Here is a 72,089-nt window from a genome sequence, read left to right on the forward strand (position 1 = left end):
TAAGTAAAGGTTCATATAAGGGGCATTTGACTCCATTTCATATAGCTCTTTAATATGTCTTCGGTATGTCTTCCCTGATTGTCATTACAGACACATCTACCACTACTACATCCATGGTGAACAAGGCAACCAGTCCCACCTATCCAACTCCATGTACCGTACGCCAAGCCCCTACGAGAACCTTAACATCAGCATTACAATGTACAAGAAGGGCCAACTGCATCAGCAGCTCAACCTCAGAGACATTAATGACGACCTCCAATCCAACTTCATCAGGTCTGCCAAGGACACGTTTGATTTCCGTGTTTTGGTAGAAGGAACTGGATTGGTAGAGGGCGTGCTTCGATATCATCCATTCCTCTTCGACAAGGAGTCATATCCAGTTGACGATGGCTCAGGTGGGGGACAGTTTTTAATATTTTGTTGGTTTGTGATGTTCAATTTGACTCAATGATTTTTAAAGGAATTGGAGATCTAAGAAAAAAAAACTTTTCAAAGAGTTATAAAAAAACCGGATTATTATTATTATCATAACATTTCAACTTAACACTGAAAACGACTCCAATTTGTGTTTGTTGACATTTGCATTGTCCTTGGCATCATTTTTATAAAGCACATGTTAAATTCTGGTATACTAGTGAGAAGGAGAGAGAGAAAAAGAAAGAAAGAGAGAGAGAAAGAGAAAGAGAGAGAGAGAGAAAGAGAGAGAGAAAGAGGAGGGGAGAGAGAGAAAGAAAGAAAAAACATTTTCAATCATTGGTCGAAATAGTGATTTCTGGAAAGTTATCAGATTACTATATCAAAGCTGGACATTGACTTCTATATGATATTTTTATGCTTTATTTATGCAGTACCTGAGGAAGTCGATGACGAAAGTGATTACAACAAAGATAGACCTGCGAGGGGTAGCAAAGCCATATTTGAGTGCTACTGGAATGGAAGGCTTATTCCCTATACTCTGGTCCAAGAGTGAGTAGTAGTTTCAAGTTTCAAGTTTATTTATTTATTTCCACGTATCTCAAACAATCTTAATACAATACGGTAAGTGCAAAACAAAATAAAATTGAAAACACAACTTTAAATGTCACAGATTATAACATCTTAATAACTATTACACAATACAGCCTGTATCATCAAGTGATAAAAGAGAACAAAAATATTCTTGTTTGTTTTAAGCTGAAGAGAGAGTGTGGGGGTAGGGCATAAGAGAATCGAAGTGTGCAATACTATATGCCCCCTTAAATAACTTAGATACAAATATACAAGAAAATGTGACGTAAAAAGAAAGAGAGGAGGAAAGAGTGAGATGAAGATAATGTGCTGTTAGAAAAAAAGGGGGTCTAACTAAGATTATAGTTGGAAAAAGAGATAGGAGAAAAAAATGGAGAGGGTACTAAGAGAGAAGAATAGTAAAGAAGGGAAAGAGAGAGCAGCAGAAACTATTACTTCAATGAAAACCATTTCGGGTTAAATAAGCTACATCATATTATGTGAATGTCACAAAAAATACTGAAGCAACATAAAAATAGCATTTTCAACGTTAGGTCACTTGATATTGTAATAAAAGAAACTTTTTCAAGTGAAGTCTATATGAATACAATGTAGAAGCATTTTTCAGAGTAGGTTCAGGTGAATTAAAATGTTAAGGTCCATTATGCATAAAGGTATCTATTGCCGATACTGTTCTTACAAGCGGTAAATGAAAGAGGTTTGACTGTGTTGTAGGACATGTATGATATCGTTCAATTTTGGAAAACATAGTATAGAGATATCGACTGCTTTGAGAGGTCTGGCTGTTTAAAGTGGAGGCGCGATAGCTCAGTCGGTAGAGCAGTGGTCTCGTAATCCGGTGACCCGGGATCGAAACCAAGTCGATGCGCTAGTGCCTTTTTGGTAAGGCATTAATACTCATTACCAGGTCCCTCGGAGAGGACCTAAAGCCATCGACCGTCCGGTTTCTTACTTACAAGCATTTATGCTTTCTTAGCAGTCAGGTAAAATAACCACCACCACAAAAGAGAACACGCGCACATCTTGCCATGACCCAGAGGCGCGCCTGGGTGGGCGGCGCCCCGAGGGGTCATGGCAAGATGTGCAATTAGTTCTCGAGAGCCTATATATCAGCCAGACCTGGAATATTAAAGCAGTCGATATCTCTTTTATATGCCGAACTGAAACAAAATTCTACCAAGAATTCTTACCTTATCCTTTTATTGAGTAAACATTGGTTAAAACATCACGGAAAATCTGACGAAACTCTCTGTTTATTTTCACTTGAGAAATGACTGAAACTTCAATCATTTTGGGTATTGCAGACAAAAAGCACTGTATGGTATCCGCGCCCTCAAAAATATTTGTTTAACACGTAAACCAATGGGGATCTGAGCACAATTGATTTATGCGGCATGTTACCCGGGACAACGGATATTACTCATGAACTATTGACTATGTGTTCGTCGTTTTGCGGGAATATCCAAAATCACGACTGCAATTCTGACCAATCAGATGGCTAGATTTCTAAAGAGAGGTATATAATACTAAATATTCGTGGTAATTCTTTTGTATCAAGTTGAAACATAAATTGACCAAGTTGAAGTAAATATGAATAAAAAAACCTTCAGAATATTATTTTCATTAACAAATTTGTCGCTATGAGCAATCCAGCGTTGTTTATAATTCAAAGTGCCCTTTTTTGGCAATAAAAGAATGCAATAATTCCTGACTTCATATAAGGGAGTACAAGTGTATAGAGTAAAGCATTTTCAGAACGTTCGATGGAAATAATATATCATTTTATTGATTATTCCAATATTTCTAGAGAAATCAATTTACTCAAATTGTAAATATGAAAAATAAACAGTTGCAAGTCTAATTTGAATGTTTGTGGGAGTCATTTTCTTTTGAGTGTTAATTTGTTAAAGAAAAGCACTTGAGGCACATTTCCAGATAACATTTTATTTTATTTGAAAACATTTTGTTAAAGTTTTCCCCTTGAACTGATCCATTGTGTTTTGTCCATCAGATTTGACTGGTGTGCCGTGCCAAAGAAACTGGTCGACATTCCTGTCGAGTGCTACAACAGGGTATCTGGTACCCTCTTTGCTAACAGGAAGTTTGAGGTCAGCACGAACAAACTTACTTTTATTGACCTTGAGATGAAGCTGAAGGATAGATCGAACGCAGTCTTTGAAAGAGTTGTTGGGGGTAAGGTAAGAAACAATTAAAAAAAAAAAAATATGTTTCTTATCTAGAGACTGCATGCTCAAATATATGAACCTAATTGGTTGTACTGCCTACGTTCAAAATGTAAAAAGTCGTAATTTCAATACATTGTGCTTCCAAGGAATGTTCAGTATCCATGGGGTAGAAAACAAAGAGGATTTCAGCTGTTTCAATTATTCAGATTGGAAAATTAATGTTTTGTTTCCTAGTCATATTTTTTTAAAGTGATTATTGAGGAGAATGTTTCTATGTTTAGGGTCATATCATTCCAAAATTTATTCAATCGTATTACAGGCCTAAATTTGAGGAACTTACTCCAGAATCCAACAGTATCTTTTACATGTTTTAAAAGAAAATTGGTATAATTTTTGGCCTTTATAATTGTATAATGAAACCAAGAAAAACACTTTCTCAGATAACCTATGACGTCACTCAATACATGAGAAATGATGATAGACAAGGGACATTGAAAGCTCAGCATTGAGTTATGCCTTACATGAGGATCCGTGGTTTGAGTCCTGGCGTGGGACCCATTGTAACATGGAGAAGATAAATCAAGGTCAAAATGATATTATAATAATGTATGAATAATAGTGGTAACATTTTGTCTCGTTTTCAGTCTCTCAGAGTGAATATTGACGAAGCGTTCTACGGTTGGCTGGACCACTGTCACGAGACCCATGACAAACAGGTCTGGTTCCGAGACTACGTGGGTAACATCACGAGGCAAGGTCTACCCAAGACAAAACAAGGACCCTGGGCTGTGTTTAAGACTGTGGTATGGGATGGGAAGGTGTATACCACAGGTCAACAGGTATGATATCACAAGTGATTTCGTGATGAAGAGAACACTATGAATGAAAAAGTGGACACTATCCATCTTTTGAACTGATGGATAATGATTATTTTCTATACATTGCGTCCTAGGAAAACGAAACCGAGAATTATCGATGTTTTATCATTACTTAATCACAATTATAATCAATAAATGTCACATATTTGTAAAGCTTAAATCCTCCTATTTAATTTAATGCAACTAATATGGTGCATATTTCACACATGAGTGATTCAAAACAATTTGAAGAAAGGGTACCAAAAATCATTTGGCGGACGGTATCTGAAATTCAAAGAGAAAATCACATTTCTAGAAAGTTCATTTTCTGCCTCTTGATATGACACCTCAATCAGGAAAAAAAGGTTGTTACCGTCAGTGAAAATGATGCAACTGTTGTGGAAGAAAAATTAACTGTTGCATTAAACAAAGTCATGGCATGGATTAAGGAAAATCGTCTTGTTCTTAACACTGAAAAAACTTGTGTCATGTTAATAGGCTCTCCTGCTAATCTCAAGAAAATTGAATCTTTCACCATTTCATTAAACGGCAATTTGATCAAAAGAGTTCAATTCACCAAATGCTTAGGACTTTTGATAGATGAAGAATTGAAATGGTCTAAACAAATCGAAAACGTAAGTAAACTTGCCCAGAAAAACATTAGCATGATAAAGAGAGCAAAGAGTTTTTTGCCTCAAAAATCCTTAAAGTTACTTTATAACAGTCTAGTGTTGCCACGATTATATTACTGCTCTGTTGTATGGTCGAACAGATTTCAATCTCATACAACTAAGCTGCAAAAAATTCAAAAGAGGGCCGCAAGAATAATATTGAACAAGACATATGACACACCGTCCGCTGATTTGTTCACAAGTCTGAAATGGATGACACTAGACAAGCGGTTTGAGTTAAGTCGCGTTATGATGATATATAAATGCGTTCATAACTTAGCACCTTCTTACCTTCAGGTAGGCTTAATCAATCCTAATGATGTGCATGAGCATCATACAAGGCAAATAGACAGTGGATGTTTACGTGTGCCTAGACTTCACACTGATTGTTATAAGTGTAGCCCAATTGTTTCTTCCATATTTGAATGGAATAAGCTAGATAATTCGTTGAGAACGGCTTCCTCTGTCAATTCATTTAAGAGATTGTTTAAACAAAGTTGTAATTTGTGAATGGCTCAGCCGAACATACACTACGTGCATGTTCTGTAATATTAACATGACTTATTCGCATAACTGCGACTTAATTAATATTTTCCTATTGACATTACTGTTTACTAGGTTAATGATATATGTTTATTTTGCAAACGAGTATTTCTTTTGTAACTGTTCTGTATAAATGTTATGAACGATGTAAATATGTTCATTCAGGGCCCCATGGAAGACCACTACTTGTTGGTGAATGGGCTACCCTGTCAAATGATTAGAAATAAAAAAAATAAATAAAAAAAAGGAATGCTTGCATTTCCATAATTTTAATGAATGGATACGTTTTCCTGCCGTAGCAACAAATAGAGTTGACAATAGACTTAATTCCGTTTCGTTAACGATCAGCCATAGCCGAAAGACTCCATGTATGGCTGATTTTGCACTGTATAAATGAGATGAGAAGTAAAAAAAAAACAAAAAAAAACATAGTCATACAAATTTAATTGTTTTCTCAAAAAAGGAGTGAGATAAGAAGTTAGAGAAAAGCCAGTGGGAAGGGGGTGGATGGAAGTCACTACAAGAATTTTACATAATCACAGTTTCTTATGAGGAGTAACGTAACATGTAAAGATAAACATATATATATATATATATAGAAAGAGAAGAAAATCAAGAGAAAGAGATTTGTTCATGTCAGAAATATTCCGTTTACGATGTAAGATGTCATATGGGATAAAAGTGAGTTCATGAGTAATATGTGTTATTCATTCATTTACTTTATAATTTTCATTGAACATGAATGTACATAGTAGGTTATATACCAATAATATGTATAACAAAGTAATAATTTGGTGCCAGACAATACCTTACTCGATATATTCTTATCTTATTCCTTGTTAGGTTCGAATCTTGCGGACAAATCCAGTTGTTTATGGGTCAGTAAAACGGTTCTTGTTGTTCGGAGACTTTGGGAATGAGATTCCGAATAGGTCGCTGTTTGCAACGGGAGGAGAGTTCGAAATTGAGCAGGTATGACAAACTCAGTTACATCATTTATACATTTTCTCTGCATTCATCGTGCCATAACTAAAGCTATGGTCATAAATCAGAGCAGCGACCGACCGATCAGTAGCATGCTCGGTCGCTGCTGGAATTTAGGCATCGCCTAGCGATTAGGTCGGTGCCCGGGCGGCGACTGCCCAGGCACCGAGCGTATTTTGGGCGGCGAGTGAAAAGTGAGCAGGCGCCGCCCAAATTTTAACTCCGCGCTAAAACTTCAGCGGCGACCGAGCGATGCCCTAAAAACGAGCGGTGCCTTGGCGGCCGCCGCTCGGTGGTCGGACAGCTGCCGGGCAGAATTGGTTAAAAACTCGCCGCTCGGCCGCCGAGCAGGCTACTTTTGGGTAATGTGACCATAGCATTAGGGAACAAAATAATTGGTCTACTAAAGATTGGCATCTGTGCTGCAGGAATGTTCGGTACGATATGATTTTGATCTAACCTTCAATTTTCCATAGACCTCAACTTGACTCATGTGAGGCTTAGTATTTGGTGGGTCAATTTAAGATTATTTGTAGTCAGTCATTAGATAACCAATACCTCAATATCTGTGAGATGCATTTAAGCAGCACTAAATGCGCATAGTGATCTAAATCTGCCCTAACGGGTTACTTCTGCAGTTAGTACATTGGCATTAAATGTAGACAGGTCAGCAAACCGTGTAACTATTCAAAACCATTGGTGACATTGGACCAGTTGATGTTATCTGCTGCGTAAATCTATCTAGATCCAAATGTTAAACAGTGCCAAAATGATCAGATACAACTTTGCCCTTATTTTCGAAAGCATTCAAAGCTAAGCCTGGTACTATTTTGCTGATTGATGGAAAGTCAAGTGTCAACCTCTCAATTTTTTTATAAATTACTATAACTATTTAACAAAATACAGGATCATTTCTTTCTTCAGGAAATGATAGAGAGAAATCAATTTCATAAAGAAAAGTTTTTGTTATACTTTATTTTAGTTACAGCATGATGGTGAATTGTACAGGACGGAGAAGTTGCTGTTTTGCACTCTATAATCAGCAAACTAACTCTCAAGCACTAAACAATTGAGGATAAGGACCTTTGCTTCTTTGAACTTATTTTCATTTCTCCTCTCTACTTGGTAGGAGCCTAGATTGTTGTACAACGAGACAAAGAGCTACCATCTCAGGAGGCTGGACAGGTTAGCTGATGAGGGCCAGATAAAGAAGGCCATCGATGATGAAGAAGGAAAGTAAGTACTAATGACTTGATGAGGACCATTCACGTTTCCATCTTTCTATTTGCTTAATGTATTTCAAGGTATTCTCTATGTTTATTCAGTTATAATGGAGATAAAATATTTCTCTTCTCTTGCACAAATAATTTAAGTCTTTCATTTAACTTCTTAGTCGGATTTAAATACAAAAACAAATAACCTAACCCCAAAAACATTGCAACAAAAGGTTTTTCAACGGTCTACGTAAGATAGTGTTTGACATCAGAAACAACATAATACAATTCTAAGAAAATCGGACACCCGGAAAGAGGTGATTCTCAAAATGACGTCCAAGATGACCACCAATACCTTAAAGGGATACTTAACTTCTGTTTTCAGACCTTCAAAGTGCATAGTTATTGCTCTTATTCTTATCTATGACATTTCTAGTGCCCTTTGAGGACCTACAATTGCTATGAAGGTAATTTTAGACCCCAAAATGTGTGAAATTTAGCCCATATAGCTCAGTTTTTTAGTCTCATTTGACAACGCCCCCTATGTCAGCAGCCTAACATGTTAGCCTATGGACTTTTACCCCAAAATCGTTAAAAATTCTTTTTTTTTTGTTTAAACGAAAAGCACATCCACCTCGACGTACGTTATTACTAGCTCTTTCATTGGAACCCTCATGTCTCATTGACTTTTGAAAGTTCACCCACCGTAATTTCATCAAAATAGGTCGCAAGCTCGCCATTGCCTAAATAACACATGTACAACAGGTCGAACTTTGGACTCAATTAACCACGCGATTGTAAGGTTATAAGTCAAACACACGAAGGATAAGATGCATGAATTATCATAGATCAGTTCTGATTTGTTCATTGTGTCCATTTCATCCAACCCCCACCGTAATTTTTCCATTTAGTAGAGGCAAGCATTTTGCCGACGGGGGGGGGGGGGGGGGGGGGCTGGGTAGTAGTATCTTGGTTTGTATAATTTCATTTTTCTTTGTATATTTATGTTCTTGTTTTTGATTTTTTGTTTTTTTAATATTTCATATGTTATGATAATATGTGTTATCTTATAATTGTACATGTAATTTTTATATTGCGCACGGACCAACAGAAGAACAGCCTTTGGCTGAAGTTGGTGCCGTGCAAAAATAAAATAAACTGAACTGAACTGAACTGATATTCTACTGCGCTGCAATAGCTCGTTAATGCTGTGCTATACATACTTTATGAACAAGTGAGTTTTCAGTTTTGATTTAAAATTATCTAGTGATGGGGCTTTCCTTATTTCTAGTGATAATTTATTCCATAATCTAGGGGCAGCACAAAGAAATGTCCGGTCCCCGAGGGTTACTTTGGTTTTACATGGGGGTATTTGCAACATAATGTGTCTTGTGTACTACGAAGGTTACGACCATGAGTTTGAGACTTGATATGCAAGAATTTAGTAACGAAACTAGGAGTTTGACCATTTAGAGCTTTGTAGACTATCATTAATATTTTAAATGTAATTCTCAATTCTCATCCAAAAAATGGAATATAGGTGTTTAACAGGTGTTAAATATGACCAGATGCTAAATATTTATCCCTTTCTTTGCTATTCTATTTAAGGATCAGTATAATGCTATGTTCTTTCATTGTTCTCAAAATCGAGGGTATACTTAATATGGTTATCTCCATCTCGTTTGAAAGAAAAAAAGTCTGGTTATGGAGATGTTTATGATGATGAAAATGTAAATGTACTACACGAGTTTGTTTTTAACAGAATGGGATCCATGATGGTAAATTGACCAGTGACCCAAACAGAAGATCTACTAGGACCCAAAACTTCTTCTTCTAGTCACCTATTTAGGAAAACGAAAGCCATCTTGAATGCTAACATAATTTACCAAAGTTATAAATTGCATTTATATATATATATATATATATATATACTAAACTCACATTTTCAAGAAATAACGTAAGACATTTGTTATGTGATTATACGGAAACTTTTTTTGGAGATTTTAGGGATTATACTTTTATTTTTGACGCCATCTTGGATTTGAATGATTCTTGTCTGCTGCGAGACAACGAAACTTGTATCTGCCCCCAAAGGGGGGATATACACCAATGACATATACTGCGGCTGATATAATGATTCGATACTGTTTTCAAATGCCGCAGGCCATCTTGGACGGCAAAGTGGTGGAAAATGTAAATCACTTTTCATCTAAGTTACCATGTCCTATGTTTTGTATTCATACAGTGCCAGCAACCAAATTAGTGAGCACAGTAGCAACGATATCACAAAACTTTTCTGCATAAAGCTACAAGATTTTTTTGTATAGGTCTGTCAATGAAAATCCATACCTGTATGTACCGGTTATTTTGGACACCTTCATGGAATTTTCATCACCCCAAAAACTGGTATCGAGGCCGAAATTACACTTCTTAGATAGATTTATCACAATAATCGATTTATGGCTACTTTTAGTTTCGATTTTTGGATTACATAATGGTGGCCCTCATAAGGCTACTCTAAACTTTAATGAACATCCTGACCTCTACAACCCATTTTAATCTTGCTAATCATAGCTTGAGGCCATATAGTGGACGACATCTTGGATTTCTCGGTTTCCTGGTGGCCATAACCCATTAAAAGTAGTACGAATGGAGTCTACAACCCTCTAAACCTAGATTAAGACACCAACATTATATCCCTAAGATGGATATATCATGATGTATGCCCAATTTAAGGTATTGGCGGCCATCTTGGACGCCATTTGGAAAATCACCACTTTTCGGGGGCCGGTTTTCTTACATTTTCAGTATGTTGTTTCTGATATCACATACTACCGGAAACCATTGAAAAACCTTAGTTTCTGTTAACCTGATTTTATTTTCTTTCAGCAAGATTTTGTACAGCACTTCAAAGCAGCAATACAGTAAACAAATGTTACAGTAAACTGTGGGCACTAACATAGACAGAAAAGTAGAGATTATGAAAGCGTATTCTTAAGCGAGTCTGTCATAGGAATTGAGAAAAACATTTTGTGTGCTCTTCTCCTTACCAGACTTCCAGAGGTTCTTGTCATATCTTGGCCTAAGGCAAATGAGGTCCATGCAGGAGAGAAACGACCAGCTGGGAAACTCATAGGTCAGTGCATAATGTCATGGCATTGCCAGAGACTGCCAAGAATTGCAAGATGTATTTTGTGCAAAATCACTTAATGGTGGACAAAAATGATGATAACAGTATTCCATTCTTAATTGGTGCTGACATGCACGTTTTTTCTTTCAATGATGCATGACAAGTTATATAGAGAGGAAATAATCAAATTTCTCAGGACTTAAACATTTAAAGCAGGATACGAAGATTTAGAGACATTTAGAACAGTTTTTCTAAATTTTCTTTAAAATGTGCTTTTATAGAATTAATACATTCTTCAGGGGATGGCCTTGAAATCATGGAATTAACACATATGTTTTACGGGGATGTTTTCAGAACCATACCCAGTTACAGGAACGAGGTTCATAAGAGGCTCAACAATAAAAATCAGCCATGGCTTTATCAGTCTTTGGTCAGTTTGGAGTTGTTACTTGGTTTGGCCGTGAGACTGGGATATAAGACTCCTGGAAACTGGCCCCTGGTTCGTTTGTACCTTTCATACCATATTGCCCATTTTGTTTGTTTGTGTACAGGTGAAATCAAAGCTGAGATCCACAACAGGAAAGGTCAGTCCATGTCAAGGCTTCCTGGAGTTCAGCATAACTCTAAGAAACTCATGGTGGAGTTGAAGATCATTTGGCATTGTGAGTAAACACAATCAAAAATGCAATCGACATCCAATAAATTACCTTTATTCTACATATGATTGCAGGGCCCTTAGTGAGAACAATATCAATACACTCTACATCTCCTGCCATCACCGAGTTTATACCTAAGGTTACAAATGCCTGTGATAATAAAGAAACAATTATTAGCCTGTCTTCAGATCTTAGCAAAGCAATTGATTATCTTGATCACACAGTGTTATTAAACAAATTGGAATCTTATGGTTATAGAGAAATTACATTGAAGGTCTAAAAACTTTGTTAGTAATCGGAAAATATATTTACTGGGTGTAAGCCACAAATATGTTTAAATAATTAAAATTTCTCCCAGGAAGCATTACATTTATTAAAACAATTGTTGTACTCGAAAAATATGAGTCACAGACAATGGAAGTAAGAAGTGGAGTGCCCCAAGGCTCAATTATAGGACCATTATGATTTCTTTTATATGTAAATGATATTTGCAATGTTTCAAAAGTGCTAGAACTGATATTAATTGCAGATGTGGTTTTGTCTCATCAAGATATTGTATTCCTTCAAGATATGGTAAATGCAGAATTTGATAAACTGGTTGAGTGGTTATATATATATTTAAATTTGCAATCAATATTTCTTTTTAAAAAATGCACCCCCAAAATCAATTGTTACTCAAATAAAAGTTAAAGGTGAGTTCTGGTAATGCGATTGCATTGTGAAAGAAAAGGTATGAAATGGATAAAAAAAATGTTGATCATGTAGCATGTAAGTATTGGTGTGCACTGCAAGCTTCTGGAGTTATCAAAATCATAATAAATTTGGCCCAGTCTTGGTAAAGTAACAAGCACATGTATATGGGACTACACAAATGGTGTCGGGGCTACCTACCTTGATTTCCTTATCTTTCTATGCTCATTACTCAGCCATTATACATTTTCTTCCAAAATTGTTTGGCACATGACATTTATTTGTAATCTTGAAAATTCAGTGTAAGTTTCGTTGATTCTATGACAATTTATTTTCATTTTTTTTACCAGAACTTAAGTTTATCTTTAAGGAATCTTTTATTGTACAAGTCAAACATTTAATATTTTTAGGAGTCACAATTGGTGATAATTAGATTGGAAAGAACACACTGTAGTAATCTGCAATATATGAGCTGAACATGTTGGTGTATTTTATAAATTGATTTTTTTCCCTAAAGAAATATTGATGATTTTATATAACATATTGATATCGCACCACTTGTATGGACAATTATAATAATTACATCGCACAGCCAATACCTTGTCCCTCTTTTTTTACAACCTTAAACTTTTAAGAGTATGCGATATCTATATATATCTATGTGCAATTTGTATGTATTTGTGCTTTAAATTTGTTTTACCACATACTACTTTTAAACTATTTTGAACTCAATACAAATATTCATGGCTGCCAGACCAGGTATTTAAATAATTGTCATATTCCAGGGGTAAGGACATTAGTTTCCCAAAATACAATTTTCTTAAGGGGCCCAAACATTTGGAATGATATACCTGTAGAAATTAGACTGAGCCCATCGCTGAATAGTTTTAACAGATTATGTAAATTATATTTATAACAACAAAACTCAAAATTGCATTAACCTATAACTTTAATTTTTCATCAGAAAGATCAATAAGTGCGTGTTTGTGTGTATGGGAAAGAGTGCATGTGTGGACATAATGTCCCTTTTTCCCTTTCTATTAAAGAAATAATTATTTAAATAATGTACATAGTTATTTTGATACAAAGCATGGCTTTCCTGCCTTGTCTCCAAATACCGTCAGAAATGTACATAACCCCCTTGTTCTTCTCCACTAAGTGTTATTAGACACGCCGGCCGAGACATCTGGAACTCTTTGCCCATTGAAATAAGAAACCTTAGGACATTGTATTCATTTAAGGAGGCGGTTAAAACTATGTTATTGTCTAAGTATTGATCCTGTCGTGTGTAATTCTACTGTATTAAAGATAAACTCCAGTTCTGGTAAAAAAAATAAATAATAATAATTCTCACAGAATCAAACGAAACTTACACTGAATGTTCAAGATTACAAATAAATGACATGTGTTACATAATTTTGGAAGAAAATGTATACTGGCTGAGTAATGAGCATAGAAAGACAAGGAAATGAAGGTAGTACTAGCCCCGACACCATGTGTGTTGTCCCATATAAAGCTCTTTGTGTACAGTGCTTGTTACTTTACCAAGACTCGGTCAAATTTATTATGATTTTGATGACTCCAGAACCTTGCAGCGCACACCAATACTTACATGCTACATGATCAACTGTTTCTGATCCTTTCCACACCTTTTCTTTTACAATGCAATCGCATTACCAGTACTAAAGTTTATCTTTAATGTTCGTGTGTACAGTGACTGTACATTCAACAATGATGTGTAATCGTCCATGACCTAGCATCGTTTATCCATCCATGAATGAACCTGCATTGAATCAGCAGATGAATTAGATTTATTGTATTATTACCAACGCTCCTTCTCTCCCCTTTCCTTTTCTTCTCTGCAAGTCATTTTTTAAAAATTGTTATTGTTGTATCTAAGTTGAGGGCAGCGGGCACGTCAAGCTACTTTGCTTATTTCTGTAGCCCTCCTGCATCAAATGTATGTTAATTATGTATTCAATACATTTGTTTAATTTCTTTTAGTATCTGTATAAAATTATATACACTTAAAATATTGAATCAACCAATATTATGTTTATGAAAATGTATGATGAAAAAAAAGAAAAATGATGTAGACACAAATAAATCAAATCAAATCAAATCAAAGTATAGAATAAATCTTTTGAGGCTCCCCTACGTAAACAAGACTTATTATTATTATCATTAATATCATATTTTGTTTTATCAATTCTCTGAAAGGGATCAGTAAGGTTTTGGTTATTCATTTTGAGTGACAGTGTGCATATATATTACACTTTATGGCAGATTTATTTCTCATATAATAAAAACTGAAAAATTAAAGTTTAATAGCAAAATTATACTAATTTATTAAGAAATTCTTTATCATTGTTTTCATCCTTGCAGCCGATTGCGGTGACAAGGTGATAGTAACCCACATGGGTCAACATCACAAGACATGGGCATACTCCTTCAAACAGATGGGTAAGAAAGTCATATAGATACATACCTGCAGAGGAACAGTGATAACAGATAACAAACATAATGTTAGATAACAAACATAATTCTCATCCTCCAATGAGATGACTGGTTTCACAGTCCAAGTTTATAATTATACAATAACTTTCATACCTCAGTTCCACCACCAAACTGACTCCACACCGACCCACCGATCTTTGGCCTTTCAGGGTGACATAATTTCTGTTTGGCAGGTGTCAGTCTTTAATCGGTCTCATTGATTTGACTGCGATATTACAAAGTTTATATTATACAATAAATTTCATACCTCAGTTCCACCACCAAACTGACTCCACACCGACCCACCGATTTTGGGCCTTTCAGGGTGACATCATTTCTGTTTGGCAGGTGTCAGTCTTTTATCGGTCTCATTGATTTGACTGGGATATTACAAAGAGGGTCACGGGCCCGTTTCATAAAACTTGTTATTAATAGCAAATTAGAATAACTGTTATTAGCTACTGAAACTGTGGCATCTCGTTGGCTGAGAGTTAATGTGTCAGAGTATTTTAGCATTTCTTATTGATAACATTAAGTTTTATGAAACAGGACCCAGGTTGAAAATGTTAAGAGTCTATAGGCAAATGGGTTTTTGGGGGGTCTTGACTTAAAATTGTGGGGCTCATATACACAGGGACCTTACATTTTTTAACCTTGAACACATATACCCTTCTTTACATTGAAGCAAATGAGTGAAGTTTCAAAGATTAAACTGCACCTCTGTTTTAATTGGTTTAGACATTGTCGGGAACATAGGTCCCCATACCCTGATCCTGCAGGCAGTACTCAGGGATGAAGGAGCTACTGACCTCGGAGGACGCCCTCTGCCATGTCACAAGATCAAGTTCACAAGTACAGGTGAGTCTGAAGTTGTTTTTTTGTCCTATTATACTTTCATTTCATGTGCTGACTTCCAGGAAGGGTGTTAAGTCCAAGCTATTCTGTCACATACGTTACCTTCCACATCTAAGATTTTGGTATAACCTATGTCTGTATCAAGCCGATAGCTTTACGAGAGCTTGAATCAGACAACACATCAAATAAAGATGCTTATTTTTGTGTCAATTAGTGTTCACGATTCCATAATATATTTCAATAATACTTGGTTATGTTTTCGGACAAACCTTTCACTTGCCCTTATACAGACCTAGCATAACACCCTTTTCACTTTCAGTAGGTGATTTTTTTTCTTAGATCAAAATTTGAAGCACCCTTAATTCTTGAAAATACTATCCATTTTTCATGAAACTGAAGATGCTGTAAACAATAGAAGGTGCTTCAATTTTGTTCAGTAATATTCTAATCCGGACCTCAAATGTCATATTTTGTGAGGAAAATGTCGGAAATGCATCCAAAGTGACAGAGGATGGAAACAAAGGACAAGTCTGTGGGGGGGGGGGGGGGGGAGTAAATATTGGCCTGAAATATCTGGAACTTGCTATTCTATGATATCAAGAATCTTGATGGTAATCATTTTTTGAATTAAATCAGTATTGGTACACAAAACAAATCAAATTATAGTATACTGTATTTGCAATAGGTTAGGCATCAAGTATTTGGATTGATATCAATGCTTGTTCATTGTGCTTTTTTTTTTATAGAGGGCCCATCAAGCAAGTTTAGCATTGATATCCTGGATCCGCCGTTCAGGGTAGACGTCCCATTCAACATCCCTCTTCTGCTACAAGACGAGTTCAATAATCCCACCAAGCCAACGCCTAACCTCAAACCAGTACTCGAAGCGAGGTATACAATTTTAGATAGATTTCTTCGTCAGCATTTAGGATTTAGTATTGTAATTATCTAATCTAATTATTATTCACAATGTCATCACCCGATCTCAAAGCAATGTAAACTGATCAGGTTTGTCTACCAAAATTTTAAAAATCTGAATTGTCATTATGCAATCAAATACGCTGTCAGATTCTCAAACAAAATTTAAGTACATGCGCTAGCCTTATGAGTGAAATCTATTTTGGGGGAATTGCCATTGTTTAATTAACTCTAGTACTTAATAATCAACAGTTCATAATTTAGAGAAACAAGATTAAGATACAGGGGTTAAGAATATGCCATATGAAAATGGTGGAATATAGAATAAAGAGGAAATTGGGAAGATAATAAGGGGAGGAAAAGAAGGAAGGGCAGCATAAAAATTGAAAGAGTAATGAAATGCTAATAGATTCGGACATTATTATGTAGTAGGCAAACAGAGAAGAAATGGAGGCTATTTAAGAATCGTAAGAAGACCTATTTGTAGAAGTTTTAAAAGGAAGTGTAGTATCAGATTATGAAGAAATACGGAGGGAAGCTAAAAGATTTCTCTTTTCTTTCTGTAGTGGCCTTGTCATGAGCTATGAGAAGGTGGAAATCGAGGGCAACTCTCTTATAGTGAAAGAAGTGAAGGCATCCGGGGTCGTTGGATCGGCTCAAGGAAAGAAGTTCAACATGACCGTGACGATACCTGGACTGGAGATCCCCACTCAACAACTAAAGATCAGAATCTTGCCCGGTAAGCAATGGCAGGTCACTTGTTCAGGTGTGAAGTTGTTAGGAGAGAGAGTTTAGCTGGTAGACGATAGACTGCTGGTGATGTTTGATTCGGGTGATGACGCAATTAGAATGATAATGATGATGATGTTGAGGATGGTGAAGATGATGATGATGTTGAGGATGGTGATGATGATGATGATGATGCTGGTGATGATGATGATGACGGTGACGCCAATTATGTTGTTCATGATGAGGATGATACAGATGAGAATTATGATGGTACTGAATCCGATGTTCTTTGGCAAGATATTGAACTTAATTTGCTAAATATATAATAAATGAGATGATAATGAAAATAATAGTCACATTTGTATAGTGCTTAAAGTAGCTGTACGAAGATATATCACAACATGGGCAAATTACACAGGCAAGGAAAGCTTATATCATTGAGAACACGAACCATTTGCTTCAAAGTTGTGTAAAGTTCAATTAAACACTTCAGTTGCTTTTTCCAAGACCCTTCTCACAACTTCAAATCATGGCCTGAAATTGAAATATACGGTTACTGAATCATGACTTCACAATTGGGTCAGGGAGCCGGAGCCGGCGCTATCAAGTACACATACATAGATTTTACACGTGCAAGGTTGCATAGTGAAACTGGACTAACAGTCTTTCAAATTCAAGTAATTAAACTTAAAAATTGCCTATTTAATATGCCATACGTATAATGTAAGAATGAGTAATGCATTCCGATTTTTCGAAATATCTTTTTATTTTTATGTTATTTGTTGAGACGTCATCGTAAAATGCGGATGATTATGAAGATGATATTCTATGCAGTTCAATCTCTGCTATCAATCCTGAGACTGAAAATTATTATTGATTGATTGATTGATACATTTTATTTCAAATTCAGTAAAAAAAAACACTAAAAAACAGGGTATAAACATTTACAATGTACATATAAAATTAACTTAAATATGTGAAATAGAGTAATAACATTTAAATACAAATAGTTGGAAAATGAAATAGGGTATATCAGTAAAAGCCTATGTGGCTTGACAAGTTGATACATCCATTACAAAGAATGAAAAACATTTATATATATTTCAGGTAGCTGACGGTTACATACTAAATTACATTTAACTTAAACATACTGAGACAGTAAATAGCGCTGGTACTTATTTTTAAAAGAATTTCCAAATTGAGTATTACGTATTAAGGGGGATAATGTATTCCATATAATTGGAACAACGAACCGAGTAGACTTAAAAAGAGAGTGAGATGTGACCTTTGATTGATGGAATAACTGGTTGTGTCTAGTATTATAATTGTGGACATGGACATTTAAAGAAAACATATTCATCAAGTATTCCGGTAATGTATCTAAAAAGTAACGATGCATAAGTATACCCATTTTTAATCTATTAATATCAAAAACGTTCAACGTTTTAAATTTGTAAAAATATGGTTGTGATGGGGCCAGATCATCTGCATTTGAGCAAATGCGTATTGCCTTTTTTTTTTAAGACGGTGTAATTTAATTAATTTTGAAGGATAAGGATTAGCCCAGACAATAATACAATACATAACATGGGGTAAAATAAAGGCATTATACATCAAAAATAAAATTCGTAAAGGAATAAAGTGTCTCATGGGACAAAGTAAACCAATATTGCGAGAAATTTTCGAACAAGTATAATTAATGTGAGGATCCCATGATAAATGTTCGTCTAACACAATTCCTAAATATGTAATTGTTGAACAATTCTCTATTTTAGTAGTATTAATAAAAATGGATATATCATTATAAACGTCTGACTTATTTTGGGGATTACGGAACATAACATATTTAGTTTTCAGAACATTCAATGATAATTTATTACATAAAAGCCAAGAATGCACACATTTTAAATGAATATTAATTGCATTAATCAAGAAAGAAAAGTCTGAGTGTGAAGCTACAAGAGTAGTATCGTCTGCAAATAATACATAATGTAAGAAAGGTGTACATTTTATTATATCATTAATATAGATTAAGAACAGAAGGGGGCCGAGTATCGTCAGGATCTAATTGTTCTTTTACCAACTCTGGCACACAAATTATAGTGAGGGCGGAGTACCAGATTTGAAAAATTGTTTGATGCACTATTCCGAATACAATCCCCATATTAAGTTTATAATTTACACTGACATTTTGCCGGAAATTTAATATTTTTTTAATAAATGTGAAACTGGTGCCTGGCCTCCGAAATTCCCCGCAGTAGAAGGGCGGCTCGGAGCATGGAACTTCAAAGCCAAGTGGAATGTTACAAATCCCATCGTTACGCTTTAGCACTCACGAATGTATTTGAATAAATTACAAGAGTTTCCACTCCTTTCTTACACCTCCCTGGTTTGGTCTCCCCTTTGCATTGTTACAAGAATGTTTGAGTTTGGAAAGAGTTTAAATCCTTCGCACAGCTACTTCAATACTAGTTTTCTAAGAAATCTACATTATAATTATTAATACCCGTATTCAATTGCTAATCTGCACCTGATAGTGTACATGTTCCGAGTAGTACTTTACTCTTTGGAGGCGCCTTTAGCATGATATGTGCACTTTATTAAGCTAGAGCTCTCTTATGTCTGTGCTGTTGTTGATGTTGTTGGGAGTGGTCGATAATGATGCTGTTGCTGCTTTTGTTGGCAATGTTATTATTATTTACATTTTAGAGCAATACATTTTTTGTCTACAGGTGAGCCACACAAGATCATTGTGCCAACGTTTGAAGGAACTGGTGACCTCTGCATAGAGAATGGCAAAGAGTTTCCTATATCTGTGGAGATCAGAGACAGAGCAGGGAACTTCTCTGTGCACCAAAATATTGAAGTCCAGTGCGAGGTATGAGATATTATTTATTTCCATCACAATAGCAGGTGCGGTTGCACAGGGAGGGGTGACACTCCCCTCTTAAAACAGCTAAGCAAGGAAAGGAAAGTAAAATGAGTAGAAAGAAGGGCTAAAAACAGAAGTTAGAAGTGGACCCAGGGCATTCGCTTATCCGTATATCCGGTCCAGGCCATGCTCCGAGATTTGGTTTGTTTTCAGGTCAGAATTAGCCCTAATTCGTTTTGATTTAAACAAAAGGCCGATGATCGCTTTACACTAGGATATACAAGTTGCAACGTTCAAAAGTACGCCAGAACACAGCTTCAGGTCCATCTGTTAAATCATCATGCTGGCCGTTGCACAATATACAGTGTTTAAAGCTGTTGATTTAAACTGAAGCCCGACGCCAGTGATTGCTGTCGCCTGTCGGCCCATCCCAACTACTGTACTAGTCTTGTATTGACTGATTGTGACAATCAAGTGTTACCTGAGGTACTAGGAATGACATACCAGAATCCGGGACCCTTCTTCAAGAATAGCCACCGGGTCTTTACCTGAGCCATCGAGGGTTTTCATGTGGCGTCAGTACCCCAGAGGCGCCCCCCAAATGATACAATACATAAGTTAAAAAACAAAGAAAAAAAAATTATCAAAAGTTCAAAACATAAGATAACATAAGGACTAACCTGGCTCTTTCAATTGTTGATGTTGTATGATTATCCCAAATGGTCTAAAGAATATATGTAGTGAAAACTAATGTTTTAATATGAAGAATATATGATTTATGGGTAAAAATCTCAATTTGATTTTCTTATTTGCATAAATTACTATAAATATGCAAATGAGTGGATTAAAAAAAAAAAAAACTTCACTTGACATGCATGCGAATTTTCGCGGCGATCGGCCTTTTCACGGCCGAGATCATAGGTGCAGGGGCTTTAGAAGCCCCCCCCCCCCAAGCAATGCAGTTTCAAAATAGCCAAGGCTAGATAGGGTTAAGTGGCAATTATAAAACCTGTACAAATCCATAATCGTCCAACCCTTATTTCTTATTTCATTAGTTTCATGGTGCGGATGGGTTGCCTTCATACAGAGCAGACTGCAGTAACTCAGGAAAGGTTACTCTTACTGGAAACCCTATCTTCATCAAGAACATCTCCAAGAAATCTCACGAGATCACTGCCAAAATTGAACTACCGGTAAGTTGGAAACTTCATAACCGATACTTTGAATGCAACAACTTTTTTTCAAAATGATTTCAACCTCATTATTCTCCAATGCATTACAGTTAAGAATTCCTGTCCATGAATGGATTCATTCCTCCTAACATGTGTTATAAGATAGTGATTATTAAAAATATTGAGATTGATTAAAATAATTGATTGATGAAAAAGCAAGTTATCCTTTTAAGGAGTTTCAGTGGACATATAACTGTACCTCACATTTGAAGGACTACTTGCAGGTCATTTAAAATGTATGTTTGTTGAAGAGTGTTGTTCACCTATATTTTGTTAGAATCGTAGTTATCCTGCCCTGTTATCTGAGCCATTTTACCTCTTATTAATGCATATCAAAACATATATGAACAGAGTTTTTGCTTAATTGAAAAAAGAGCCAAACTGTACTACCGTAGTCAATTTCAATATGGATGAAACATTTACAATGCACATTTCAACATAAAGTCAGAAACTCTTGCGATTTTTTTGTTGCAAATTGTTGATAAGGGCAGACTGAACGTCAATATATTGCAACACCAACAACAAATGGTGTTTTGATTCATTTAGTTTGCGGCATGAACCTATCGCAAATCTGGACCACTTCCAATCTCTGACAAAGTCTCTTGACACGTGAAAATAGTCATCTCTGATTTGATCTTCCCTTAGCACATGAAAGGAGTCAGCTCTGTAGAGAAAGTCATTACCGTCAAACCCAGCTCCAGCGCCTGTAAGATCAAGGTATTCTTCTGTAAAGATGACCCAGTCGAGATAAAACCCCAAGAAGACATTGAGTGGACGGCCGGACAGAATACATCACACATGCGTGAGTAGAGAACAGTTATATTTCAAGGGATATATTATATAGATTATATTATCAATTAGAAACGCTGTTAAAACGATTGATATAGAGCTGATAATATTTAAACATTATATCTGCACAAAGTGTAATGATATTGTTCCCAAAGATACGATTTACAAAGAAGATTTCGTTTGTGTTGATTAAAGGGATTGGGTAACTTTGTCTCAGATTTTGAAACAAAATCCTGGATTTAGCTCATGCTGCAACGATAATTATAATCCTTTAGGTCAGACAGGAACCTCAAGACTTTTACAAGCCGATCGCCTGTCTGATCATCAAGATATTTATGATTGGAAATCGAAATTTCATTTTTCGTTTTCCTAACGGTTTTTATGACACTACAGCCTATTAAGGAAATGGGTATGGTAAAACTGGTCATTCAAAGATTTTTACTTTTTTGAGGCACTTTATGATCATTTTGAAGCGCAATTCGTTTAGGGCTTCAATATAAAACGTATCCGACAGACACTGATAACACATAGGGCCATGCATCGCAGACTCAAGTTTGTTAAACGATGCCTTTAAAGGGCAATTAAACCCTTGTAATAAGTCGATTTGTATGTACGCAGAAAAATGACAGAAAAAGAATGACAACATTTTGAAATTAATTGGACCAATAATAATGAAGTTATGAATAAGTCTATGCGAATCTCAAATTGGTAGTTCGGTCAGTTGATTGTGACGTAGGACGTGGATTTACTCTCCCATTTGCCGTGTATACAAATATCATTAATTTCCGTTTTTCTCGTACCCATGGGGCACTACTCAAAATATATTGTATATAGCATATTAGTATAGGTCCTCTTAAAAGAACAGACCTCTTGAGCAATGCACTTTTGAAAAAATTTAATTTTAGTAATTTGGTGTGTTGGAACAGATGGGAAAGAACTAGTCCGGCACATAACATCCCATTGACATTACTGCTTCAGCAAATTTGAAGTGCTAATTGCAACTTTCAAAAATCATAATTTTTCTAATCTATTCGGATTAAATTGAAACTTTCATCAGTTTGCTTCTCTGATTTTCTGCTTTCTTTAAGAGTAGTCTATTTGGGTTGGATTTCCCTTCAATCCCAATTTATTCAAAAATCAGGAATTGCCAAATGAAGACAGTATACCGACAGGGAAACACAGATTTTCCTAGTTCGACCGATTACCCAATCCTATGTTGTAGTTCTCAAAGCTAAATTAAGATAATACGTTACTGATCCGCTATTGTACATCGAGTTGATGGATGCATTAAAAAGATATGTTTACAAACTCGTCCTCGACTATTGAACACTTTAACACAGATAATCATCAAGTATACTAATTAGATAATGTGACGTTGTGTGTTTAAAAGTGGCAAATGGGAGGTGGAAAAAAGGGTATCTGTGTAACTAACGCCTCTATTAAAGCATACTCACGTATCTGTGTATGAGACTTGTAAAGTATCACCATCAGAAATGTGAGACTTGCTGTGGTGGATTTAAAAAAGGTAGTTTACCACATGTTGATTCAAGGCTATACCGTTATCTAATGAGAGCCTTCTGCAGAAACTTGATTAGTTTGGGTAATCCACCAGCAGTTTATGGATTCTTTTCTTTGTTATCTTATATTTAGTTGTCCTCTTTTGTATGTATTCTTTGTTATTGTTATACTCCTTTTGGAAAGGTTATACAATTTTAAAAAGAATAAAATTAAAAAGTACATTTTATTCTTTGTCTGTTAGGTTTTACTCTGTATGACGAGGGTGAAAACCAGATGAAGATTACGAAGGAACAGGCAAGCAAATTCAAGTTCACCTGGTTACGCACCTTCGACACCTCCACCGTCATGGAGGGGAACTTGCCCCCTATCAAGGTCCCAAAATCGGTGGGAGATATCAAGTTCTGTCAGCTGAGACTCACAGATGGATCGGGCCTGGAGTTTTCCTTCAACATCAAGTGAGTATTGAGTAAAACAGATGCATCTACTTCAACGACGTGAAGATATGACAATCAGGATTGCACTCTGTATTACAAAAGCTTTAAGTGATGACCTACATTAACAAAATACTATTATTTCAGCTGCTTATAGAATATTTATGTGGGCAATCAACAACAAAAGACCTAAAGCCACTGCTATAACTACCCTGTATTTTTTTTAACACATCCTAAGTGAATAAAACTCCACCTAACTAAATTAACAATACAATCAAAACAAGTTTGTATAATATCCGGGAACATTGTTGTTGGTGGGTTTTTAATGGTTAGCAAGGACGCATGATGAGTCAACGGAAGAACATTGACCAAGAAACCAGGAAGTCTAGGGTTCGAAGCCAAGTCGATTCTCTAGTGCCCTTTTTATGCCTCCGCAACGAAGTAGTCAGAGTCATTGTGTTTTGGGGGTTGTCCGTCCGTCCGTACGTACATCTGTACGTCCCGTTCTCGAGATAGTCTTCAATTACCAACTCCCTCTGAGAAGACTTAAATTCGTTGTTCCATTGGTTGCTTACCTTCAAGCATGTACGTGCTCTTAGTAGTCGGGTCAAACAAACCAAAAATGAATGTTTAAAATCTTAACAACTGTTATATTTGCGCTTAGTGCCTAGTACCCTTTGGTAGGGCATAAATCCTCGAAACCGAGTCAATCGGAGAAGACCGTCGGTCCCCTGTTTGCTTCCTTACAATCATGCAAATGCTTTCCAAGCAGTCAGGTAAAACAAACAACCATAAATGTTTGAAATCCTTACAATTGTTATTTTTTCAGGCCAATCCCTGGCGAGGCCAAGCACATCAAGTGTCAAAGCAAAAAAAGTGTAAAGGTGAAGCTTGGAGAGATCTTGGATGGTGATATTGTCGTCCATGTCATTGATGAACATGGGAACATTATAAAGAAGGTAAGAGAATAAAGACGAATAAGTCCTAAGAACATGTTCAATTCATAAAGTTTGTACCATATTGCATTATACATAAGCTGTAGAGCCACTTGAAACATGGATGCTATGCCCGGCTCCAAAGTCAAAGGTACCTTTTTTCAAAGAAATTCTGTAGCATCGTCACTTTACTCATCAAAATTATGTGCCCCATAATTTATTTTGCCGGATAGCTTTTTTTTTTCTTTCAAAAGTTATTTTCAAAATTGAGATAATGCCTTCGATGACAATCAACAGTTCTAAATCGACATGCAGCAATATCATATCACTAAGAATCTCATGTTCCTTCTACAGCTCCCTCATGATTCCCTGAGCAACCTCAGTGTGAAGGCAGAAGATCTAGACACCAAAGTCCTGCAGAAAACCCTTCTACCTAATGTGGGCTTCAGTCTTGGGGATATCAAGTTTGACGGTTCAATAGTAGGGGACAGGCCGGTCTTGGTGAAATACAACGACTTCACAGATCTCATCAGTTTAGAGGTGCTTCCTGGCCAACCGGCGCAGCTGCTTGTGATGGGCTGGATGCCAGAGGAGGTATGGTGGCTAGGGGTTAGATAACACATGCTCCAGTCAGTATTACGACACTTGCTCCAGCCACAATTGCTTTGTGTCAATGTTGTGCAATAACAAAAAATCAACCTAAACCCTAACCCTAAATCTTTGATGAAATAAGTCCAGAAGCAATTGTCACTAGAGAATATGTCGGAGCACCACGCCTCTGGTGACAACTGCTCAGTAGGCCATATCCTACACTTACCTAATTTCTAACGTCATCCCTGGACTAAGCACTATACCTAAGCCTAAACCTAAACCTTACCTAAAACCAAATTGTAACTCTTACCATACATCTTTGATGAAATAAAGCCTGGAACAATGTCTGTCAGATCACCTGGTAGGGGAAGGTTTGGCTGCTGCCTTGGAACTTGGGTATGAGTAATTGTTTGTACGGGGAGTTGAAGGCGCTAAGAAATATGTTTTGGACAATGGAAGGGATGTAGATATTTGTACGCGGTGATTGTAGTGGATGCAGAGACGAATGATTGTTAGATGGTGGTGGTGGAGTAGATGATTACGTTAATAATGTTTGTCATGGTGATCATGTAGTCTGAGGTCATTGAGAATGCTGAGAAAGATAACAATGATGACAAAGAATCCATAAAGTATCAAATATATATATTTGTTCATCTTCTCTTTCAAGACACTGATAGCATATGACGGCGCCATGATCAACAATCCATTGGGCTTTCAAGTTTGTGATAAATCTGGCAATCCTATCTCCGATGTCACCACACCTATCTCACTGCAGTATGACAAGGCATTAAAGGTAAATGTTGTATTTCACCATTTTATTAAATGTCTTCTCACATTTTTAAAGAAGAATGTGAAATTTTCAATGAATCAGTGGTTCCTAATCTTGTTGGCTGTAAAGGCCCAGTCCCATATAGGGGACGCATGGGGTACGCAGTACCCCACCATACTACTACATACATTAAAATAAATATACGGCGGATAGCCCATTTCAGGCCTATTAACAAAATACGCCTGTTCTTACATGGGGTCTGGATAAAAAAGCTATTACATAAAAATCCAATATTTTATACAATCACGGGGAAGTAAAAATTTAAATACAAATACCAAGGCAGCCGCATTGCAAACGCAAGGCCATCGTACTCCCGACGTATGGTCACTGTGGAACCGCTTAACGGCATGGCTACGGCGTGTCTAATTGCTACGGCGAACCTTGAAATGAAAAAAAGTTATAACTCCGCGTTATAATCCCACGGCGACCCGTTCGGCCCGTGGAGATAGGGATACGCCCTAGGGTGACCCTGAGGCCACTGCAGAATATCTGCGGCCGCTGCAGATATCTCTCGATTTCGGGGGCGTATGGCTGCCGTATTTAGCCGTAGAGCAAATGTGACTTAGGTATTACCGGCCCCAACCCCCAATTAACTCACTGACATGCGCCCGCTACGGTGATTCAACTCCGTTACATTATTTTGTGTTTGTTTTTTCTTTTCATGATTGTAACAAGTCTCGTCATCAAATTTTTCTGCATGCAGGTATTGTCAACCGCGTCACTGACAGCAATGCCATTCGAAGGTGGTCAAGTGACTTTCGGGAAACTTACCATATCCGGTCCCTAGTGAGTAGATTTATGTTATCTATGAAGTAGGGTGGTACATTTCAGCAATGTGAAGTGTCATTATTTGATGATTAACCCTGATGGCAGTTGTGCTAAAAAAAAAAGAGTTATACACAATGTTTGCAGACCACTCAAAAAGCAAAACACAAATCTGCTTCTTAAGGAAGCTTAACAAATGTGTGTACTGTAACTGCTAGTGTTTGAGATTGTTTGCATGACCATGTGTGAATGAAAAATGAGTCAGAAATAAATCTTTAAAAACAAGAGGAATTTGCCCCTTCATAATCTACTGCTATGCCATCAGTGACTATACCACCGGGCTACTTTTTTTGTCCAAAGCTCAGCCATTTTACAATATATACTTCCACGAGAGGACGTGACATGACCTTTGGCTAATTTCATGAGGGGCATAACCCTGAAGGAAAATGATCGCCTCCACATCACTAAAGGTACCATAGTTTAACAAGAATTTCGAATAAAGGCAGTATATACATGTATGTGATTTATAATAATAATAATAATCTTTTAAAGTCCATTCCAAATTTTATTAAGTGAAACCGAAAAATAGAAATTCTTTTTGCCCAATTGAGCGCGAGCCCGGCAGCCAGTGAGCGGCGCCAGATCGACGTTGCTCTATCCCTTATTGGTGAACGCCAAACAAGGTAGCAGCAACTCCCGTCTTTTGGTATGACGCGGTCGGGTTCGAACCCACGACCTCCATGTTGTGAGTCGGACGATCTACTGACTGAGCCAACATCTTTGACTGAAGCCGATATCTATTTATCTACTGATGATCATCTGCATCTCACTGTACCGCAAACAATGATGAAGAAGTGATCAATTTGCATGCATATCAAACACGTAATGATGGCATCATCACATGCTGGTGCCTTAAATCGTAGATACACGCAAATTTATAACGACACAATACAGTATGCACTTTACCAAGACACTAAATGTTAGACCTGATGGGAATTGTATATGATCACCTGATGCACAAAGTCAATGGATCAATCACGCAGATTCTTTGTACGACAGATATCAGATAATTTTAGAAACAAACATCTCATCTTTCTCCATTATCTTGTTTCCTGACAGTGGGAAGTACATGCTACATGCAAAGATGTCCATGGAAAGGTCATCCCTAATGAGTTCTGGTCTCGCTGTCCAACTCAAGCCAGATCCCAATAAAGCACGGACTAGGAGTGTCTACATTGCTGGGGATCATTTTCCAGGTTAGTATAGGGGTGAAGCATGATGCCAACGACACGTTGATGATGATGATGATGATGATGATGTTTATGACAATGGTGGTGTAACTACATTAAGCTCTGAAATTGTCTGTGGTAGTGGGGTGATACTGTAACGGCCCTTCATCTTAGAACGGGTCCTGGATGCTGGAGGGCTGGCCTGTCCCTTGCCTCTATCACCGTCATCTGACGAAGAGTTTGCCATCCTGACTAAGGCGAGAGGTTTCTATTTGGCTTGTAGTTTAGAGGCCCGGACGTGGCTCCGTTTTCCTAAAGTATATGGGTGTGGAGATGAGAGGTGTTTTTGGATAGCTGGATGTGTATTCTCTATGAGAGGGTTATATTACGTCAGTCTATGGAGACTCAACTAATTACACGTTATGAAACGATGGATTGTTTAACTGTATACTTTAATAATACAAACATAGGTCAACTTCTCCAACACGTTATCATAGTTAACACCGACACCAATTATCTGGATTAATCTCTGGAAACTGGAACTGATTCAACTGATTTTGTAGGAACTCTATATCTCGATTCCAATCCTTTTTCTTATTTTAGCTCAGTTGGAGCGGAGCGGAGAGTTCGCTATCTAACTACGAGAGCCAGCGTCGAACTAACGAAGTCACCGTACAACACCGCTATTTATAGTCTCCGAGAGCTGCTTAACGCATGGTGCGTCCGTAATCGCGCTCTGAACGCTTACGCCCCAAAAGCTTACTACGCCCTCTACGTTTTCTGCAAGATAGCTACCTGTAACGGACTGGTTCGTTACAATACTGTTGAACTCCTCCAAGGGGATTCACCTTTTAACTTTACGATCTCCCGAGAAAACCCACACTATCACACAATAAGTTAGTATAATTAAATATCGGCGATTTAATATGGATAATCAAAACAAATAATCAAGGTCCAAATAATAATTTGGGCATACAAAAAATACGCACAACTTACAAATGTCAAAGGGAGCGGATAGCTCTCTTAGGCGTCAATAATCAACACATAAATAACAGTGATCATTGGATCAAACGGGAGCAATCAATCTCCTGTATATAACATTAAGCAATACAATAATAAACATGATTAACTCGTTACGAGGAAATAAGAAGCTCACCTCGAGGTTATTCACCGTCACGATCAAATGAATACACAAATATACAATCATACACCAACAACAAGTATCAATCAAGGGCGTTTTCCTATCATTCTTTCATTTCATGTGCTGACTTCCAGGAAGGATGTTAATTCCGAGCTATTTTGTCACATACATTACCCGCCACATCTAAGATTTCAGTATATCTGATGTCTGTATCAAACTGATGGCCATACAAGAGCTTAAATCAGACAAAACATCGTATAACATGATATATTCATTTGTAAAGCGCAATAACTATATGGATATATTCTACTGCGCTGCAAGTGCTCGTAAATGCTGTGCTATATTTATTATATGAACAAGTGAATTTTCAGTCTTGATTTAAAATTATCTAATGATGGGGCTTTCCTTATGGGCAGCACAAAGAAATGACTGGTCTCCGAGGGTTACTTTGGTTTTATATGGGGGTATTTGTAACATAAATGTGTCTTGTGTACTACAAAGGTTACGTCCGAGAGTTTGAGACTTGATATGAGACAATTCAGTAACATAACTAGGAGTTTGACCATTTAGAGCTTTGTAAACTATCATTAATATTTTTAATGTGATTCTCTGGCGAACTGGCAACCAGTGCAGTTCCTTTAGAAGTGGGGTTATTAGAGAGAATTTTAGAAGGCTTCAAATTAGTCGTGCACATGTATGTGAACCCCCTGCAACTTGGAAGTTTGTGAGTTTGGCAATCCATACAATAAACTATTACATTAATCTAGTTTACTAGTGACACATGCGTGCATGATAGTATTTAAGAATGCGTCTCAAATTATAAATCATTAAATAGGCTGATTTGCATATTTTAGTAATATGTGAATCCATATTCAGGTGGGTATCAAATAAGAACACACCTAAGTTTCTAACTGTATCAGATGGGGTTATGGTGGAGTCACCAACTGATACACTACGCGATCTGAATTTAGCAACCTTGGCTTGGAGTACCAATGACCAAAAGTTCTGTTTTTTTATCATTTAACATCAACTTGTTTTGCCACATCCAAATTCTAATATAAACAACTCATTTTTCTAATTCAGAAATACAATGATCTTCAGCCGGTGTGTTAGGACAGAAAGACAAGTATAATTGAGTGTCGCCTGCGTAGCAGTGACAACTAATACTAGGAAACTCCGTATGGATATTTTTAAGGAGTCTGCTTGTATATAATGCAAACAACAGAGGGCCTAAACGCGACCCTTGAGGGACACCAAAAGGCACATTGAATACATCAGAGACAACGTTATCAATTTCATTTTTCTGTTTTCTATCTGAAAAGTAGGATTCAATCCATTTGATAACCTTGCCATCAATTCTAAAATGGCTTCTTAGAGTTTTCAGTTAACATGAAAAATATCGTGTCAAAAGCACTGCTCATATCAAAGAGAAGCAGTAGACTTATCTTCTGGTTGTCCATTGACATAAAATAAGAAGATCACTTTTGATCCTAAGGAGTGCTGTTTTAGTACGTTGAAATTTTCGGTATCCCGATTGATTAAACGGCAAGAGTGACTGATGTTCAATGTGCTCAATAATACGGACTTTTAAATTTGCACGTCGACAGCTTTGACTGCAACATGTGACGTCATTTTAAGGCACTGCGCAAGCGTCACGTCGTCTCAGTCGGCGATCGAGAATGCGTCAACCTTGATTTTCCTAAATCTAGTACGGTACTATAGTATATGCCGCGTGTGCATAAAATATACAGTTCCTCAGGTAGACAAAGGAACATCCCTTTCCTGCTACTATGTAAAAATGTGTAGAACAGGTGTCACATGCATATTCACCTGTTCGACACATGTTTAAATAATAGCAGTGAAGGGATGTTTACCACAGCAATAGGCCATTTTCATAATGTAATCAAATTTAATGCATAAGTGTTTGTGAAGTGTCTCAATACAAATGATTTCATTTACCTGATAAGAATATTAGTATTTCAATAGACGGAATCCGAACTGCATACATTAATTGTTGCCAGGTAGGACAAACATTATGGCTTGACCTACCTAGCAACATTTAATATATGCAGTTTGCATTCTGACTATTAAAATAGGCCTACTATTATTCTTATCAGGTGAATGAAATCATTTGAATTGGGGCATTTCACAAAGACTTATGCATTAAATTCGGTTATATTACAAAAATGGCCTATTGTTGAGGGTAGAATGAGGAACTGTATATTTTGGCCTTTTTTCTTTGTCCGTCATGTTCATAGTGTTACTTTCTGCATGCATGTATATCGTCGAGTGCAATCTAAAAGATTTCTAATTGTAGTCAAGTGACATGGGCAGTTGAGTACGTTGACACACATGATCAGTCGGCGTTCGTCGTGTTCTCGTCCACTCAATCTAAAAGTCCCTAATGTGTTGAGTAGCAACGCCTTCTACCATGAACCTATTACGGATGGACATTCATCGTTTAGTTAACGAATTCATTGTGATGGTCTCCGTCTATGTCGTCTCAATAACATTGCGCACAATTTTCTTCACTTTGATCTCATGAGGGTCACCACCAATGAGCCGGAACAGATTCAAGATATTGAGTTTACACATGTTAATCTACATGCGCAGAAGATAATAAATCGCTTAAATCATGGGAAATCGATGTAAAGTTCTGGTTTATAATTGGAAATTGTTGTTCCGTATACTGTATTTTATTTTGAAAAATATGTTGATATTACCAGATAGAGGTTATATTTGGATTGGTTAAGATTTAAAATCCCTTTTCCCCCAATTTCCTCATAATATTCCAAAGTTACAACGCACAGGGCTTATAAAGATCATGGCCTTCTAATTGTTTCATAAGGTCATGAGTGTGTGCGAAAGTGTGCGAATCAGTAATATTACATTTCATATCACCAAAATCCTCAGCTTTTCAATTTTGCTGCTCCCCATGTGGGATGTTTTTATTAAAGACACACTTTTACAGAGCACGCCATCCAAACAAAAAACCCAAGAGGGGGAAACTGCTCCTTTGTCAATGACCGAAAATGCTTACGCAGTCGTTGTGGTTAAAACAGCTAAATGTTCTCATTAAGATGCACATAATCAGCAGGTGGCGACTCTCATTGGATCAAAGAAAGAATCACGTCGAATGTCCATCTGTCCATCAATAGGTCCATGCCTGTACTAACTAAAGAAATATACTGAAGATTACTAATGGGCGTTAAATTACTCGGTTCTGTTTCGAGGCCCGGCCTTTTCAATAGTGGTTTCACCAGAGCGACCTTCCACAATGCAGGGAATCGCCCTGTTGATAGAGACAAATTCAACATAGAAGTATTGTCCATTATTGTTCACGATTCCATGATATTTTTCAATAATACTTGGTTAAATTTTTTGACATACCTTTTACTCGCCCTTATACAGACTTAATTTAACACCCGTCTAGCCTTCAGTAGATGATTTATTCTGAGATCAAGTTTTTCTTGGAAATGCTATTCATTTTTCATAAAACTGTAGGTGCTGTTTTCAATAGAATAGAAGATGTTACAATTTAGTTCAGTGATATTATAATCCTCAAATGTCATTTTTTGTGTGGAAAATGTTGGAAATGCATCCAAATTGACAGAGGATGAAGACAAAAGACAAGTTTATATTACAGAGCAAAGATTACAAGACCAGCTATGCACCAGCTTTTTTGTGGTTGTTGGGGGGGGGGGAAATATTGTCATGAAATATCTAGTAAATTGCTCTTCTATGATAAACAAAATCTTTATGGTAATATTTTTTTGAATTAAATTAGGATTAGTACACAAAGTAAATCAAATATTATACTATATAGGCATCAAGTGTTTGGATTAATAGCATGGATTAATAGCAATGCTTGTCCATTGTGCTTTTATAGAGGGCCCACCAAGCAAATTTAGCATCGTATTCCTGGATCCGCCGTTCAGGGTAGACCTCCCATTCAACATCCCTAAATTTGCCTATCTCAACCCAAATATAGTAAATGAGATAATAATAACAATACTAGTCACATTTGTATAGCCCCTCATACTAGGTTTCTAAGAGCTTTACATTGTTATTATTATTACCATTTTATTGGATTCACTTGCTAATCTGCACATGATAGCGCACATGTTCCACTGCACGGAGAGCATTTCTCAATGCTCTTAGCACTCTGAGTCAGCTTGGCTAAAGCCAGGATTAGAATAGTACTTTAGAGGTGACTTGAGCATGATATATGCAATTTTTTTCTTTAAAGCTAGAGCTCTTTTATCTTTGGGCTGTTGTTGTCGTTGTTGTCGATGATGTTGTTGGAGTGGTTGTTGTTCTTGTCAATATAGTTATTATTATTTTAGAGCAATACAATTCTATTATTTTCTACAGGTGAGCCACATAAGATCATTGTGCCAACATTTGAAGAAACTGATAACCTCTTCATAGAGAACGGCAAAGCGCTTCCTATATCGGTGGAGATCAGAGACAGAGCAGGGAACTTCTCAGTGCACCCAAAACTTGTAGTCCAGTGCAAGGTATGGGAAATTATTTCTTTCCATCACAGTCTAGTATGGTGAAAAGTGTTCCTAAGTTCCACTTAGAAGGAATTTTACATTTTAAATGTCTAAATCAGTACATGTTTTATGTGCCAGGAATTTTAGGTAATAGGTTATATACATGTAGGTCAGTAAGGTTCATTTGGGCTTGTGTTTGATACAGATTGGTGATTGTTCCATTCAATCAGAACTTATGTTGTCCGATTTATTTAGTTCTGAGATGCGACCTAGTTGGGTGCGACTGATATCTGGTGTGCTGAGATGGATGATTTCATACTCAAAACTTTTATACAACAGGCCACATTTTTTATATAATGTTCTTGATATCTCATAAATGACTACGTTGAGAGCCTAAAGTGTCTTTTTTGATTTGTAAATACTGCAGGACTGGATTTAATGAAGGAGGTTTACCAATATTAATTTTAAACCATGATTTAAACCTCAATAAAGTATGTGTCCTTTAATCAAATGAGCAGGCAATGTTTGCTAATTTATATTTACTTTAATTCAAAGTAAAGGATTAAACCATAGTGTAGACAGTTGTTTAAATTTAAATCTTCATCCCGAATTAGGGCCTTTGTGATATGAGAATGAAGGGCCATTGCAAAACCTGTACAAATCCAAAATCCTATGTCCAACCCTCATCTTTTATTCCATTAGTTTCATGGTGCGGATGGTTTGCCTTCATACAAAGCAGAGTGCAGTAACTCAGGAAAGGCTACTCTTACCGGTAGCCCTATCTTCATCAAGAATATCTCTAAGAAATCTCAGAAGATCACTGCCAGAATTGAACTACCGGTAAGATGGGAACTCCGTAACCAATCATTTGAATGTAACAACCTTTCTCAAAATGATTTTAACCCTATTATTCTCCAACGCATTGCCGTTTAATCATGTATTTCCTGTCTATTGTATGGATACTTTCCTTCTAACCTGTGTTATAACATAGTGATAATCAAAAGTATTGTGATGGATTAAAATGAATTGATCGATGAAGGAGAAAATTATCTTTTTAAGGAGTTCCAGTAAAAAAAAAAAAACTTTACATCACATTTGAAGGACTACGTGTAATAATAATATCCATTTTTATAGCGCCGTCTATCTAGAAATTCTATTCCAAGGCGCATTTATTATTACCTCGGCTTTAACCTAGCTGCCATTACAGCGCTCCAGCATTTCAAGGAATTAATTCCTGCCAGGTACCCATTTACATCACCTGGTCTCTGACACGTTAGAATAGTCACCTCTGATTTGATCTTCCCTTAGCACATGCCAGGAGTCAGCTCTGTAGAGAAAGCCATCACTGTCAAACCTAGCACAAGTGCCTGTAAGATCAAGGTATTCTTCTGCCAACACCAGTACCTTGATTACCCAAAGAAAAAACCTGTCGAGGTGAAACCCAAAGGAGATATTGAGTGGACGGCCGGAGAGGATACATCACAGATCAGTGAGTAGAGAACAGTCATATATTTCAAGGGATAGATTCTATTATCAATTAGAAACGCTGTTAAAACTATTGAAAAAGGGCTGATATTTAAACATTATACTCTTATCTGCAAAGATAAGATTTTCAAAGAATATTTTGTTCGTGTTAATTAATCCCTATTTATTCGATTCGGGAATTGCCAAATGAGGACAGTATACCGAGAGGGATACACAGAAACACAGATTTTCAAATTTGGACAAATTACCTCATCATAATTATGTTGTCCTATAGTTTCAAAGCTAGTTGAAGATATTACTATCAGAAATGTGAGGCTTGCTGTTGTTTGTTTTTTCTTTTAAAGGTAGTTTACCACGTCATGTGGATTCAAGGCGTTCCTATGATATGCGCAACGTGTACTCGTTTTATATTTATGATCTAATGATTTGTCTTTTGCTTCTTCTTGATAGTGACCTATGTATATCTTATTCAAGTTTGTGTATGTATGTACTATACCATCAGCTAATGAGGAGAGCCTTCTGCAGAAAATTTATTAGATTTGGTAATCCACCATCAGTTGATGGTTTTATTTTCTTTTGTTATTTTATTTCTAATTGTCCTTTTTTATGTATTCTTTGTTATTGTTATACTGCTTTATGTTCTGGGAAGGGAAATAAAATAGAAAATAGAATAACATGAAACTGTACGCTTTATTTTCTGTTTGTCAGGTTTTGCTCTGTTTGATGAGGGTAACAACCACATGAAGATTACCAAGGAGCTGGCAAACAAGTTCAAGTTCAACTGGTTACCCAGCTTCAACCCCTCCACCCTCATGGAGGGGTACTTGCCCCCTATCAAGGTCCCCAATACGGTGGGAGATTCCAAGTTCTGTCAGCTGAGAATCACCGATGGATCAGGCCTGGAGTTTTCCTTCAACATCAAGTGAGTATTGTAAAAACAGATGTACATACTGCAACGACGTGAAGATATAATGAGCAGGATTGTACTCTGTATTACAAAAGCTTTAAGTGATGACTTATTTGTGGTAATATTTGGCTACATTGACAAAATACTGTTATTTTAGCTGCTTATAGTAAATGAATGTAGGCAATCCAAAAACATCCCAGAACCCACTTTTATAACTACCCTGTAAAAAAACAATTTTGTAAACATACTAAGTGAATAAAAATACCAAACTGAATTAATAATCAGATTAAAACAAGTGTACACAAATCCGGGAACATTGCTGTTGCTGGTTTTGTTTTACACTTGGCAAGGAGGCATGATGAGTCAACGGTAGAGCAGTGCCATGATCTAGAAACCAGGAGGTCCAGGGTTCGAAACCAAGTCGATGCTCTAGTGCCCTTTTTAAAGGAGATAGTCCTCAATTACCAACTTCCTCTGAGAAGACTTAAAGCTGTCGGTCCACTTGTTACTTACATTCGAGCATGTAAGTTTCCTTCTTAGTAGTCAGGTCACACAAACAAACAAACATGAATGTTCAAATTCTCTACAACTGTTATTTTTTGCGCTAGTACCGTTTGGTAGGGCATTAATCCTCATTATCGAGTCCCTCGGAGAGGACTAAAAGCTGTTGGTCCCCTAGTTGCTTATTTACAAGCATGCATAATTATACTTTTTTTTAGCAGTAAGGTAAAACAAACAAACAAACATAAATGTTCAAAATCTTTACAAATGTTAATTTTTTCAGGCCAATCCCTGGCGAGGCAACGCAGATCAAGTGTCAAAACAAAACAAGTACAAAGGTGAAGCTTGGAGAGACCTTGGACGGTGATATAGTCGTCCATGTCACTGATGCCTATTGTAACAGTACGAAGAAGGTAAGAGAGGAGGAATAGGTCCCATGGAAAATGTTCAATTCATAAAGTTTGTACCATACTGCTTTATACATAAGTCGTAGAGCCACTTGAGACATCGATGCTATCAGGCGCGTACGCAGGATTTTTTCAAGGGGGGGGGGGGGGGGGGGGGATTTAAATTTTTTTAATCGGGCCGACAATTTCGCAACGACTCAGCCAGCCGCTGAATAAGGGGGGGTGGAGGTAAGTGGACATTTTTTTTTTTTTTTTTTTTTTTTTTTTTTGGGGGGGGGGGGGGGGTTTCGAAATTTGAAAATTTGACATTTTGCTCCGTTGGGGGGGGGGGGGTAAGGTCAACCTTTTTAGGTCAGCCATTGGTATAATTTTTTTTAATTTTTTTTATTAAAAACAAAATTACCAAAGGCGGGGGGTTTCCTCCAAAATACACACATAAAAATTACCAAAGAGGGGGAGGGGGTTCAACCCCCACCCCCCACCCTGCGTTCGCGCCTGGATGCTATGTCAGGCTCCAAAGTCAAAGGTACCTATTTTCAAAGAAATTATGTAGCCCCATCACTCACTATACTCATAAAAATGTTGTGTCCCATAATTTATTTTGACTGCTTTTTTTGTTCCAAAAATTATTTTTAAAATTGAGATAATGCCTCCGATGGCAATCGACAGTTCTAAATTGACATGCAGCAAAGTCATATCGCTAAGATTCTCTTGTTCCCTTTACAGCTCCCTCATGATTCCCTGAGCAACCTCATTGTGAAGGCAGAGGATCTAGACACTAAAGTCCTGCAGAAAGTCCTTCTACCTAACGTGGGCTTCGGCCTCCGGAACATCAAGTTTGACGCGGTAGGGGTCAGGGTGGTTGTGGTGAAATACAACGACTTCACGGATCACATCACGTTAGAGGTACTTCCTGGTCGACCGGCAAAGCTGCTTGTTATGGGCTGGATGCAAAATGAGGTATGGTGGCTACGGGGTTAAATAACACATGCTCCGGTGGTTGTACGGCACTTAATGATCCAGCCATGCTTTGTGTCAGTTTTGTTCACTAACCGAATTCAAAATGTCAACCCTAGACCGAATGCCTGTTGTACCTAATCCTACTCTGCGCCCTAAACCTAACCTAAAATCCGATGACAACCTCAAACTGAACCCTATATCTTTGACGAAATGAAACCAGGTGCAATTGTCATTGCATCATATGTCAGAGAACCACTTCGATGAAAACTTTGGCCATATCCTACACTTACTGAATTTTTAACTTCATCCCTGGACTAAATACTATACCTAACCCTAGCCCTAACCCTAAACCTGACGCTAAACCCAATTGCAACCCTTACCCTATATCTTTGATGAAATATAGCCTAGAACAATTGTTGTGGGAGCATTTATCAGAGCAACAGGTAGATGAAAGTTTTAGTTGCTGTGGAGGATATTGGGATGTGAGGTAGGAGCATTGGTTTGTATGGGGAGTTAAAGGTGCTCAGAAATATGTTTTGGACTCAAAAGGTAGAGATATGTGTGCTTGGTGCTTTCAGTGGGTGCAGGAAGATGAAGGATTGTGTTGGTGGAGTACATGATGTTTATGTAGTTAATGGTAATAATTTTTGTCATGGTGATCTTGTAGTCTGAAGACAATGCTGAGAAAGACAACGATGGTGACAATCATGCTCCTCTTCTTTTTAGACACTGATAGCATATGACGGCGTCCAGATCAGCAATCCATTGGGCTTTCAAGTTTGTGATGAATCTGGTAATGATATCTTCGATGTTGACAAAACTATCTCACTGCAATATGACAAGACACTAAAGGTAAGTGTTGCATTTTACCATTTGTTAACATTTTCTCATTTTCTTAGATGAATGCATCAGTGGTTCCCTAATCTCCTTGGCCGTAGGATCCACGTCAGACATTGTAGATACATGTATAACCATTGTAATAATAAAATGTAATGATGATGGCCTCTTATATACTTCAGATATCCATCATTATATGATGCTCCTTGTGCTCTCATATTATTACATCAGTCATATCTGAGCGACTAATTCAAGTTACTAATTCAAGTTTATTAGTTTCCAATTATCGAAAATAACATAATTGAACACAATATACAAGGTAATAATTATAACTAAACATACAGTATATGAAACATAATGTACAGGGTAATAGTTATGACAAAGGATACAATCATAAGTATGACAAATACATTGAAGAAAAAAAGCTAAATAAAGTGGGGGATCTACTAAAAAGCAAAGCTTGTGTTATGTAGGTCCCAAGTAATGGTTGTGTATATAAATTAGGTTATCTAGATAAAACATAAGGGCCCGTATTCTGAAGTCGTGTCTAACTTAGCCACGTCTAAAGTTAAACAACTGTTTAGTTAGACAGGACTAAAACACGAGGTCGTGTCTAAGTCCTGTCTAACTTAATTTGGTATTCGGAAGTCTTTTCTAAGTCTCGTCTAACTAAACAACTGTTTAAGTCCTGTCTAAGTGGTGTTTAACTAAACAACTGCGCAGGTCGTGCTTAACTTTTATTCACGATTTCTGCGCATGCCCAGTAGGCGTTAATTCTGACGATAGACCCAATGCGCATGCTGGTACCATGGTGATGTGATCGTGACGTAATGACTAGACTGCATGTACTATACTGTGTGTACGTGCAGCACACACGTACTGTACACTGCACTGCACTGAGATCTCAATTGGCAAACACACTACTTATCAATGTCTCAGTGCTCGGAAGAACCAGAAAAGAAACGTCTCCAACAGAATGGTTCGTTTATTATAGATTATGGAATTTCCAAGTTGTCACCAGTAGATAAGAATAGTTAATATTATCGAGGAAAAAAATTAGGCTACACGAGAAAAAATCCTGCAAAACGTATTTGAAATTTTAGAGAGTGCACGTACCATCGTTCTCCCCCGCAAGTTCGGGGTCAGCAAGTAGAGTGTACCGTCGACGTTGAAAAGCAGCAGAATCGCGCCCGTAAACAAGACTTAAACAACCCCTCGCAGTTGTCTAAAGCGTTGGTCACATCCCACCGTGCGTGTTTTTAGTCCGTACGGTTTTTGGGGAGGCCACGGCCGCCACGTTTTTCTGAAAACGTAGAGAGGGAGTGGCAAAGGCAGGGAGGGAGTACCGGCAACGCGCGTCACACGCACTGTGTAAGTACGTGGCCCGCACGCCACGCCTGGCCGTGAACGGTTGCGTGCATCGTACGTTGCGCACGTGGTAAGTGCGTTGTACGTGCTTACAACGTGCTTACAACGTACGGTCTCCGTGCGGTTGCCACGTTATCGTACGGAGGCCGTACTTACAAGTGCTGCTCACGTACGGTGTCCTTGCTCACTCGCATGTTGTAAGTGCGTGCACGTGCGATGAACTCGGTGTTTATATAGGACGACATTCCGATGTTCTCCAGAAGTCCCAGCTGTTGCTGCCTCAAGATGCCGCCCATTCCACCGAAGAGACTATATACTGCATACATCAGTGCGAACAACGTGCGTTGTAAGTGCTTACTCGGTACGGTCCACGTGAGTTCTGCGTGCTCATTTGATAGCTGAACTGGGGAAGTGGCGAGTAAGCACGGACCACTCACTTACCACGTGCGCCTTTAAAAGACGCACGGAGTCAGTGCGTTGTGCGCTCGTTGGCAGTACCGGGCACGCACGTCACACGCACTGGGGTGAATCGGTAGCTCGAACGCAGCCCGAACGCAGCGAAAGTTCCTCGTGCACTAAAAGTGCTACGGTGTGTCTGCGTGCTCAACACGTACGGATACCCAAATTTTGCCCACGTTTTTGCACGTAGACAGCACGCACTTGCAAGTACGGCGGGATGTGACCACCGCATTAAGTTAAACAGGACTTAGACAGGACTTCGTGTTTAACTTTATTCAAACACGACTTCAGGGGCGGTATTCTGAACATTGTTGTAAGTTTTGTGCTATCTTTTGTTGTATCTTCCAGAGATAACACAGCGCTAATATTGTTGTAAGTTGGTATTCTGAACATTGTTTTATCCCTGTGTTATCTCTTGAAGGACCGCCTCTATCTTATCTTTGACCATTGATGACACGCCCATTTTTATGGACCCTACCAATCAAAATCTATTTTATATAAGCATGATAAATAGGTCAACCAATAGGAATACTTTATGCCATATCTGAAGATGACAATGACAATGACAATGACAATGACAATTTATTCTCATGTCACCCACAATGGGGTATTGGAGAAGTTTACAATCAGTTTGAATTTGTCAATTTAACACTGTGAAATATACAATACAAATAGAATTAATGTTAATCCATACAAAATAACACTATCGACAATAGTGAGAAAAATTATGATGATAATGATAATAACAATATTGATAATGATAATAATAATAATAATCAAAAACAAAACGGTAATATTAATTAAAACGATAATTAATGACGAAATTAATGGAAGCAATTGAAAAAGAGATTTACTGGCACCAGTAAATTGATATCTGAATTAATGAATTACTGAAAATGTTCTTGATATCAATTTAATAAATTGATATAAGATAAAAAGTTAATATTGAACTCATACCATGTTTTTTGCACAAACATTAATTAATGAAAACGAAGCATTATTTTTCGACAGAATTTTACTAAGTTTAAACGTGTTTGTACATTATTGGAGTTAAAAAGCTGATCCATTTTCAGTGTATTTGGTCTGTCAATAAAATATTTATCGATGAACAATTTTCTGTCTGAACGAAAGGTAGGGCATACAAACAAGTAATGAAATTCATCCCCAAGCGATTGCAAATTGCACAGCGTACATAGCCTCATTTCCTTTGGAGTATTTGAATATCTACCAGCTACAATCGGCAGGTAATGATTGCCACAGCGAAAACGACTTAATATTGTCCGATCTGTTTTAATGAGATCGATTAAGTATCTTTCTAAACATAAAGAATGTTTGAAGATTCGATAGTTAACACAATGCGAATTATCGTACATACAAGCAGACCATGAGCATGAGAATCTCTCAATCGACATTCCACAGTTTGTTTGACCCACTCACAGCTAGTATTTTCACAAATTTCCCATAAACTAGACATCCCCATATTGTCCAGAGTCAGCTTGATTTTTTTTTAACCAAGGTGCCTGATATATATTCTTCTCAAAGAGTAATTTTAAAATAATATACACCTTACCAGAAAATTTATCCTGTCCACTATGTACAATCCTACACCAGAAGTTTATCATTCTGCTTTCGATATATTTCTCAAGTTTAAGCCTCCCCAATTCACCAAGTACCATACAATTTGCAGTTGTTTTGTTGACAGAAAGGGCTTGCTTACAAAATTTCATGTGGAAAATTTCAAGATCATGTAGCACTTCAAATCCCCATATCTCACTTCCATAGAGCAGAATAGGCAACACAAGTTGATCAAATAATTACAAGAGGATATCAATAGGTAAGTGCAGTTGGTAAGTTTTAGATAATAGACTATCCATTGCTCGTCTAGCTTGATTAAGTTGCTTAATTTGTGCTTTACGAAATTTGTTGTTGTAGTTAAAAGTAGTTCCAAGATATACGTATTCATCAACAACTTCTACAATATCATGATCAAATTTAAATATAGGAATTTTTCGAACTTTACCACGAGAAATTACAACAACTTTGGTTTTAGCTGTGTTAACCCGTTGGCTACTGAATTATCTCATTCCCATAGGCTTTAGTACAGTAGTCACCAGGTTCCAGTAGGCAATGGGTTAACTTGAAGAAACCATTTTTTACAGAAATCAGATACTGCATCAAGAGCAAGCTGAAGATCACTTTCAGTTTTTGCAAGAACTGTTGTATCGTCTGCATACAGTAATGTAAAAAGCCTGAGATACACATCTATACCATTTTGATACGCAGCTGCATCAATCTTGTCAGAAAGAATATGTATCCCTCCAAACTTTTCGCAAATGAATTGTTTGAAGTCAGCGCATACTAATCTTGGGCGTAATTAGTTATTTGAGCACTTATTACGCGCGTCATCATTATGCGCTGTTGAATGTGGATCATGAAGACAAATCACGCTTTCACTATAATGGTTAAGATGAGAGCATTAAAATCGTCATATCCTAGCATGTTATATCTTAGAAAGTTCTCATCTGTGATGTTTCCGGTCAACACACAATCTTTTTCTAACTCGTCTATTGGCACGAAGTTGGTTTTGGGCAAAAAATATTGCCGCCATTATATCACCACGAAAGATGCAACAACCCCCTACCTGTTGTAAATATTGTTGTAAATACCATGCAAGATAAGATAAGATAAAAGATACAACAACTTTCAGAATAACAATTATCTCGACATATTATCTCCCGTGCGCATATGCAAATCAGGATTAAATGCCACTTTATTAATAATACGCACAATTACAAGCGCACCAAAGTATGAGCGCAGGCGCGGCCAATATAATGAGAGAAAAGATACAACAAAAGATAACACAAAAGTTACAACAATGTTCAGAATACCAACTGTATCTTATCTTCAAAGATACAACAATATTAGAGATAACACAGGGTTCAGAATACCGCCCCAGAATACGAAAAAAGTTAGACACGACTTCGTGTCTAAAGTTAGACGGGACTTAGACAGGACTTAGAAACCTGTTTAGTTAAACAAGAGTTAGACACGACTTCAGAATACGGGCCAAGGTATTTACAAAAGCATGTGATTTTACGCGGTTTATTTTTAAGTGATACATTTTACTAAACATAGCGTTAACAATTATGAAATGAGGGAAAAGTGCTTTAGCATAACCAAATGTATATAAATTAAATGAAATGATTAGTACTTATTTAAGCACTACTTAAGAGGAAAGAAAGAGTAATTGCAAGGTTACCAATTAAGAAAAGAGAAATGGTGCGTAAGAAATGATGATGAACAAGAATGGAAAATAAGAAAAATAATGGAAAATAAGAAAAACGCAAAAAGAAGTCAAATAAAGTAATACAAAATATATAAAACAAGGGATAGAAAGATAAAGTGGGGACGCTGTGAACAAGTGGGATAGACAAGAAAAAGGGAGAGGGCTAGAGGGGGTAGAGAAATCAATTATGTAGCGCTCTAGAATACCTGGTACCCAATTACACCTGATTGGAGAGTGGCAAGTAGTAATTAATGTCTGCCAAAGGATGTAAGTGCCGGGCAGTGAATCGAATCCTTAACCCTTGGATTGGCAGTCCAGTGAATGAATCGCTACACCACAACATTTCAGTACAACTCTCAAAATACAAAACTGAACGGTGCTGGGCTGCTTCTTATTTATGAAACATTTTGTCAGTTCTTTATTAATAGGATGGGTTAAAACATTTGATTCAACTGCCTAATTTTAGTTATATGAAATAAATAGATTTGTGTTTTGTTATTTTTCCTTTTCATGAGTGTATCAAGTCACGTCACCATGCGTTATTTTTGTTTGCTGTATGCAGGTATCGTCAACTGTACCTCTGACAGCAAGGCCAGACAGTGATGGTCGAGTTACCTTTGGGAAGCTTACCTTATCCGGTCCCTGGTGTGTAGATTCATGTTATCTATCAAGTAGAGTGGTGGATTTCAGGCTTAAATATATACTGTCATGATTTGATGATTAACTCTGATGGATGTCGTGCTACATTAAAAAAAAAATGTTTGCGGACCACTCACTTTAAAAAAGATATTTTTTACCGTAATTGCTGTTTGAGATCGTTTGTATGATCTAACTGTTAAAGAAAAAACTAGCAATTATACCACCACTTATTGGCTTGAGCATCCTTCTCATTTACACCAACCTTACTGCTTTCTTTCTTCTCCATTTTTTCCTTTATATAATTCCCTATTATGGCATCTACTTCCAGATCCCAAATTCTTTTCACAGGTTTTTCCATCTCCCCTTTTCAACACATGACCCATCTATCTCAATCCACTTCTCATACCACTTCCATGCATGACAGTTTCTTCCAGACACAACCTTTCCGTAAGCTCAGATATTAGACAAATATATACTTCTATTGATATGACATGCATGATGGCATGACTAAATGGATATGCACAGCCCCAAATGAAAACGGGCACCTAAATTACAAAGGATACAGTTTAATCATAATAATATAGGTAGTAAATATTTGGCGTATGTCCATTACCTTTAAGTAAAGCCGTGATCTACTAATATACTAATGATAATCTGCAACTTACGGTATCAAACACATAGGGATGATATGATCGCATGCTGGTGCCTAAAACAGTAGATACATGCCAATTTATGACATCCCAAATCCCAATACAGTATGCATTTTTTGTTTGTGATGTCATATAATTATGCATGTATAGTATTCAGGGGCGTACGCAGGATTTTTTCAAGGGGGGGGGGGTTAAAATCTGGCCCAAAATATTTTGCTCCCGAAAATTTGAAAATCGCGCCGGCCGAAAAGTCGCTCAGTGGGGGGGGGGGGGGGGGGGGGGGGGGGGGGGGGGGGGGGGGTAAGCGGACACTTTTTTTTTTGTTCTCGGAATTTGAAAATTTGACTTTTTTTTTCGTTGGGGGGGGGGGGGGTAAGGTCACTTTACGTTAGCCGTGGGCATAATTTTTTAAAATTTAATTAAAAACAAAAAACAAAGGGGGGGGGGTTTAGTTTTTTTAGGGGGGTTTACACACATAAAAATACCAAAGGGGGGGTGAACCCCAAACCCCCCCCCCTGCGTACGCCCCTCATAGTATTTATGAATAGTAAATGTAGAACTAATCATGGTTCGTGACAACTGATGTTACCTTATGGTTATGTGCTCAATTGCAAGAAGCCCTTGTGAATTGTATTTCATCACATGATGCACAATGAACCGATTACGCAAATTCTTTGTACGACGGATACAAGATGAATTTAGAAACAAACATCTCATCTGTCTCTGTTGTCTTGTAACCTAACAGTGGAAAGTACATGCTACATGCAAAGATGTCCATGGAAAGGTCATCCCTATCGAGTTCTGGTCTCGCTGTCCAACTCAAGCCAGATCCCAAGAAGGCACAAAAACTTCAGTTGGACTACAGAGAGGGGGATGTCTACATTGCTAGGGATCTTTTTCCAGGTTAGTATAGGGGTAAGCAGGATGACAACGATGATATCGATGATGTTGATGATGATGGTGTTTATGATGATGATGACGATGATGATTAAGATGATGGTGGTGGTAATATGATGTTAATGACGGTGGCGATTACGATGATGGTGAATTTGTAATTGTACTCCTCTTGGGATGAAAATACCACCCTTCCCCAAAAAAGTAATGTTTTGATTTTAAGAATGTGAATTCGTGCTCATGCAGGATACAAAGCAAGGTATTTTTTACTGATTTTCTTCTAATATGTGATTTTTTTCTTCTTCTTCTTTCAATTCTTGGATGTTAAATCCGTGACACTCAATTTCTATTCCTGTACCCAGATGCCAAGAAGCAGCAACAGATGTCTCGGCTGTCGAAGGAGAGAGACACACTCACTGCTTCTATCAGGAGGTACAAAAAAATGTTTGAAGGGAAACGACAGCTTCTACAGATTTGCAAAGGTAATGGCTAACAGGGGCATGTCTAGGAATTTGTTATGATACGGGGGAGGGAGTTAAATGTGATTCTGCGGAGAGAGAATAGAGGAAATGACAAGCACAATGATTAAAGAAAAAGCCTCATCCAGAGCATTTTCTTACAAGAGCCCATTTCTCTCCTTACACATATGACAACTACCCCCTCCCTATAACTATGTCCTCTGATCAACACCACAGGAAAGAGCTGTCCCCTTTGTACTTGTATTCACCCGATATTAAAAAGTTAAAAAAATGTGTAATTATGCTATTTATAATGGGACCAACGTTTGCAAAATTTGAATGGAACTTTCAATTAACAATTTCTTAGTTTTGTATGCGTGCACCAAATGTGGGACCGGATTTTTTTTAATTACATGTTAGTCATATTTTATCTTATAATACGAAGTTAAGGATAGTTGAAGAAATGTGTACCCAATTTGAAGTATACGTTATTGTTTTGTATGTACCCATAACACAGTAGTTTTATGCATGGACAAAGAGTGGGTCCACAGGTGTCTTACTTCATTACTCCACAGAGTAAGAACTTTAGATTATTTTGAAGAAGTACGGTTTACCCTTTAAAAAAAATCTATCCATAGGGAAAACAATATTTAGTTCCATGTTTTGTGTTCCATTCACTTTGTGTGTGTTTTTTTTTATACAGAATCTGCTGAAGATGCTGCTAAGAATGAGCTCGAGCTACGAGAAGAGTTGAGAATATATGGAGTCCGGGATGCACAGATAGCAACGGTGAGAACACAATGTACCTCAAGCTCAAAGGCAGGAATTATCATTAGAGAATTCACAAAATTGTCTTTTCCCGGCTGTGGTTTCGTAAGACTGAATTAGTGCAGTTGGCTACAGTCTGTTCCTGCAGGGAAGGCTGCTATTTATAAAAAAAAATCTTGAGGTGTAGTGATGAAATAGGATATCCAGAGTCTTTTTGATCAACAAAATATGTACAAACTTTTAAACATGTGTTGGAAATCAGCTTCCCTGGAGAGCACAACTCATATTTGCACTTAGGAGACTGCATGTTCTGCTCACGTCGTATAACGAATAGCTTAATTTATGTGCTTGCTAGTCAGCTGCGTTGTTTGTGTTAAACATTTTCTAAAAAATATTTTGCGAAAATTCTGAAATATAGTAAATCTTAAGATTGGTAGGCAGAAGAATTGAAATAACAATTCAAGTGGTATAATGCAAAGAAAGTTGGAAGGGGATTGAAAGGTTAGATAAATGTAGATGGCCACTTCAATAAAGCAAATCTACTTCATACAAGAGAAAACGTTATCAAATGAGTAGTTAATGTCAGATTTAGAGAAATAAGCAACCTATGTAAACAATTTCCTTCTGTTTCATGTTGTAGAGAAAAGGATCGGAAGAATTAATGATATCTACTCAAAAATCAATTGAACAGTTGAGGAACAAACCTAGAAGGAAATGCGGGATGCCGCGATATGAGACACGGGATGGTGAAATACTTGGAAAGGTAAGTAGTTATGTTTGTCTTGTACCTTTTTCATTTATATAATATAATTGTATTATGAATGTTTAGTAACTAATTGTGTAGTTAAATGTAAAAGTGGTAACTTGCGTTTATATTTATTTATATTATTTATTTAACCGTTCTCTAAATCCACCCTACTCCATAGGTAGCACACCTGGTTGAGGTAGAAGAAGAGAACGATGCCTTTGTGTTATCATGGCATATGGCCTCAGATATGAACTGCGTCCTTACCACCACAGTCACTAAAGCTAAGGAGGTCTTTGCTAACACTAGAGGGCTCCAACAGGTTCTACCCATCGAGTCGATCTACACAAATGGCCTGACTGAGTGGGACAAGTGAGTGTGCAAACCAACTTCAATTCTCATCTTAGTTTCTCCAATATTGCTGGAATGAAGAATTTTTCCTAAAATTTGTCAGTAATGCCCCCTGAAAAATCAGTAAAGGTTAAACTTTCATATAGAAATTTTGATTTGTATTTGTGAAGATTTTAAAATCATTTCATTTATGTCCACTCTTCATAATAAAACATATAAAAATTTACATACAATATCTGATTAACACAACAAAACAAAACAAGAAAAGAGCATAACAATATTTAAAGAAATTTAGAGCACCTAAAATTAATACTTGAGACTTTGGTGGAGCCAACTGAGGCCATTCACCTATTAAGGGCTGGTCTCCAGGAATAATTAAATATATATAAATGTAGGTAAGTACAAAACATAATTAAGTGCACAACAAAAAGGAAACAGGCGGTCTGTGTGAAGGAAAAGTATACACAAAGAATAGTTGAGCATAAATACTTCAGGTGGTGTAGTAACTTTAAAAAAATCAACATATTTTAGCATTTCAAAAGCATTGTTTATATTTGCGTTTGAAAGAGGCAAGCGATCGGCTGTTTTTTTTATATCATCAGGTAATGAATTCCATAGTTGAGGTCCCAAGTGTCGGACTGTCTGTCTGTACGACTCGTACTTTAACAACTGCACACATGGTCTATTGCAAAATCTGGTATTATATTTCAGAGTTTAACATGAACATATTATTAAAAACCTGAGGCAACAAGTTGTTGAAATATTTGTACATGAATAATGCAGTTTGCAATTAACAAATGTCAAAAATATTTAATACTTTAAGTTTCTTAAAAAGAGGATCACTTGGTGTTTTGGGATGAGAGTTTGTTATTACACGCAGAGCTCTTTTTTGTAATACATATAGCCTATCTATTAAAATATTTGAACATTTTCCCCATACTGTATTACAATAAGATATGGCGAGATCAATGTGTTATATAAATTGGTTAAAAATCCCCGAGAAATGAAAGGCCTAATTCTATACAATACTCCAATGGCACGTGCTATTTCCCCCATGATTTCATCAATATGACAAGACCAAGTCAGGCTATTGTCTACAACAATACCAAGATATTGTATGCAGTATACTCTATCAATCTTGTAATTATTGATGATTAAGATATTACATTTTTTTCTTAAACACTATACATTGAGGTTTTTTTTAATTGATCATAAGCTTGTTCGCTGCAAACTATTGGTAAATTTTTGGAATTTCCTTACAAAGAATGGCATTTAATTCATTTATACTTTTCCCTTTTAAAAACAAGGTCACAAATATTGTAGGGCAAATGAGTTGAGTAACATATTGCATATCATTAATGTAAAGCAGAAATAGAAGGGGCCCTAAGGGAACCTTGGGGTACACCTACATACATCTTGAGTAAAGACGACTTGACAGCACCCAAGTAACCAAACTGACTTCTGTTATTCAAATAGCTTTTTATCCACTCTAGACATAGACTCTATATTCCATAATATTCTAATTTGTTAATAATATGCCATGATTGATACTATCAAATGCTTTAGAAAGGTCAAGGAAGATACTAAAGGTCATATGTATACTTTCAAAGGCATTATTTATATTATCAAACTAGATGGAACTTCGACTGCGCGCAGTCGAAAATGATGCCTCCGTCAAAGAGCAATTTTTCAAACCAAAACAGAAGATTTTTTTTAAATTCAAGTTCAATTGTAATCCATTAACAGGTTCTCAGAATATCGTGATTACAAGCAATTTCTCATATACATATATGACCCTTTGATCTTTGACCTCATGGCCCTAAAATCTACTCAGTTCATTGGCTCTGCAAGATGTATTGAGTTAAATAGTAATCCATCTGTCAGTTCTAATGAGAATGCGTTCACAAGCTATTTTTGCATACATAATGAGCCCATGACCTTTGACCTTTGAACTCATGACCCAAGAATCTACTCAGTTCATTGGCTCTGCAAGATACATACATGATCTAAGTTTGGTAGGAATCCATCAATCTGTTCTAATGATAATGCGATCACAAGCTATTTTTGCATACATAATGAGCCCTGTGACCCTTGACCTTTGACCTACTGACCCCAAAATCTAATCAGTTCATCGGCTTTGCAAGATACATACATGACCAAAGTTTGGCAGGAATCCATCAATCAGTTCTTCAGATAACGCGATCACAAGCTGTTTTTGCATAAATAATGAGCCCTGTGACCCTTGACCTTTGACCTCGTGACCCCAAAATCTAATCAGTTCATCGGCTCTGCAAGATACATACATGACCAAAGTTTGGCAGCAATCCATCAATCGGTTCTTCAGATAACGCGATCACAAGCTGTTTTTGCATACATAAGGACCCCTGTGACCCTTGACCTTTGACCTCGTGACCCCAAAATCTAATCAGTTCATCGGCTCTGCAAGATACATACATGACCAAAGTTTGGCAGGGATCCATCAATCGGTTCTTCAGATAACGCGATCACGAGAACGGGACGTACGGACGGACGGACGGACGTACGGACGGACGGACGGACAACCCGAAAACATAATGCCTCCGGCTACTTCGTAACGGAGGCATAAAAATTCTAGTAATGCCAGGGCAATAGAATGTCCTGAACGAAACCCAAATGCCTGTTATATAGAATATTATATTTATTCATGAATGACATCAATTTAGTGTGAACTAATTGTTTTGAAGGTTTTGGCAAAAATTGACAAAAGAGAAATAGGTCGATAGTTGAACTTAGATTCTTTTCTCCACCCTTATAAATAGGCAAAACTTTGGCTATTTTTTAACTTGTCGGGAAGTGACCACTTTGTAGAGATACATTATTAATATAAGTTAAAGGCATAACGATTATAATACATTTCTTGAGAACTTTGGAGTCAATATCATCATATCCTGGACTCTTGCCATCTTTTAGTCCTAGTACTATATGTACAACATCGACCGTCCGTATGTCAGTAAGAAATAATAAAGTAAGATAGTCACCATGTAAGTATTTATCTGCATTTATATTATTTGAAGGTATATTTGTATTAATATTTATGCCAACATTAACAAAGTATTCATTCAAAAGTTGCGCTATTTGCTTCTGATCATGTATAATGTAACAATCAATAAATACATGCAGTTTGACCCCTCTAAGATCTCGGCCGTTTCACAGCCGATCGCCGCAGAAATATGCATGCATGTCAAGTAAAGTGAATAAAATACTATGGTAATTTCAATTTTTAGAAAATTCACTTATTTGCATATTTATGGTAATTTATGCAAATAAGGCCATACAATTCACATTTTTACCCATAAATCATATATTATTGATATTCAAGCATTCTTATTCACTACATATATTCGTTAGACCGTTTGGAATAATAATACGACAATTTTTTTTTGGAAAAGCCAGGTTATTCCTTAGGCGAGGCGTCAAAAATATCGATACCAGCAGGCTGCCGCCTCACGTATTGGCGCATCGAGGCTGCAATTACGGCCGAAGCCTGGCTGGGGCAATTACTTTTCACTTATTAGCCCAGCCGGCTTGCGCCAGGCTGGGATCTGAGGCTCGGTTTCCATTCGAAAGGCGGCAGCCGGCGCATGCTTTTGTTCGGAGACCTTTATGATGACATCATGAGTTAATTGAGGGTCCTACCGCCAGCGGTAGCCGGCTGAGCTAATTTAAAAAATGCAGCCAGGACGCACAAGTGCAGTTAGCTGCCGCTGGCTGGTATATTTATTTTTGACGCCTCGCCTTATGTTATTTCTTGTTTTGATACGTATTGAGGACTGTTTTTGAACTAGGATCATAGTATAGACATTATTTACACAACTATCCCGATCACAACCCGTTTACGATATTCTAGGACGGTTCCAGAACGTAGTGAGAACCAGTTTGGTGTGATGGGGGCTTATACTACCGCCAATTGATGCTCGACCACGTCACGTTATAACGTTCCTAGTAGGATCGAAGAACGTCAATTCCGTTCATAGAACGGCAATAAGTCCGTTCGTAGTACCCATATAGCTCCGTTTAGTCCTATTTGACAACGCCCCCTATCGTCAGAGTCAGCAGCCTAACATGTTAGCCTATGGACGTTTACAACAAAAAAATCGTTAAAAATTCATTTTTTGTTTAAGCGAAAAGCCCATCCACCCCGACGTACGCTATCACTAGCTCTTTCATTGGAACCCTCATGCCTCATTTAATTTTGAAAGTTCACCCACCGTAATTTCATCAAAATAGGTCGCAAGCTCGCCATTGCCTATATAATACATGTACAACAAGTCGAACTTTGGACTCAATTTACCACGCGTCCATTTCATCCAACCCCCCACCATAATTTTTCCATTTAGTAAAGTCAAGCATTTTGCCGAGATAAAAACATGAATATTCATGAACGGTCAGACAATACAGCCTTTTAGTACGTAACGTATAGTGAATGGGAATTGGCGATGATCCGTCCAGGAGGTAGAGGTCAGTGGTTTGCGCTGGCAATGTTCCAGCAAGCGAACATGAGACAACCGGAGCAATATGCCCATTTCGTTTTAAGTACGTGGTCACTCCGTCTGATTTGAGGACAGGGACAAATTTCAACAATGAGGCACAAGTTCTAGAGCACCTCCCGTCCGAGCCAGTCCGAGCCCGTCCATGAAGTTCTTAAACAGATCGTAAATAGTTCTTACTATATTCGTTCGCACAAAGTTGAATCCCTTTGGCAACATTTTCCAGAAAGTAGTGAGAACTAGTTTGGTGTGATGGGGGCTTATCACACCAAACTAGCTCTCATAAAAATGCAGCGCGTTCTTGTCATTCCTCATTGCCGTTCAACTTCAACACTTCAAGTTTTGCAGATCAAGACATTCAAGTGAAGCCCCCATCACACCAAACTAGTTCTCACTATGTTCTGGAAAATGTTGTTAAACGGACTCAAACTGTGTGCGAACGGAGTGAACGTATTAGCAACTATTGACGATCTTTTTTTAGAACTTCATAGACGGACCGGACAGGCTTGGACGGGAAGGGTGCTCTAGAACTTTGAGCCTGTTAAAAAAATATCCCGTCCTGCAACTAAACGGAGTGATAACGTACGAGATGAACGTACTACGAACGGAATTACCGTACTATGAACGGAAGTGCCGTACTTCGAACCTACTGGGAACATGTTACAACGTAATGTGGTCGAGTATCATTAGCAAAAACGCGCTGGGTTTGTATAGCCCTCGAACCAGGAAGGGATTGCGCACGCACGATAGGAGCGCGTTCGAACGCACTAATAAGAATGAGATGAGGACGAGTTGAACGGTCTCTAAACGGGGTGGTTGGATTATGAACTAGTGAAAATAAGTTGCGAACTAGTAAGAATGGTTTGGACTGCTTGAAAATGTGAAATTTACCCGATCTGAACTTGATATGAACTGACTGTGGACGGGGTACAGAGGGGATGGTACGTATTTTGGACTGTTAATGAACGAACTAGGATCGTATTACATTAATAGAGTCCGAGCTTATTCATTACACAGGTCGTAAACAGTTGCTATTACGTTCAAATCGCACACATGTTGAGCCCGTTTGGCAAAATTTTCGAGAACGTAGTGAGAACTACTTTGGTGTGATGGGGGCTTTAGTGAATACGCATAGGATCGTTGTTGCGGGCAGTTACCATTCATATACATATATATATATATATATTTCATAACTTGGTTCACTTTTATCAGGTGGGCTGTATAACGTACAGACCACCTTATAATTTCGTTAGGATTGCCTTTATTTATTTATTTATTTATTATCAGGTGGGCTGTATCTAATACAGACCACCTTATATTTTTGTTAAAATCGCCTTTATTTATTATTTCTTTATTTTTCTTATTTCGACCCACTTTTTGTGTGCAAGATAATTAGAAAATGGCTCAATCAAATGTCTTTAAATTTGGCACACGTTTGTATAGGCATATGAGCAAGGCACAGCAAAGTTTTCAACCTTGACCTTGATTGATGACGTCATCTAGGCGCCATTTTGTGAAATTTTCTGAAAATGTACTCATGCTCATATTTTCATAACGGTAATTCATTTCTCATTCATATTTATCAGGATCAAGGTCAATATGTGTCCGGTCAATTTCAAGTCAAAAAACGCGCGCGTGAGCGTACGTCCGCGCGTCATTGCGCGCGTAAAATTTTGAAATGCTCAAAATCGTTTCAAAATCATTTTGCATACGTTTTAGGCCATTCTAAGCATTTTATAAAAAAATCGCGCATGCGTGCGCGTTTTCGCGCGTTTAACTATTGCACAACATAGAATTGCCATTTTTTTTCTTTCATAATATTCCACATATTTTTACAAACAAATTGATAGCATGTTTATCTCTTTATGACTATTAATGACGGAATGATCGACCGTTAAACATAAATTTCTGTGCGCGCGAGCTCTTGTAATACATAGCAAATATGGGCAAAAACATGCCTATGCAAAATCCATTTTAGCTCTTTAGGATGCAAGGTGACCCCAATTTTTTTTCATATTTTGATTGAGTATGAATCGGAGATATGATTTCATGTCTCATTTGACCCTCAATTAACTCATGACTCATGGCCTCCGAACTCAAAATTTCAATTTGCATATTATGACGTCCGCATATTTTTGGAAAATTGATTGTATCTTTGTAAAAATTGATCGATTGTCTCAAAATGTTGATATGTTCTAGCTGAGACAATTCTCTACAAATCCAATTATCACGATTTTTCATTTTGACAAAGGCATCATGGCGTATTTTTGCGATTAAAGGAGGCATGTCAATTTTTCACATTTTGCGTGTATTCTCTATGGGACATGACTTTTTCTCAAAACTTGATTCTACATTCCCGTCTTTCGCGAGCAATATCTACGTCGTTTTAGCTTCATTTACGCTGAACTTCGAGTATGTTGTAGCTGAGACAAAAAGCTATCTCAAATGTACCCTTCATTTTGTCTCAATTTTTTGTTGGATCAGCCCACCTATACTTGTTCCAAACAAGTATTACAAATCTAGTTTATTATCAGGTGGGCTGTATAACGTACAGACCACCTTATAATTTCGTTAGAATTGCCTTTATTTATTTATTTATATCTTTTTCTTATTTCTAACCACTTTTTTGTAAGCACGATTACTTGAAAATGGCTCAATCAAATGCCTTCAAATTTAGCACACATATGTACAGGCATATGTACAAAGCACAATAACGTTTTCAACATTGACCTTGACTGATGACGTCATTTAGGAGCCATTTTGTAAAATTTTCGGAAAATCAACTCATGATCATATCTTCATAACCAAAAGCTATTTCTCATTCAATATCCGTCCGGTCAATTTCAAGTCAAATAACGCGCGCGTGCGCGTACGTCCGCGCGTCAATGCGCGCGCAAAATTTTCAAATGCTCAAAATCGTTTTAAAATCATTTTGCATACGTTTAAGGCCATTCTAAGCATTTTATAAAAAATCGCGCACACGCGCATGCGTGCGCGTTTTTGCGCGTAAAATTATTGCACAACATAGAATCGCCATTTTTTTTCTTTCATAATATTCCACATATTTTTACAAAAAAATTGATACCATGTTTATCTCTTTATGACTATTAATGACGGAATGATCGACCGTTAAAGATAAATTTCCGTGCGCGCGAGCTCTTGTAATATAAAGCATATAAATTATGGGAAAAAACATGCCTATGCAAAATCCATTGTAGCTCTTTAGGGTGCAAGGTGACCCCAATTTGTTTCATATTTTGATGGAGTATGAATCGGAGATATAATTTCATGTCTCATTTGACCTTCAATTAACTCATGACGTCATCATAATGGCCTCCGAACTCAAAATTTCAATTTGCATATTATGACGTCAGCATATTTTTTCGAAAATTGATTGTATCTTTGTAAAAATTGATCGATATTCTTCAAAATGTTGATATGTTCTAGCTGAGACAATTTCTACAAATGCAAAAACGAAAAAGCTATTTCAAATGTACCCTTTATTTTGTCTCAATTTTTTGTTGGATCAGCCCACCTATACTTGTTCTAAACAAGTATTACAAATCTAGTTTTTTTTTTTTTTTTTTTTTTTTTTTTTTTGTGGGGACAGGCTTCTACCACATATGGGAGTACCAATGAAGCATCGTCAAACCCCATCAGGCAACCCCGTGTATGCAAGGCACCTTTTAAGGTTCACGGGTCATGAAGAGAATTGTAAGATAGGTGAGTACAGATCACAAGAGATGGTCTATGTTAGTAAAAGAAATCTCTCTCCCCCCCCCCCCCCCCCAAAAAAAAAAAAAAAAAAAAAAAAAAAAAACAGTTTCAATAGCAGGGACATTGCAAATTTGCAAAAATGTTAACATTAAGAGTGCATACAACAGAGTATACTAATTTGATTCATGCATTTGCCCCCCCCCCCCCCCTCTACCAACCTAGTCCTAGATATGGGTGGATGCTAATTGTACTGAGTGTAGTGTTTTTGAATGACGTTTAATACCTGTAGCTCAACTGTCTCAGATTTTTAGTGCTGTTGTTTGTAGTTGGGAAATTTGACAAATGTTAGTAATTGCATGCAGAGCCATTGTCACCCAATCATGTGTCATGGAAATCAAATTCTCTCGAGCTTTAATATGGGGTTGGGTCTGAGTAAATGGGTCTACATATTGTACCATGACAATAATTTAATCATAGTTTTACAACCTAATTTATATGAAATTCCGTATTTTGTTTGTACAGCCTTCAGTCTCTTGCTACAAGATACCATACTTTTAGATACTGTGGCTGACGCAACAGCATACAGGCAGTCTGTAAGTTCTTAATGGTGGTCTTTTTTTAAAAAAAATCTTATATTTTTGATCGTGTTTAAGGTAGTGTTTATAGGCAAAGGAATCTCATCGCTTTGCCTTAAAAAAACACATTAAATTCCTCTGTTATTTCTGAAGATATCACTGTGAAATTGTCCCATGTCAACTTATTCCAGTGCTGAAAAAGGTACTCACTTTGCCTTGAAATACTTAAGAATATTATATGGTAATTACATTTTCTGTAAGTACTTGCTCCATAGAACATGCAAGCTATACAAAAAAATTGTACCCGTATACATGTTCATTTGAATTGAAGAAAAAAAAGGTAATGGATCTCAAAGGGGAAACCTAGTTTCATACCATAATAGTCCTCTGTCTTCTCCCTTCTTCAGATTGTAAAGCACACCTCCTGCCCCACGCTCCTCACCCGCGACGGCTACCGTATCCGTGGCATCGGAAACTTTGGAGGACGTGAGAACCAATGTCCGGCGGACCTTCTGGGACGCGTCTTTGGTGAACCTCCTCCCAAACAGTTAGAATCACTGGAAAAGCAGATAGGTGAGTCCTCATAGAGAGAGAGAGGGGGAACCGTATATGTCTGGATTACATTTGCCCCGGGCGCCGTACGATGAAGTAGTCTACGATTTTTCGTGCGATTTTGGGGGCGTCGTGGGAGGCTACGGGCTACGATGTTTATGTTTACATTATCTACGAGCATCGTGCCATTTCTTGTATTGGCGCCCGTGGCAGGCATAGGCGAATCCGTACAGAGGCTGCTTGGAGATTGTACGGAAATCGTGAAATTCCAGTGCAGAGGTTGCCCCCATTTGCCCCATCCATGTTCACCAAAAATCGTGCGTTTGCTGCACAATACGAGCGAAGCTTCCGTCCGATGCCCGTGCGGGGATTGTGCAATGCCACCTTCGACATGTCTACGGGCTACTGGCTTACGATTTTTCAAACTTGTTTAACTTCCCGCGAAACAAAATCGTAGAGGGCGCCGAGCCCATGAATCCGTAAAAATATCTCACGGCTGCCTCCTGCCTCCGCACGGAGACCGCACGGAAAGGGGGATACGGGCTTGATACGGGCTCCGCAGACTAATCGCAGGCCAAATGTAATTCAGGTGTAAATTGTCTTTGTGGCAAGATCATCATTCTGTCTAGCGGCCTATAGGTCACAAATACACCAGGCCCCGTACGATTTTCCCTATCCGGCGGCTTTCCGTGTATTTTAGAGACCGCACGAAACCCTTCCGGTTTTCATTTCTACGTCAGGTGTGGTCACATATCCTGCGGCGCCCAGGAGGTGCCCGGTGTAAATTGGTCGAGTGAAAATGCCGACCGGTAAGCTGCTCCGCCCGATAAACAGGTGCACCCAATGGCTACGGGTGCCCGGCCTGCATCATCAAGGCACTCGGCTGGGACCATGCGGTGCACTGAACTATGTGTCCTCTGACATCCCCATCCCATTTTAAAGTTGCGTTATGCATTGAGAATTGACAGATGCCCGTTCGATGACCCACGGTCCATTTACGGGCTTCCAAAGGCCTCCTTGGTATGGGGTTCAAGTGTTTCATATATACACTCCCGGGCCCGTACGGCGAGTAAAAACAGACATTTTGGGAAATTTTTTTTCCTACGAACTTTGAGCTCGCGAGGGGAACCTGCGCATGCGCACTCGCGAAGGAAACCAGCGCATGCGCACGTGGAATCCGGTAGGGCGGTCAATAGGGTGATAGTAATTATACAAAGCAATTTTTCATCAACTCATCGTTAGCTCAATCGGTAAGGACAGCGTGCTACTAATAGAACCTTGGAGTTGCCGTAAGGGTTCAAATCTCAGTTTATTTAGTTTTTTGCCTTTATAAATAGTGAGGCAAAGCAATAAGTAATCAAAGTCTAATTGATTGTGACCTCCTTGCATGCGTGAAATATAAAAGTTTGTATGTGAGCATGCGCCAGGAATAAAAGTTCGTAGGAAAAAAAGTTCGCTGCCCGGCCGGATCCCGTACCATTCCTATTGGCGCCGGGACATTTTTTCACAAGTCGTACGGGCGCCGTACACGCATAATGTCTGGTAGAGAGGGAGAGAGAGAGAGAGAGAGAGAAAGTGTTAATGCCTGGATTACATTTGCCCCGGGAGCCGTACGATAAATTAGTCTACGATTTTTTCCTGAGATTGTAGGAGGCTACAGGCTACGATGTTTGCGTTTACATTATCTACGAGCATCGTGTAATTTCTTGTATTGGCCCTCGGTGGCAGGCCGGGGCATATCCGTACAGAGGCTGCTCGGAGATTGTACGGAAATCGTGAAATTTCAATGCAGTAGCTGTGCAGTCTCCGCAGCCTCCGCACAGAATTTATACTGAGCACGTGCAGCTGCCGTGCCGTTTTTAAGCGTTTTTTGCCCCCATGTTCGCCTAAAAATCGTGCGATTGCTGCACGATTAGCGCGAGTCCTCCGTGCGATGCTCGTACAGGGATTGTGCAATCACACCTACAATATTTCTACGGACTACGGGCTTACGATTAGTCAAGTTTGTATAACTTTCTGCGAAACACAATCGTAAAGGCCGCGTAGCCCCGCGGAACCCGTGAATCGGTACGAAAATCTCATGGCCGCCTCCTGCCTCCGTACGAAGGGCGCACGAAAAAGGGGGTACGGGCAGGATACGGGATCTGTAGACTGATCCCAGTCCAAATATAATCCAGGCATAAAATCTACGGCCAGCCGCCGGGTAGGGAAAATCGTACGGAGCCCGGTGTATATGTGACCTACGCATTTGATGAAAAAGCCGTTAGAATTGGGAGCAGCCAACTCAGCACCCTGGCGCCCGTACGGTTGGTGAAAAATGTCCCGGCGCCCATATCAACTGTACGCGAGCCGGCCGCCTTGAGGACACCGACCGGACCCCGGGAGCCGTGTTGGCAGTGGTGGCCACCTTGCGGTGGCCACAGGTAATCTGCGGTGGCCCAAGGGTCACCTTAGGGCGTATCCCTATCTTAACAGGCCGTACGGGTCGCCGTGGGATTAAAACCGTGAAATGAAAACGCGTTTTTATTTTACGATTCGCCGAAGCAATCAGACATGCGGTAGCCATGCCGTAAAGCGGTTCTACGGCGACTGTACGGTGGGCTTGTATTTGTAATGCGGCTGCCCTAGGTTCTTATGAATTTTTATTTTGCACAATACACAAAATTGCGGCGGCCGCTGGAATTCCACGGGCGCCCTATAGGGTAGTCTTAAGGCGACCGTGCGTCATCACTCCAAAAGCCGTACCGCAGCCGCAGGTTGTCCGTCTCCACAAATTCAAAATACGCCGTGGGGCTACACTAACGTGAACGCTACCGTATGTGACCGTGTGAATTCTGCTGCGATCCTATAATTGCTATTAGCCGTAGATAGTTTAGACCGCACGACCGCCGCGGCAAATGTGACCTAGGCATTAAGCCTTGAGAGATACGATTTATCCAAATTGATTAGCAGACTAAATCTGGGTTCGAAATCAATTGCGACACTTTAGATAAGACAGGCCATTTCAACTGTGTGTGTGATTGATAAAAGGATTAGCAACTCTTTGATAAGACGGGCCGAGACATGCCTACTTACAAAGTCCTTGTCCTAACCAGTTAGAAAAGAGGATAAGACCACTAATTATAGCGCTAAACCATTCACAAAATATTGTTTATCTGCATGCGATAACGCAACTGTAGTATCTGTCATATGACCAATTATTCATAGCTCTTGAAAGTATTTATTACAAATTCATTCACAATTTCAATCAGCTTCAGACAGAGTACCAACCATTAAGTATCCTTTGGGAATTTTGAATCATGAGCAATTTTTTTTTCTCTTAATGTAATACAGCAATCCTGGAGAAGATCATGCAGGCCATAACGAGTCGTGAGCAGGCTGAGGTAAAGTACAAGGACCAGGAGGCAGCCCTAAGATCAGGGGATATGGTTGCCAAGCAACGTGCTTGTCAGGAGGATGAGGAACAGCTTGCCCTTATCAACCAGAAACTCAGTAAGTCCGTATATGCCTTTCAGAGATGAATTCAGTAGACCAGCTTGTAGCTAGTGCAGGTCTTCTGGAATTTCCAAGCATGCGAGGTAGAGGTGTCGTGGTTTAGTTGATACGTCATCGAACTATGGATCACATGGTCCGCGGTTCGCGTCCAGCACATGGAAAGGAATGAAAAGTACACGTTATTGCAACTGCTCCTCCCCCGCCCCATTACTACGCAAGTTTTCTTTTTCTGTAATTCTTCTAGTAATGAGCAAAAACATAGTTGTTGAATAGGAACCGGTAGGAAATATTTCCTTGAATGCTGTGAGCACCAAAAATGGTAAACGGTGGTACATTACTCCTGAGCATGCTTAAGTGACTCTCACACTCTGCCGTGTAGGCCTACCGTGTGCCACCGTGCGCGAAAATGTCTGCGGACGGTAGAGAACGGCGAGGGCACACGGTGGTTCGTTATCAAAGCGGGCAACACGTTAATAGGGCGTTGGCGCTTATTTACACCCGGTGGGACCCGGCGAAAGTTTTGGGCATGTTCAAAACTTTGGCCGGCTGGCACCGGCCGCAAGTAAGCGGCAAGAGGACGGTGTTGAACGGTATGAGGACGGTATGAATACGTTATGAAAACGGTCACACTGTATGAACACGTTCACAACACGCTCATAACCCGTTACAGAACGGTGATGAACGGGCAAAAAAAAATCCACCGTCTGCAACGGGTTGTAAGAGGGTTGTGAACGTGTCATGAACGTGTTGATACCGTGCCACCGTCTTCATAACGTATTCATACCGTCCTCATTACAGTGTTCATACCGGACTGCCAACGGGTGTTTCCAAAGCGGTACTGCCTGATTCTGACGGCGCCGCCTCCCTTAACATCCTGTTAACGCCTTGACGTTCCCATAACGTCCTATAACGGGTCCATAACGTGTCCTTACCTTCACAGTAGCGTCATATGAACGTGCCATTACCAACAAATTTACTTTTGTCACTGTGTGCCACCGTTTGTCACTAAATATTGGGTATATATAGAGGGGTTTCGTCAGATGAGCTTTACTTTTTCTTGTCATGACGTCAGCAGTCCGGGGACTCGCTCACAGGACGTTTCGAGCGGTGAGGGGACGCTAAGTGACTGGTAGGTGGCTGCTACAAACCCGGTGCACACGTTCGAGACCCGGTATGGGCCCGGTATGGAAACGGCCAGAAGATGGCAACGAAACGGTGAAAAGATTAATTTTATGAATTTTTTTTTGCGGCCGGGGACAAGCTCGCTCAAAACCCAACGTTCTGGACTCTGTTGTTTTTTAAAAGCCCGGCAGGTGGACGGTAGGCCTACACGGCAGAGTGTGAGAGCTCCATTAGAAATTCCGGAACTGAGCGCTCTTAGTACTCGGTCATACACTTTTATTAAAGTTCAGTATCACGTTGACGTAATTACCTGTAATCGAATTTCTCACCATAAAATAGAACGTTTTATTTAAAGTTTGTTAACCGTGCATGTTTTGAGGAAGGTTTGTGGTCACTCAGGTAAAACTTCAGGAAACAAGTTCCCAGATTTGTTTCCCATCTGTATGTCAATTTATGATCAATTTAGAACATGTAAGTAAAACATTCAGTGAGAATTTGCTGAGCAGGGAATATACCTCACTATGCCAAGTGATTGTGTTGATCAGTTGACGTGGCTTAATGTTATAGTTTCTGTGTCTCTACCCCTTCTTCCTCTATCATAGAATCGGATGAAGCTTCAAGCACAGATCACTCAACAGTGCAGTCTAGTGCCAGTGGAATGAAGAGACAGTCAGCACCCTCTGTGCAAGAGGGTCTTCCAACCAAACGGAGGAAACCCTAATGGTATGACCCCTCCTTCAGCTGTGATGTGTGTGCTGCCTATCTTCAACCACACCCCATACCGTTCCACACTGCCAATGTATATACTTCAATACCTTCAATATGAAGAACACTTAATGTCATTTGTGTGCTCTCATATTGTCTATAAGATTCTTTTACTGGAAACCCAAATTCTTGTAAGAATTTTGAGCATACCACTTAATAATAATGGCCATCGCCACATATGTCAACTTGACACTCTTGGCGCAGGATATGAGAATATGATGTTGTTACTAAAGTACAGTCTTGGCATAAATAAAAAAAAAGAAGTACATTAGAGTAATCCAAACAGAGTTAAGCGTTGAAAAAAAGTTTTTTAAGTTTTGATTTGAGAAGCGAGTTCCAAAGGTATGGCCCTGAAACAGAAATAGATCGGCGTCCCCAGGAACGTTGCGTTCGTAAAATGTGCAAGACTTCGGTGTTGGTGGAGCAAAGTTTTTGTGCAGGTTGTTACGATAAACGAGTTCTTGGATGTATGAATATGGTAAGCTAAGAGAGGCAAACTTACAATATCTACACTGAGATCATTTCATAGAATTTACCTGTTTGTAAATTTGATATTTATGTTTGTCTATTGATAATTGCCATTAAATGAATCGAATCGATATTTTTAGATGTTGTCTGTATGGATCCACAAGGACGTTGTAAAGTGTATGCTCAAGTATATGAGCCATTGTCTTTTTGCCTTTAAACAGTTGTTATGTTTATAGCCAACTTGTTATTCTTTTATATGTGTTTAAACTTTATATGTGTTAGCTTTCTTTTTTATTATTGGTACTTGTGGGCCTCGTCGGTCAGACAGACTGAAATCCTCTGTATTCCGTATTAACTTTCCATGCATGTAACCATCAAATTGTGTCTGCTGAGAGCCGGGAGGGTGTAATTTCATTTATTGCTCTCAGCAGAAGAAATATGTCATGACAAATGTAACATAATCTTTTTACCTGTATAGAAAGTCCATCTATCCACAAAGGCCGGTGATACTGAATCCTCAATCACTTGTGCAGTTGGCCACATGTATAGAGGCCTCCAGTTTGTTTGTTTCTTTCATAAATCGTAGTAATGTAGTGCTGTAGCTGTCATTATTTACAATCTTTTCACCAGCAATGTAATTATTTGTGTTTATATATACCTATCCGTTTTAATGTTTGATGAAAGAATTCTACCAAACTGGGCTGCACTAACTTCTGGTACCTTTTGCAAACTTTGTATTTCTTTTTATTCATATTTCTTTTGGCAACATCTTTTGTTGTTGACATGTAGGAATGTTTTGATAGGCTGTAGAGCTATAATTCTCTTAGGAGTGGTAGCGAGAGAAAGGTTTTTATGTCAGTAAGATAGAAATGTCGTCTGGAGCCAAAAGGGCATTAACTCGTATATCTTAAACACCAGGCCTGTAAGATTGTCGGGAATTTCCGTCATGGTAGTATTTTTATAGGTGTTCATCACTCCGGGGAAGGGTAGGGTCACGTGAGGGCTGATGGAAATTACAAGAATATGCCCAAGGTCAAAAGATGCTCGTCTTTTGTAATGAACCTAACACATTTCATTTAGATAGGCGCGCTAATTTGGTCCGAATGTAGGGTGTGATGCGGTCTTGCGCGTGGCACGTGTTGTGTAATGGTAGTATTTTTGGTGTGTAGGGCGCGTCACGTCACTTTCAAACTTTAAGTCGAGGTGCCTGCAACGTAAACGCTTGGCTCCACACCGTATTCATTGGTCATCATGTTGATGGTGTACTCTTGTTTTCTGGTCTCTGACCTGAGGTAAGCATCTTGTATGTACATAGTTTTAAAGGATCCAGTTATCGAGAAATGTTCTCTTTGATTGTAAAAATATTTTTTATTTAGATATAACTCAATCATTCATAGTGATGTTACATTTTAGAGTTTGCTTGCATAAATTGTGGATATTTCTAGAACAAGTTTTTTCTGTTTGATAAAAGAATCGTGAGGTTTAAAGGTAATTCAAAGTGATTCTTTACAATTTGTATAATATATTTAGAAGCCCATGTGCATGTTTTATCACCACTAATTTTGTTTTAGCCAAACGGGAATAGCCAATCGGTTGATTTTAGTCAAGAAACATTGTTTTATAGCTAAATTAATATCTTGACCTTGAGAGGGAGCTATAGAACATAAAGAGTTCATTATTTACAATTTCATCACTTTAGACTCGATTTCAACCGCGACAACAATCACTGAATATTGTAGGATCACATATACTCCCAGTATGTTCATTTGAACCAAATTAATGACCATATACCAAAACTTTGTTTTGCAGTGTAAATGTATATTATTATGGTGTTTAACACAGTAGTAAAAATGTATAACATGTTTGTAATTTACTTGAGTACAAAACTAATCCTAGCCTTGGTGTAATTATTTTGAGTACAAGAAATTACTCAGTCTTTAAGATGTGCACCTTGCTTGTAAAATTGCTTTCTTTTGTATAAAGCTTAGGTAACATGAAATACTTCAGCATTTCAGAGTGCACTTATGAGATTATTTCAGTTCATAGCCAGGACTTTAGTACAACAAATTGTACTTGATTCGTGATCAAATGCTATTTAGATAATTGATTCTTGTTCAGATTTTTATTCAGATTAATTTTCATTCGGAACTTAAAGATACTATGTCCCTTTTGCAGCCAACATCAAATTCTGTAGAACTTTGCAGGAATGATGTCATGTATGTCCTATCTGGGGAATTTAAACATTAGCAGTGTCCTAGTATTCCAATTATGTAAAGAAACCCGTTTACCTTCTAGACTTCACTATCAGACACTATTGAGTGACTGACTGACACCTTTTTTTGGTGGTAATACATAAAGTGAGCTGTAACAGGTACATGAGCATTTGTCTACATCAATAACCCACTACTTGTAATGGCCAAAATTAAACTGATTGAATCTTTGTGCAGCACAAAACATACGACCATTCGGTAAAAGGGTCTAAATATCAGACTATTACGTAGGTGATTGCAATCACTTAAGTCGATTCGACAATTATTGGTCGTCATTTTCCCATTAAAAGCCATTTTTAAGTCTTTTTGTTTTTAGGGAAGTTCTAAAATAGTATTGTCTTTCAAATGCCGTTGAAATTTAACCTTTTCATTTTTAGGCCTGCAAATGGGACATATCATCTTTAAGGAATAGTATATATCCAGAGGGTAATGAGTGAAGTTTAGTTAGAATAGGGATATAAATAAGGACTGTGTATAGGTCATGTAGAGATTGCCAGTGTAACCATGGCCTGACTGTTGGAGGCATTTGATGGAATATGCAAAGATGTATTCATAGTGAGTATTGTAAACTTGTCAGCAATTCTATACTGAATGAATTTACCTTCATTAAACATCATCCTAATTTCAGTGTTATTCTGATATGTTCACATTGTACTATCATTCTTTTGCAGATATATATATGTGATTAACTATTTTGAACATGTACTTTAATAATGTTTTATTCTTCTGCCTTTGCCGGGTTTTGGGTTTTTGATTTTGTTTACGAATGGTGAATAAACTACTCTACACCGCACTACACCTTGAACGATTCCTTTATTGGGTCAGTTTAACTGCGACCTTCGACATAAACACCCGGTTGGCTCTGAACACATTGTCTGCTTAGAGCTTAGAACATAGTGAGCACTTTTGTTATGAAAATCACCCCCCCCCCCCCCTCATGAGCACCAGGGGAGGGGGCCATCTTTTTTAAAACAAAATTATAAAGATTAAATTAACGTGTTTTTGCCTGTCCCCCCCCCCCCCCCTCCCACCCCCTCGATCCACCACTGGTAGTTGTCCTATAGGGTTATTTGATTTTCGAACTACTGTAAAGATCAGTCATACGGGAAGGCCGGTTTCAAGTTTTTTTGAAGCGATACTAAACTGCTAAACTCTCTGCACTAGCAAACAGTATATTGAGCAGGGCCATCTCGGACAGAGGACTCAATATCGACAGTTCAGCTTTTAAGGAAGCAGCCACTGCACTGTACGGACAAATTAAAGCAGCGTGTTACGGGACTTTATTGCAACAGCTGACCTGAGATGGCGCTAGATGTAGGTACTCTACTTTGCGGTATTGCTTCTAGTACAATGTGGCTTTAAAGCCTTCAAAACTATTAGGGCCTGGGATGGACTTGCATGCTCCATAATCTGAGTTTGGCTGCCGATATTTTATGTAGATTTGCTAAAAGAGAGAAAGAAAGGGAGACAGAGGAGAAGAGAGAGAGGATGGATGGCAGAGAGAAACTGTGAGAGAAATAGAGGGATAGATAGGGAGAGAGAAAGGGAGACAGAGGGGGATAAGGAGTGAGAGATAGAGAGAGAAAGAGGGGGGTTAAATGGGAGAGGCGGGAGCAGGACGGTAACAGTGATACCATGTCGATGTACTTTAGTGACTTAAATAGAGATTAAGAATACTTAGTCAAAGGGGCAGAAAAGTAACAAAGGAGCTTAAAATGGAAGGCGAATCATTCTAATGATTATGATATAAGGTCTAGGCCTATCAAGTTACACATCACAAATTTCAAACTCCCAAATTTAAAATGTACCCACCCCCAGGAAATATTTTGCTTTGTAAGTTAGGGTGCCAGGTCGCTCAACTACAATCAAAATATGAGCTTTAAATGCGACTTCTATACAGAGATATTGGAAGTTCAAGTGCACTCTCGCTAGACACAAAATCGGCTAGGAATTAGACTAGTCACTAGTCGACACACCTGTATTTAGCGGCTGTACAAATTAATAAATTAATAGGCCTAATGTGAATACTCTTCCATTAGGAGAGAGAACAGAAACAGGGTTAATATACAAATAAATACACAGCATTGGGGGCATTAGTAAGAATTACCCACACAAGGTACCTTTGGAAAAGTCTAACCCCCCCCCCCCCCCCTTCCCAGAGGCGATAGCCGAGGGGCGGGTTAGACTTTTTCAAAGGTACCCAATGTGGGTAATGTTACTAATGCCCGAACAAAATGATGTGTTTTATTTGTTTTATAAAATTATGACGTGGATCCTTGTTATTTGATAAATCAATCTCATCTCAAGAATGAGATCTAGGTCTACATCTAAGACTATAATCTAGGTCTAGTCTAGATATTAGTTCTAAACTAGGCCCTAGACTAGATCTAGATCTATTTCTAGAATCTAGACTAGAACTCGTTTGTTTTTTAATGTTTTGATCTTACTTTTTTAGTCATACCTTTTATATCAACAGGATCATCAATCATAAACTTGTAAATCAATGCAACAGGTCATAGAAAAACTTGAAATTGAAACTTGAACAAGTGAAGAACGTCTGGACTCGAGTCTACGTAGAACTTGAAGTAACTTAGAACCCGAACCAGCAAGGTAATAAAATGTTTTTCCAAAGTGCAACTTCCAAACAGCGACAATGTACATGTAGGCCTAGATCTAGAATAGTTTAAAAAGCTGAAATAGTCAAACTCAAGTCAAAGCCAAACATATGTACATGCCATGATGTAGATCTATGCCTAGATCTAGGCCTACACAAAGTCTTGTCTTGAACATTCCATTAATTATTATAAATGTTCACCACACAATCGTGGATTTGAAAAGTATTTGAAGTCGTTGAAAGGTCCTGGTGTACCTTCTCCTGCAAAAGCGAAAAGGATAGTTGTTGATGGGAATTCACATGAACATCTAACAGTTAGTCTACATTATCTGAGTCCCGATCCGGAACTACTATTTCAAGCGGCTGTCTGTCGTGTGCATGGATTAGGCGCGATTAGGCCTGCTTGGACCTGGTCCAGGTACAGGATCTGGAACCGATTGAGTTGCACTAGGCAAAGTGATATTTCTTTTCTAGTAGAGATGACTCCCAAGATGTGAGGACATTTGTTTCTTCCGCTCGTGGCTAGTGTTACAGTAATTCTTGAGTGACTGCTCAATGTGGTGACCACTCACTGATTGCATGTCTCGAGACTCGAAACCGGCTCTATCCACCCTTACAAAAATAATAATAAACTGGTTTTCAACTGGTAAAAAATGGTCTATAGAATTATTTACAAAAAAACTTCTATAGAATTCTATAAAAAAAATCTATAGAATTTCTATAGGCCATTCTATAGAATGTTTTATAGAGATTCTATAGAGATCCGTTATAGATTTCTATAGAATTTGTATAGAAAAGTGGCCCACTTTTCTATAGAATCTCTATAAAACATTTTTATAGAATTGCTATAGAATTCTCTACAAAAAAATTCTATAGAATTCTATGAAACAAATTCTATAGAATTTCTATAGGCCATTCTATAGAATGTTTTATAGAGATTCTATAGAGGTCCGTTATAGATTTCTATAGAATTTGTATAGAAAAGTGGCCCACTTTTCTATAGAATCTCTATAAAATATTTCTATAGAATTCTATAAAAAAAATTCTATAGCATTTCTATACGCAATTCTATAGAATTTTTTTTATAGAATTCTATAGAACTTTTTTTGTAAGGGCAGAGTCGTGAAGCATGGGCTTATACCGAAAGGGTGCGTTGGGAGTGTCGCGTCGCGTCAAACGCGACCATTCGTCCAAAGCCCCCCCCCCCCCCCCCGGTTTGGCCGAAAGGGTGCGTTGACTAGTCTTCCACATCAGTCGTTTATAATAAGACGTTTTAATTCAAATAATCAAAATAGAAACAGATTAAAATTAATCAAACTAGTTTTTACGTAGTCTTGCAGATCAGGCGTTTATGTGTTTACCTAGTCTTGAATATCAGTCGTTTGTTTATTAAAATAACAAAAAATAATATCCTTTTCTTTCTATGTATGGAATTCAGAAAGCCCCCCCCCCCCCCCCCCCCGCCGCCCGCTTATCCCGAAAGGGTGCATTAAGGTGTTAGGCCTACTCGATCCGTTATTCATTTATTTATTTGTTATTTCATTTGTGGTAAAGACTGTTAAGCATGACTAGTTTACATCAAAAAAGAATTCTATGGAATACATTGAAAGAAATGGATATTATTTTTATTTGGCCTTTTTAAAATACACTATTTATTGAATTCATTAATTGATGTAATTCTTATAAACGCCTGATCTGCACCCCTTCGGCATAAGCCTGATACATGTTGCTCTTAAGCAGTGGTTTGTGTACAACTTTGAGCATCCAGCTTTCTGGGAAATTTGTTTCATCGTATTTCCCATTGTGTTTTTGCCAACTGGAGCATTGCAGTACCAGTTGTCACCATCTTCTAGCTTCTTTGCTTTTGGTTTCTGCCATATAGAAAAGGGCAATCTTTGTTCAGTTTCGATACGAACCGCATGAATTTCTCAACTGGACACTTTGAACTTCCAGGTATTTCGTACATCACTCCGTTGTTCGACACCTCATCATCCTCACGATTGTTCTTTGTCAATTGATCTCTTTTACTGATGTATCGAAGTGAAAGTATGAAATCTCAATGGTTACGATAGCAACAACAAGATGTGGTAATGAACATTCATTACCATGGGCGTCGATCCTGGGGAGGGGGGGGGGGGGACGGGGGGACACGTCCCCACCACGAATTTTCAGGTGGTGAAATGTCCCCTCATGATTTGGGGTTAAAATCTTCTTTTTTTTCTTCTTCTTTCTTTCTCTCTTTCTCTCAAGCCAATTCAGGTGATCAGATTTTATGAATAGAAGCGTCATTAATATTACATTCACATCACCAGAAGTTTAAACATTGGTTTACGATGAAAATCCTTTCACCAACTGAAAAAAAAATCAAATTAATCCCTTGTATCTTCCAAACCTTATGGCTGATTGTTCAATGGAAACAACAAATTCATCTATCTATCCCCTTTGCGTTCTTGTTCCTGTTAGTTGAACTTAAGACTGTTTTTTCTTTAATTTGGCAAAAATTATGCCCCATATCAAGCCATCTATCCATCAATTAAAAAAAAAATATTCAACTTCTGAGGGGGCACATCCCCTGCGTACTACTGTTTTCTTTTTAATTTGACAAAAATTATGCAACCAAATCAAGCCATCTATACATCAATTTTTTTTAAAATCTTCAACTTCTGAGGGGGGCACACCGCCCCCCCCCCCTCAGACACCCCCTGCGTTCTACTGTTTTCTTTTTAATTTGGCAAAAAATATGCACCAAATTAAGCCATTTATACATCAATTTAAAACAAAATCTTCAACCTCTGAGGGGCGCACATCCCCCTCAGACACCCCCTGCCTTCCTGTTCCTTGTTAATTGAACTTAAGACTGTTTTCTTTTTAATTTGGCGAAAAAGTATGGCCCAAATCAAGCCATCTTCAACTTCTGAGGGGGCACATCCCCTCAGACACACCCCCTCTCTGCGTGGCGCGCCCATTCGCCCCCTAACAAAATAACCTGGCGCCGCCCTGTCTTAACGTGTGCCCCCCCCCCCACGGTCTAATTTGGATTGACGCCCATGGTCATTACCATTGGGTAATGACCGGTCATTACCAAAATTACACGTTAGGCAAAATAAATGCCTGGTCACTTGTACGCTTTCAACCAATAATTTGATTAGGATCTACGTCATCATTTTATAAACATAATTAATCTCCAGAAGGGCGTTATTTCATATATTGCTCTCTGCAGAAGAAATACATTTCATGACATAATTATTTACCATTATCTTGTGACCTGTATAGAGGGCTTACTTATCAACAAAGGCCGGTGATACTGAATCCGCAATCACTTATGCAGTTGGCCCTGTGGGGTGAGGCCTTCAGTATGTTTCTTTCTTTCTTAAGTCATAGTAATATATTGCTGTAGCTATCATTATTTATAATCTTTTTCACCAACAATGTACTTATATGTACATGTGTATATGCCTGTCCTTTTGTATATGTACTTTGTAGGGTAAGGTAGAAAGGA

General features: G+C 38.1%; 2 protein-coding genes across 2 annotated transcripts in view; both read left to right on the plus strand.

The window, feature by feature from the left end:
• LOC115924981 (structural maintenance of chromosomes flexible hinge domain-containing protein 1-like) overlaps positions 1 to 3,522 on the plus strand; it is a gene marked incomplete at its 5' end in the record, with an annotated part of 11,006 nt that extends 7,484 nt beyond the window's left edge. Inside the window, 4 exons of the mRNA XM_030988068.1 lie at positions 91 to 398; positions 852 to 969; positions 3,023 to 3,209; positions 3,517 to 3,522. Of these exons, the coding sequence (XP_030843928.1) occupies positions 91 to 398; positions 852 to 969; positions 3,023 to 3,209; positions 3,517 to 3,522 (619 nt within the window). The remainder of the gene's footprint in view (positions 1 to 90; positions 399 to 851; positions 970 to 3,022; positions 3,210 to 3,516) is intronic.
• A 2,678-nt stretch (positions 3,523 to 6,200) lies between these two features.
• On the plus strand, positions 6,201 to 48,511 carry LOC105439373 (structural maintenance of chromosomes flexible hinge domain-containing protein 1-like). The gene is made up of 31 exons (XM_030987310.1): positions 6,201 to 6,240; positions 7,382 to 7,488; positions 10,520 to 10,602; positions 11,148 to 11,258; positions 14,328 to 14,405; positions 15,177 to 15,296; positions 16,040 to 16,184; positions 16,778 to 16,950; positions 19,673 to 19,818; positions 20,868 to 21,005; positions 21,690 to 21,846; positions 23,593 to 23,806; positions 24,612 to 24,741; positions 25,072 to 25,311; positions 25,976 to 26,101; positions 26,841 to 26,923; positions 28,022 to 28,158; positions 28,740 to 28,928; positions 33,647 to 33,792; positions 34,474 to 34,611; positions 35,080 to 35,260; positions 35,965 to 36,178; positions 36,948 to 37,077; positions 37,798 to 38,031; positions 38,758 to 38,883; positions 44,544 to 44,626; positions 46,016 to 46,173; positions 46,527 to 46,646; positions 47,326 to 47,411; positions 48,031 to 48,153; positions 48,317 to 48,511. Exons 4-31 carry the CDS (start codon positions 11,189 to 11,191, stop codon positions 48,509 to 48,511), a joined length of 4,080 nt encoding a protein of 1,359 aa, XP_030843170.1. The 5' UTR covers positions 6,201 to 6,240; positions 7,382 to 7,488; positions 10,520 to 10,602; positions 11,148 to 11,188.
• Positions 48,512 to 72,089: the final 23,578 nt, after the last annotated feature.

Source organism: Strongylocentrotus purpuratus, unplaced genomic scaffold (assembly GCF_000002235.5).
Source record: "Strongylocentrotus purpuratus isolate Spur 01 unplaced genomic scaffold, Spur_5.0 spur5_contig_839, whole genome shotgun sequence".
In the NCBI taxonomy this organism is placed as follows: Eukaryota; Metazoa; Echinodermata; class Echinoidea; order Camarodonta; family Strongylocentrotidae; genus Strongylocentrotus; species Strongylocentrotus purpuratus.

Bases quoted from the DNA above. Each gene is read 5' to 3' on its own strand.
- LOC105439373 (XM_030987310.1), top strand. From the start codon at position 11,189: ATGTCAAGGCTTCCTGGAGTTCAGCATAACTCTAAGAAACTCATGGTG. The intron at 16,951-19,672 runs GTAAGCAATGGC...TTTTGTCTACAG, and splicing joins AAAGATCAGAATCTTGCCCG to GTGAGCCACACAAGATCATT. The intron at 36,179-36,947 runs GTGAGTATTGTA...TAATTTTTTCAG, and splicing joins GAGTTTTCCTTCAACATCAA to GCCAATCCCTGGCGAGGCAA.